Here is a 72,089-nt window from a genome sequence, read left to right as displayed (position 1 = left end):
GTGCTTTGGACCATATGGAAATGAATATCCGAGAAGTCGGTGGGACAGTTTTTCGTGAATGCTCATGTGTAAAATGTCGGGCTACATGTATAGATAAAACATGTTCACCGTAAGATGGACCGCCCCCTTTTCTGACAGGTTATCGCGTCTGACTGCCATACACCGGACATGGATTCGATTGTCTCCGCTCGCGGACTGGGTGTTGTGTTGTCCCCGCCATCATTTCACGATTGTCAACACGCAAGTCGCCCAATGTGGCGACAACTGAAATGACTTGCAGCTCGGCGGTCGAACTTCTCGGTCATCAATACCACACGATCATTTTACACTACTGGCCATTAAAATTGCTACACCAAGAAGAAAAGCAGATGATAAACGGGTATTCATTGAACAAATATATTATACTAGAACTGACATGTGATTACATTTTCACGCAATTTGGGTGCATAGATCCTGAGAAATCAGTACCCAGAACAACCACCTCTGGCCGTAATAACGGCCTTGATACGCCTAGGCATTGAATCAAACCGAGCTTGGATGGCGTGTACAGGTACAGTTGCCCACGCAGCTTCAACACGATACCACAGTTCATCAAGAGTAGTGACTGGCATATTGTGACGAGCCAGTTGCTCGGCCACCATTGACCAGACGTTTTAAATTGGTGAGAGATCTGGAGAATGTGCTGGCCAGGGCAGCAGTCGAGCATTTTCTGTATCCAGAAAGGCCCGTAAGGACCTGCAACATGCGGTCGTGCATTATCCTGCCGAAACGTAGGGTTTCGCAGGGATCGAATGAAGGGTAGAGGCACGGGTCGTAACACATCTGAAATGTAACGTCCACTGTTCAAAGTGCCGTCAATGCGAACAAGAGGTGACCGAGACGTGTAACGAATGGCACCCCATATCATCACGCCGGGTGATACGCCAGTATGGCGATGACGAACACACGCTTCCAACGTGTGTTCACCGCGATTTCTCCAAACACGGATGCGACCATCATGAACAGAACCTGGATTCATTCGAGAAAATGACGTTTTACCATTCGTGCACCCAGGTTCGTCGATGAGTACACCATCGCAGGCGCTCCTGTCTGTGATTCAGCGTCAAACGTGGAGCCGCAGCCATGGTCTCCGAGCTGATAGTCCATGCTGTTGCAAACGTCGTCGAACTGTTCGTGCAGATGGTTGTTGTCTTGCAAACGTCCCTATCTGTTGACTCAGGGACCGAGACGTGGCTGTACGATCCGTTACAGCCATGCGGATAAGATGCCTGTCATCTCGACTGCTCGTGATACGAGGCCGTTGGGATCCAGCACAGCGTTCCGTATTACCCTCCTGAACCCACCGACTCCATATTCTGCTAACAGTCATTGGATCTCGACCAACGCGAGCAGCAATGTCCCGATGCGATAAACCGCTATCGCGATAGGCTACAATCCGACCTTTATCAAAGTCGGAAACGTGATGGTACGCATTTGTGCTCCTTACACGAGGCATCACAGCAACGTTTCACCAGGCAACGCCGATCAACTGCTGTTTGTGTATGAGAAATCGGTTGGAAACTTCCCTCATGTCAGCACGTTGTGGGCGTCGCCTCGCTTGGTGGAAGGAGCGTAAACATTGGACGATTGAATAGTGGAAAAATGTTGTGTGGAGTGACGAATCACGGTACACAATGGGGCGATCCGATGGCAGGGTGTGGGTATGGAGAATGCACAGTGAAAGCCATCTGCCAACGTGTGTAGTGCCAACAGTAAAATCCGGAGGCGGTGGTGTCATGGTGTGGTCGTGTTTTTCATGGAGGGGGCTTGCACTCCTTGTTGTTTTGCGTGGCACTATCACAACACAGACCTACACTCATGTTTTAACCACTTTCTTGCTTCCCACTGTTGAGCAGCAATTCGGGGATGGCACCTGTTCATAATGCACGACCTGTGACGGAGTGGTTACACGACAATAACATCCCTGTAATGGACTCTCCTGCACAGAGTTCTGACCTGAATTCTGCAGAACACCTTTGGTATGTTTTGGAGCGCCGACCGCATCGATACCTCTCCTCAGTGCAGCACTCCGTGAAGAATGGGCTGCCATTCCCCAACAAACCTTCCAGCACCTGACTGAACGTACGCCAGCGAGAGTGGAAGCTGTCATCAAGGCTAAGGGTGGGCCAACACCATATTGAATTCCAGCATTACCGATGGAGGGCGCCACGAACATATAAGTCATTTTCAGCCAGGTGTCCGAATATTTTTGATCACATAGTGTATCTATAACAATGAACAAAGTCATCCATGAGGTCATTAGAGACTAATCACAAACTTGAATTTGGGAAGTAAATCGTCCGTGTCCTTTACAACGTATTATCCCGACGTTTGTTTTAAGCGATCGAGGAGAACCTTAATCTGGGTGGATTGGACGCGTACTTGAACAGTAGTTCTCCCGAATTCGAATTTAGATTGCTAACCACTGAGCCACATCTCTTAGTGAACTGGAGAAAAATATTAACCAGGTGTCATCTGCAGCCCTCTGTAGTCACAACGAACACCTGTTTACCAGAGCAGTTGGTAAAATATGGCGAACAGTTACTGACTAGCGTTAGTGATTCCCGACCAACAAGTCGATATACAATGTGGCCAAAATAAAAAGAAAGATGTCCCGAAAAGATCAAGGAGCTAGATAATATCAGTACGGACACAACTGGGCGCACACTCTGTAAAAAGTTGAAACTGTAACTTAATTCTTCTGAGACGTATAGACTTTTCAGGGTCAATTTCATTCTAAATCTACATCTATACTCTGGATTCTACATATATACTCTGCAAATCGCTTTGAAGGTGCATAACAGAGGGTATTTCTCATTGTACAGTTATTAGGGCTTCTTTCCGTTCCATTCACGTACAGCACGCGAGAACAACGAGTGTTTAAACGCGCGCTGTAGTTAGTCTAGTTTTATCCTCGTGATTGGCGCGGGGGCGATACGCACGGGGATCTAGTACATTTCTAAATTCAATTTAAAGCTGCTTCTTGAAACTTTTTAGGTAGGCTTTCTCGGGATGGTTTGAGTCTGTATTCAAGCATCTGATCAATTATTTCGGCATCTCCGTGACACTATCCTGTAAGTCAAATAAACCTATGTCCACTCGTGCTTTGCTTTTCTGAATATCTTCTGTTAGTGCTGTCTGGTACGGGTTTCACACACATGTGCAATATTCTGGTGTGAATCACTCGAGTGTTTTGTGAGCAATGTCTGTTGCAGACTGACACTAGGGTATTCTACCCTTTTACCAAAGTCTACAACCTTCTTGATCTGCGACTGAGCCTATGCGATTGTTTCATTTCATAATCGCAGTAATTTTTATACCCAGGTAATTGTGTCGTTGATATTGTGCTCATACAATACTACTTTTTTTTACTTCGTGAAGTGCAACATTCTACATTTCTGATCATTACATGAGATTGCCAATCCTTACAGCACTCCCAAATCTTATTAGGAACTCCTCGAATATTTGTGTATCTTCTTTCACGCTGTACTTCATTATAGATAACTGCATCATCTGCAGAAGGTTTGAGGGTTAATATTGTCTGCTCAGTAATGTTAACAACAAGGGGTCCATCGCACTTCCCTAGAGCACACTCGAAATTAGGGGCCTATTTCTACATCTGTCGGTGACTATAGATCCAAGCTAAAATGTTGCGTCCTCTCTACGAAAAAACCTTCAGTCCAGTCACAAATTTATGTAGTTACCCCATAGGATAGTACTTTTGACTTTAAGCATAGGTGTGGCACTGAGTCAGTTTCGGAAATCGAAAAGTGCTGCATTTACCTGTCTGCCTCGATCCATCATGAGAAAAAAGTGTGATTTTGATTACGTATTATCGATGTTATCGGAATCCATGAGTATTTTTGTGAATGAAACCATCTAGATCGCTAGTTAAAATTTCTTTATTTGTTATTTATTATCTGCTACAGTCACTATCAGATCTCTGCAATTAAGACGAAAGGAACGTAAAGAGAAAGAGCGTCCATTGTAGAACAAGCTAATAGAAGATAATAAATTAACAGGTTAAAACGTGTTTTTAAAGATGCAGTCACCAAATAGTTTGGAACTTATAAAAGACGGTTCTGCCTCGGAACTAAAACCTATGTCTACTCAGGGTGTCAACTAACAGTTTGGTTTAAAAAAGTTAACACAGCTATAAGTTTTAGTTGACAGGTGGCGCCGGTGTTGAATACTTGTCTTCAAATTTTATTATACGAGGGCAGTTCAATAAGTAATGCAACACATTTTTTTTCTCGGCCAATTTTGGTTGAAAAAACCGGAAATTTCTTGTGGAATATTTTCAAACATTCCCGCTTCGTCTCGTATAGTTTCATTGACTTCCGACAGGTGGCAGCGCTATACGGAGCTGTTAAAATGGCGTCTGTAACGGATGTGCGTTGCAAACAACGGGCAGTGATCGAGTTTCTTTTGGCGGAAAACCAGGGCATCTCAGATATTCATAGGCGCTTGCAGAATGTCTACGGTGATCTGGCAGTGGACGAAAGCACGGTGAGTCGTTGGGCAAAGCGTGTGTCATCATCGCCGCAAGGTCCAGCAAGACTGTCTGATCTACCGCGTGCGGGCCGGCCGTGCACAGCTGTGACTCCTGCAATGGCGGAGCGTGCGAACACACTCGTTCGAGATGATCGACGGATCACCATCCAACAACTCAGTGCTAAACTTGACATCTCTGTTGGTAGTGCTGTCACAATTGTTCACCAGTTGGGATATTCAAAGGGTTTGTTCCCGCTGGGTCCCTCGTTGTCTAACCGAACACCATAAAGAGCAAAGGAGAACCATCAGTGCGGAATTGCTTGCTCGTCATGTGGCTGAGGGTGACAATTTCTTGTCAAGGATTGTTACAGGCGATAAAACATGGGTTCATCACTTCGAACCTGAAACAAAACGGCAATCAATGGAGTGGCGCCACACCCACTCCCCTACCAAGAAAAAGTTTCAAGCCATACCCTCAGCCGGTAAAGTCATGGTTACAGTCTTCTGGGACGCTGAAGGGGTTATTCTGTTCGATGTCCTTCCCCATGGTCAAACGATCAACTCTGAAGTGTATTGTGCTACTCTTCAGAAATTGAAGAAACGACTTCAGCGTGTTCGTAGGCACAAAAATCTGAACGAACTTCTCCTTTTTCATGACAATGCAAGACCTCACACAAGTCTTCGCACCCGAGAGGAGCTAACAAAACTTCAGTGGACTGTTCTTCCTCATGCACCCTACAGCCCCGATCTCGCACCGTCGGATTTCCATATGTTTGGCCCAATGAAGGACGCAATCCGTGGGAGGCACTACGCGGATGATGAAGAAGTTATTGATGCAGTACGACGTTGGCTCCGACATCGACCAGTGGAATGGTACCGTGCAGGCATACAGGCCCTCATTTCAAGGTGGCGGAAGGCCGTAGCATTGAATGGAGATTACGTTGAAAAATAGTGTTGTGTAGCTAAAAGATTGGGGAATAACCTGGTGTATTACAATGCTGAATTAAACAACCCCTGTTTCAGAAAAAAATGTGTTGCATTACTTATTGAACTGCCCTCGTACATATATACTTCTGTACTTATTAAATTAGCTATTCAGATTGCGCCAGTCGGTCCTTGTGGAGTTTTCCAAACTAAAAAGTATTCACTAAATCTTTGACGCCCAGTTTTTAGTACTTACACAGAATCTTTTTTCGTAAAGAACTTTCAGAATTTTGTAGTAATTGCAGGGCGGCAACTTGTGTCAATAAATACAACAGAAAAACAGCCAAAGCCGGAAATTTAACTTTTAGTTAGTTGATAATTAGTTCCGGGTCAGGACCCCTCCTCAAATCATCCAGGTCGTCAAAGTGTTATTTCCAAAACTATAAGACCATGTCAAGATACCAAACATATAAGTATTACAAAGTGCAAATGAACAATTACAGAGCATGCAGGTAACTACGTAACTGTTCATTTGCACTCTGATATAGGTATATGTTTGTTATCTTAACATAGTTGTTATATTTTTGAAAATACCATTTTGACTACCTGGATGATCTGAGACTGGGCCCCGATAAGAAATTAGTCGTGAAGTAAATGAAAGTGAAATTTTCAGCTTTGGCTGTTTTTCCGTTGTATTGGCATCTTTTGTAAGTTCTATGCTTTTTGATATCTGATGGCAGTAGCCGAAAACTCGTAACAAATAAATAAATTTTAATAGCTATCTAGACGGTTTTATTCACAAAATATTTATAATGATCGCGGCTCACAGAGGAAATTCATTTCCTTTATTAACAAATTTCTGATCTCCGGTAGGTGTTAATAAGGTTGGGGATATTCTTTAAAGAGAAAAGCAAATGGAAAAAATTGAATCACACGATATGATCTGTTAAAGAATTTAAAGGACTGATTTGAAAACAGATAATTACTTTCAAGCAATTGTATGTTCAGGCCGAAAATGTCTTTTATTTTACAGCAGAACCAACTTGTACTAGGTGTAATTTAGGTTATGAAGAACAACAGCCTTCCATCTGAATCAGACGTCTAGACACTAATCTTGCTTGCTCTCAATCTCAGACTGAGGAAAAGGAGCGGAGAAATCAGTAGAATTGCATCCAAACGGCTGCACCGAGTTGACATCCCAGCGAAGTTCCGTCAGTACTACGCCCAAGCCCTGAGGATGAAGCTGTGCTTTGAAACGTTCACTGTCGAATAACAATTTTAAAAAGAATTGCAAGAAGTAAGATCTCCGTGTCATGTCATGTTCCGTCGGACACTAAGAAATGCTGGGAGTGCTGGTCGGTGTAGTTTTGGTCTTGCTGTTATGGTCTGGCCTGGCCGCTCACCGCGGCAGCAGCAGCGGTGACGGGTCTAAGCGTTGCATCTTATGCCGAATACCATTAGCACAGCACACCTGGATAACATAATTGCTTAGAAACACTGTGAAGCGTGCGTACTCCGCTGTTTCCCGTACGGTAGTGTCTCATTATCCTCCAGATTCGAGTTACGCGACCCCTTTCCGCCGTAAGAGCGGTAGAAAGAAACATACGCCGCTGTGTAAAGCGAGAGCTGATTTCATTTTGCTCGTTTTTTGTGTCTGCGTATCTTCTACGAAGAGGAGGAATTTACGGGCGGAAACTCGAGCAGTGCCCGCCAGACCCTGAACCGAACTCATTTGCAAGCGCCGACCGCCAATGACATTTCAGCAGCCGCCCCACGGCAGCCTTGATATTTTCACCCAGAGACACATCACCCGAGTGGATTCCCAACATGTAGAGCTGTCCGGCCATCGCACGCCCACGGGTATGTGAAATACCACAGGTTTGTCCTCACCCACGGGTCCAGTGCGGTATCCGTAAAAAAAGGCCATCCAAGGTGAGCACGCTGGACCCTCCCTCTGGAACCCGCCGCCTCTGGAACGAGAGGTCATCTCGATTTTCCTAATTATGACGTAAGCAGCGTCACTGGCATCGCAGTCATTTTCTATGTGACCACATATGATCACAATACAGGGTTTAAAAGGAAAGGAAGGAAGCTAAGCGTTTATACATTTTTATTTACTGTTGTCTTTATCACATTGGACGACCTTAACAGAAGTTTACCGTTTCTACTCTTAGGAGTCACCATCAGAGCTAGAAACTCCTAAAGGATAAAAACGAAAGGTTACTATTAAACATAAAAAATTAAAAAGTGCAAGATAAAGAGAAATATACAAATATAGCCAGTATCATGTTACAAAAGTAACACGAACTGTCACCGAGAGCCTGCCTTAGTCACTTTAACATCAACTGCTATACTTGCCTATGCGTCCTACTCATTAAATCGGTCAGTTATGTTTTTAGTGGCCACCTTATCTTGCTCGGCTTACATATATGGAAAGTGTGAACACATATAACAACTGAAGTGCTGATGTAATCGATTTTGAGATTGTAGCATGTACGCATGCTTCTGAGATCTGTTGATCTTATCGTATGAAATACACCACTGGACATTAAAATTGCTACACCACGAAGATGACGTGCTACAGACGAGAAATTTAACCGACAGGAAGAAGATGCTGTGATCTGCAAATGATTAGCTTTTCAGAGCATTCACGTTTCCACTTCACTATCACATCGGAAAAAGTGGACCTATGGATGTTTAGGAGTGTGTAAATCTCGCGTACAGACGTATGACACAAGTAACATTCAATCACCTAACCACATTCGAAGTCCCTGAGTTCCACGGAGCGTCCCATTCTGCTCTCTCACGATGTCTAATGACTACTGAGGTCGCTGATATGGAATACCTGGCAGAAGGTGGCAGCACAATGCTCCTAATATGAAAAACGTATGTTTATGGGGGTGTTCGGATACTTTTGATCACTTAGTGTAACTAACTGACGGACCCTGCGTTGCCTGGGTATTCATTTTGATAATTTTCTGTTAGAAGCGAAAACAGAAAAAGTGCACTGTGTTTGTATTTCATTATCGAAAAAAATTCATTTCCGCGTATTCGTGAAAGCACCTTTGAAATTATGAAACAGTCATATAAAGAAATATACATAATGTAAAAATGTGTAAGTACAGTGGACAGTTTCTGAACGCTGTGTACAACTGCTTCGCGTGTCTACAACGCAGTTTGGTAAACGGCTCTGTGGGAACGCCTCTTCATAGCTCTACTGACGGCTAGGGTTTTCTCTTACAGCCTTTGGCGCTTCTCAGTTGAAAGCTGTAAAAAGCGCTGCCAGGTGTCACGGATTTCCTCAAGTTGAATCGACTGTGGAAATGTCTTAGTAGTAAACAAGAAATATATTCATACTTTTCATGCATGGAGCGGTATTTTTTAAAATCACCTCTCAGTGTTGATGACGTCATGTATCTTGTGCTATGTGTCGTCCAATGATATGTTCCTATTTGTGTAGGTATGTCCAGCGGTTAATGTGGATGGTATCTGCAAAATGTATTGCACTTGTAGTTAGAAGTAAAGAAGTAATAAATTCAAACAGTTTGCACAGTGAAGCAGTGTTTCACGCATCTCAGTGTTTACGACGATATATCTCCTTAACTATGTGTGCTACTAGGACGTTATTTTGTATACGCGCTTAGTGACGTGCAGTGAGGTGACGAAACTCATGGGGTACCTCCTAGTATCGTGTCGGACCCCCTTTTGCCCGGTAAGTGCAGAAACTTGACGTGGCATGGACTCAACAAGTCGTTGGAAGTTATCTGCAGAAATATATCATATATATAGCCATCTATGATTGCGAAAGTGTTACCGTCCATAAGTGTGAAAGAGTTACCGGTGTAGGATTTTGTGCACGAACTCACCTCTCAATTATATACCATAAATGTTCGATGGGACTGACGTCGGGCGATCGAGATGGCCAAAACATTCGCTAGAATTGTCCAGAATGTTCTTCAAACCAATCGCAAACAATTGCGGCACAGTGACATCGTCCATGGTCATCATAAAGTTTCCATTGTTGTTCGGGAACACGAAGTCCATGAATGACTGCAAACGGTCTCCAAGTATGCAAACATAACCACTTACAGACAATGATCGGTACAGCTGGACCTGAGGATCCAGTCCATTCCATGTAAACAGGGCCCACGCCATTGGGAGCCACTACCAGCTTGCACAGCGCCTTTTGACACGTTGGGTCCGTGGCTTTAAGGGCTCTACGCCGCAGTCGAACCCTACCATCCAGCTCTTACCAATTGACATCTTGGCTCATCTGAGCGGGCCACTGTTTTGCAGTCGCCTAGGGCCCAACTGATGTGGTCCACGAGTACAGCAGAGGCGCTGCAGGCGAGGCCGTGCTGTTAGCAAAGGCACTCGCGTCGGTCATCTTTTGTCATAGTCCATTAACGCCGAATATCGCTACACTGTTCCACACTGATTTTTGCGGTTATTGCACGCAGTGTTGCATGTCTGCTAGCACCGACAACTCTACGAAAACGCAGCTGCTCTCGGTCGTTAACTGATATCCGTCAGCCACTGCAATGACCGTGGTGAAAGGTAATACCTGAAATTTGATATTATCGGCACAAAAAATGGTTCAAATGACTCTGAGCACAATGGGACTTAACTGCTGGGGTCATCAGTCCCCTAGACTTAGAACTACTTAAACCTAACTAACCTAAGGACATCACAGACATCCGTGTCCGAGGCAGGATTCGAACCTGCGTCCGTAGCGGTCGTGCGGTTCTACACTGTAGCGACTAGAACCGCTCGGCCACCCCGGCCGGCTTCTCGGAACACTCGTGACACTGTGGATCTCAGAAAATTCTAATTCCCTACCGATTTCCTGAATGGAATGTCCCATGCGTCTAGTTCCAACTGCCATTCCGCGTTCTAAGTCTGTTAATTCTCGTCGTTCGGCCATAATCACGTTGGAAACTTTTTCACGTGAATCACATATGACAGCCCTGTCAAGGCACTGCCCTTTTATACCTTGTGTACGCGACACTACCGTCATCTGTATATGTGCATATAGTTATTCCATGACTTTTTGTCACCTGAGTGTTTGTGGCTACTGTCTGCGAAATTTATTGCGAATAGAGTCACGGCACGTAAGAAATAAAACGTCAAGCGCGATGCAGCAGTTTTGGACGCGTCTCCCTGTTTATGATGACATACCTCCTGAATTATGGTAGACAGGTGGCTCTTACCGCCACAGCGGCTGATTCCTGGTATTACAGTTTCCTTCCTTCACATTTGCGGAGCGCAGGAGAATGACTGGTAAATTTCCTCTGTGTGCGCTGCAATTAATCTAATATTATCTTTACTATCCCTATGAGAGCGACACGTACAAGGCTGTAGTATATTCCTACATTTCTCATTTAATATTTGTTCTTGAAAGCCGGCCGGAGTGGCCGAGCGGTTCTAGGCGCTTCAGTCTGGAACCGCGCGACCGCTACGATCGCAGGTTCGAATCCTGCCCCTTGCATGGATGTGTGTGTTGTCCTTAGGTTAGTTAGGTTTAAGTAGTTCTAAGTTCTAGGGGACTGATGACATCAGGAGTTAAGTCCCATAGTGCTCAGAGCAATTTGAACCATTTTGTTCTTGAAACTTTATAAGTAGGCTTCTTTCCATAAATGTTGCTCTCTTGCTTCACCCGCTTGCATTTCCGTGAAACTCTCCCTCGAGCCAAACAAACCTGTCACCTCTTTATGAATAAAATTGTCTAGATCGCTTAATACGAGGGCTATTCGGAAAGAAAGGATCGATCGGTCGCAAAATGAAAATCACAGTAAAAATCCGATGAAGCTTTGCATAGATGCATTGGACAGTGTACCTGGTGTGCTCTTCCATCGCGTCAAATCACTCTTTTCAGCACTAAGCGTGTAGTGAACACGTAAAATGCCTAGAAAATAGTGTCCTACCAATGATGAATGCCTGTGGGAGATTTCGCATGATATCGTGCAGCCCAGAAAACGTATCTGTCATGCATTTCATTCTTCGTTTCAATTCCCATTCTCACACTGCAGGGGAAATGAGAACGCTCCTGCAGCGGTTTCGATGGGAAGTGCTTGGTCGCCCACCACAGAGTCCGGACTTGGCTCCCTCTGATTTTCACCCTGCCCACATGAACCACTGTCTATGGAAACAACAAATTGGGACAGATAATGAGCTGCAACGGCGCCCTTGCAGCACGGCGGTACGTGGACGATGTTCTATGCCCCGTCTTGTTGCCCTTCGTGGGAAGCCATCTTGGGCTTACATTTCAGCGAGATAATGCCCGCCTGCACACGGCGAGAATTTCTACTTCTTGTCTTCGTGCTTGCCAAGCTCTACCGTGGTCGGCAAGGGCTCCAGATGTCTCCCCAATTAACCGCGCGACTGCTACGGTCGCAGGTTCGAATCCTGCCTCGGGCATGGATGTGTGTGATGTCCTTAGGTTAGTTAGGTTTAATTAGTTCTAAGTTCTAGGGGACTGATGACCACAGATGTTTAGTCCCATAGTGCTCAGAGCCATTTGAACCATTTGTCTCCCCAATTGAGAATGTTTACAGCATTATGGGCAGGCCCCTCCGAACATCTCGGGATTTTGCCGATCTGAAGCGCAAATTGGACAGAATTTAGCACGATAACCCTCAGGAGGAGATCCAGCCGCTCTATCAACGGCTGGTTCAAATGACTCTGAGCACTATGGGACTTAACATCTGTGGTCATCAGTCCCCTAGAACTACTTAAACCTAACTAACCTAAGGACATCACACACATCCATGCCCGAGGCAGGATTCGAACCTGCGACCTAGCGGTCGCGCTGTTCCAGACTGTAGCGCCTAGAACCGCTCGGCCACCCCGGCCGGTAACAAGTTAGACCTCTGCCTTTACAGCGATCATGTTGACATTCGACGATGTACAATTCGCATGTATTTTCGAAGGAGTTGGTTCCCTTGGAGAGGAAAAAAAAAAAAAAAAAAACAGAAATTGCGCAGAAGGGGCGAATTCAGCCAGGAAAGCTTCCAGTGTACATTTCAATGGACCAGGAGCTCATTCACAGCAGGACAGATTCGTAGACATTAACAACAACTACTTACAAATTAAAAAAGTCTACTGGTGTGATTTAACTTGTTTGCATGGTGCTTTCGATGTATTTCTCAGTTGTAACAATACTGTGCAGTCACATTGAAACGTCCCGTTAGAAAAATTATTGAATTACTGTGCTGATAAACCTCTTACATTATTTGATTTTCAAACAGCTGAGCAAAACTGAACGTACTTAGATATTTCGCTCTTTACCTATTCTGATCAACACTAAACTGACAGCCAATATTTTTAGCGCAACCAATCTGACTTTCAATAATCCCTACAAGAGAATGGCCCTGACTAACATTAACCTATACCTTTCACAAATCACTTACCTCACAAAAATCTTCGTTACTCGAACTACTGCAATACAGCGAGCGCTGCTACTGCCAGCTAAATAAAAGATTCAAACTACTGAAGGCACTAACTACTGATAGGCATAGTTAGCAAATGAAAGATTTTGATAGAGAACAAACAATGTATTTACCTTAATAGTGTTCAAAAGTCACAATATATTTATAGCAGTTCATGACATCCATTCTTACAAATGTACTGTTTCTGATGGACACACGCTCTCAAAAATCCGCCATCTCACTTCCCCACATCTACCACTGCTGGCGGGTCACCTCCAACTGCGCAACGCTACGCGCTGTTAATAGCCAACAGCCCAACACTACAACAGCGAATATTGCAACAATGCCGACCAGCCTCAGACTGCACACAGCACAGTCAGTGATTTTCATTCAGAGCGCTACGTGGCGTTACCAATATAAAAACCTAAACAGCCTACTTACAACATTAATGTGATCACCGAAGTCGACGTGCAGTAACCACCCTCAGACGGCGGGGTTGCAGCACTAGCAATCGAGGGTGTATATAAAGTGTGTCGGTGGGACGGAGAAAACAGTGCAGCCGTTTTCGTAATGCGGAAACGTAGCGATTTATCTGACGTCCAAAACGGCGTGACCACTACTGGCTTTCGGGCCAGGGGTGGAAGCATTTCCGAAACGGCTAAGTTTGTAAACTGTTCAAGTGTAAAAGTGCGTCGTGCATGGCGAAATGGCGCTATCGAAAACTGGCGCCCGTACTGTGGTGCACTAGGGGCCACAGGTGAGAGAGGTAAACGACGGCTGCAGGGATGTGCGCTCGTGAATGGACGTGCAACTGTCCGCCCAAAAGGGATATCAGCAGGGTCTCCTCAACGAGCGTTCAGCGAACGTTGCTGCGTGTGTCAGGCCTCTTCAGCAGGCGCCCGTTTCGTGCACCCATGCTCACTGCTACTGATCGGCGACGAAGGCTGGAATTTGCACGCAGGTACCGCAAGTGTACATCCACTGAGACGCGGCAGGTGGCCTTTCCGGTGAATCATCATTGTGTTCTACATCTACATCTACATCCATACTCCGCAAGCCGCCTAACGGTGTTTGGCCGAGGGTACCTTGAGTACCTCTATCGGGTCTCCCTTCTATTCCAGTCTCGTATTGTTCGTGGAAAAAAGGATTGTCGGTATCCCTCTGTGTGGGCTCTAATCTCTCTGATTTTATCCTCACGGTCTCTTCGCGAGATATACGTTGGAGGGAACAATATACTGCTTGACTCTTCGGTGAAGGTATGTTCTCGAAACTTCAACAAAAGCCCGTACCGAGCTACTGAGCGTCTCTCCTGCAGAGTCTTCCAATGGATTTTTATCCATCATCTCCGTAACGCTTTCGCGATTACTAAATGATCCTGTAACGAAGCGCGCTGCTCTCCGTTGGATCTTCTCTATCTCTTCTATCAACCCTATCTGGTACGGATCCCACACTGGTGAGCAATATTCAAGCAGTGGGCGAACAAGCGTACTGTAACCTACTTCCTTTGTTTTCGGATTGCATTGTCTTAGGATTCTTCCAACGAATCTCAGTCTGGCATCTGCTTTACCGACGATCAACTTTATATGATCATTCCATTTTAAATCACTCCTAATGCCTACTGCCAGATAATTTATGGAATTAACTGCTTCCAGTTGCTGACCTGCTATATTGTAGCTAAATGATAAAGGATCTTTCTTTCTGTGTATTCGCAGCACATTACACTTGTCTACATTGAGATTCAATTGCCATTTCCTGCACCATGCGTCAATTCGTTGCAGATCTTCCTGCATTTCAGTACAATTTTCCATTGTTACAACCTCTCGATATACCACACCATCATCCGCAGAACTTCCGATGTTATCCACAAGGTCATTTATGTACATTCTAAATAAAAACGGTCCTACGACACTACCCTGCGGCAACCCGAAATCACTCTCACTTCGGAAGACTTCTCTCCATTGAGAATGACATGCTGCGTTCTGTTATCTACGAACTCTTCAATCCAATCACACAATTGGTCTGATAGTCCATATGCTCTTACTTTGTTCCAACGGACAGATGGCCTTTGGCTTGTGCACCGTGAAACGTCTGATACAAACACCCCGCAACAATCTTCGGAAGGGTCTATCAGGGATGGCATTCCCTGGCTGATTTCGATAGTCTGGAAGGCACAATGGATAAACACAAGTATGCATCATTCCTTGGGGACCATGCCCACCCCTACACGCCGTTTCTTTTTCCTCGGTGTGATTGTATCTACCAGCAGGAGGATGCAACTTGTCACACACGTGCAACTGTACAGGTGTGGTTAGAAGAGCACTAGGACGAGTTTGCCGTTCTCTCCTGACCACCAGACTAGCATAAGTTAAACCCAGTCGAAAATTTGTGACACCACATCGATCAGGCTGCTTGCTCAATGGATCCTCAACCGAGAAACCTAGCGAGGCTGGTCACGGTACTGCAGTCGGCATGGCTTAAAAATGGCTCTGAGCACTATGGGACTTAACACCTGTGGTCATCAGTCCCCTAGAACTTAGAACTACTTAAACCTAACTAACCTAAGGACATCACACACATCCATTCCCGAGGCAGGATTCGAACCTGCGACCGTAGCGGTCGCGCGTTCCAGACTGTAGCGCCTAGAACCGCTCGGCCACACCGCCCGGCGCAGTCGGCATCCCTGTCGGAACCTTCCAGAGCATCACTGACTCTCTTTCTGCACGTTTCGTATCGGTCTGCTCAGCAAAAGGTGGTTATTCAGGCTTCTGAAAAGTGGTGACAGTAATGTGATGGGAATGTGTATTCTTGCAAAGGAAATAAGAAGATTTATTTATTTGTTTACACGTCTAGTTCCGTAGGACCAAATTGAGGAGCAGAGCTCCAAGGTCATAGAACGAGTCAGTACATAAAATTACAACACATAAGTAATAACAGATAAAAATAACATGTTTATGAACCCAAAAAAGTTAGGCTATAAGTTTAAGTAAACGCAATCAACAATATAATATAAGAATCAGCTTAATTTTTCAAGGAACTCCTCAACAGAACAGAAGGAGCGACCCATGAGGAAAGTCTTCAATTTCGATTTGAAAACGCGTGGATTACTGCTAACATTTTTTAATTCTTGTGGTAGCTTATTGAAAATGGACGCAGCAGTATACTGCACTCCTTTCTGCAGAAGAGTTAAGGAAGTGCCATCAAAATGCACGTTGGATATCTGCCGAGTATTAACTAAGTGAAAGCAGCTCATTGTTGGGAATAAGCTGATATTTTTAACAAGAAATGACAGTAGAGTATATATACCGGGTGATCAAAACGTCAGTATAAATTTGAAAACTTAATAAACAACGGAATAATGTAGATAGAGAGGCAAAAATTGACACACATGCTTGGAATGACATGAACCAAAAAAAAAAAGACGCGTGAAAGATCTCTTGCGCGCGTCGTTTGGTGATGATCGTGTCCTCAGCCGCCACTTTCGTCATGCTTGCCCTCCCAGGTCCCCAGACCTCAATCCGTGCGATTATTGGGTTTGGGGTTACCTGAAGTCGAAAGTGTATCGTGATCGACCGACATCTCTAGGGATGCTGAGAGAACAACATCCGACGCCAATGCCTCACCGTAACTCAAAAATGGTTCAAATGGCTCTGAGCACTATGGGACTTAACAGCTGTGGTCATCAGTCCCCTAGAACTTAGAACTACTTAAACCTAACTAACCTAAGGACATCACACAACACCCAGTCATCACGAGGCAGGGAAAATCCCTGACCCCGCCGGGAATCGAACCCGGGAACCCGGGCGCGGGAAGCGAGAACGCTACCGCACGACCACGAGCTGCGGACCCGTAACTCCGGACATGCTTTACAGCGCTGTTCACAACATTATTCCTCGACTACAGCTATTGTTGAGGAATGATGGTGGACATATTGAGCATTTCCTGAGAAGAACATTATCTTTGCTTTGTCTTACTTTGTTATGATAATTATTGCTATTCTGATCAGATGAAGCGCTATCTGTCGGACATTTTTTGAACTTTTGTATTTTTTTGGTTCTAATAAAACCCCATGTCATTCCAAGCATGTGATTTATTCAGTTTTCAAATTTATACTGACTTTTTGATCACCCGGTATATATCCGTTTGACGTATGACAGCGCCATCTAGCGGGCCAGCTATAGCGCCATCTGGTTTCTCCCTTCAAGCTAGACGAGTTTCGTTCTTTGTAGTTTTTTCGTTTGATGCTTATTTCGTGAGATATTTGGCCCGGTCACTATCAATGAACTACCCTGTATATATATTGTGATCGCTTCTCAGTTTTGGTTATTGCTAACTTGATACCAGTGTCTGAGTTTAATGTGTACAGCACCGAAGATGATCACTATGTGATCGAAAATCGATTATGCTATTAATAAAACATCAATATTACGACCAACGCTGACCCAAAGTGGTACTTTCATTTACATCTTCTTGCCCACTTACTGCTCTATTCTTTTACTTCTTTCAGTTCTTCACGTAGATTCGTTCAGAGCGAATTTAAATTCTCTCGAACTCGGCAGAAACTGCCGCGAATTGCGCAATGCCACATTCACAGTGTACAATATATGGCATAATATATCTCTTCGTTGTTCTCTTGGCACTTCTAAGTACGTGGAGCGTTCAGTAAGTAATGCAATACATTTTTTCTGAGAGCACGTTGGTTTCATTTGCCACTCTTTTGGCTACAAAATCCTGTTTTTCAACATAATTTCTGTTCAATGCGACGGCCTTACGCAACCTTACTAGGATGGCCTGTGTTCCCGCATGGTACGACTCTAACGGTCGACATGGGACCCAACGTCTTGTACCATCAATAATCTCCCCATCATCCATCCAATGTCTCTCGCGGAGTGCATCCTTCATTGGACCAAAGTCGGAAGAAGCGACATCGGGACAGTATCGTTGATGAGGAAGAACAGTCCAATGAAGTTCTGTGAGCTCTTCTCGGATGCACAGACTTGGATGAGGCCTTGAATTGTCACTGAGAAGATCGTTTCCGTTTTTATGGCGGCAAACACACTGAAGTACCAACGTTGCAGGAGTCACAACTTATTGCGATGACAGACGCTTTGCCCAACGACTCACCGTGCATTTTTTCACTGCCAAGTCTCCGTACACATTCTGAAAGCGATTATGAATATCTGCGGTTCTCTGGTTTTCCGCCAAAAGAAACTCAATGGCAGCTCTCTGTTTTGAACGCCATTTTGAAGAGTACGTATAGAGTCACCACTTATCAAAACTTCATGAAACCACAGGGGCTGAAGCGAGAGTACTCCACGATATCCCACAGCAAATTACGGATTTTTTCCAGTCAAAACTGGTCGAGAAAAGAATGTTGCATTGGTTACTGGACGCCCTTCGTACCATCTATTTCAGCCCATGTTTTGCCGATTGCACACATATTTGCGCATCCTGTGGTTATGGTATGTTTAAGTAAAGGTTTTTCTTGAGCTGTAAACACCACACTGCCTTCTAGCTCTCGTAGTGTATTAGATTATATCAGATGTACTTCCGATCCATAGTGATGAGATCTTCTGGAATATGGAACATGTCAGAAAACAAGACTACACAATAAATATTTACATCGTGAGTATTGTAGCAACGCATCATTAAATACAAAAAAAAAGTACAGCATTTATTTACAACGATCCAGTTACTGGACAAAGTTTGTACAGAAGTCAGTATTCACATTATGTGATATTTTTAACAACATGCATGCAGCAGCTGGTTCCACTAAGAAATTCATTAGTGGAGTAGACGGAGTTGGTCACTAAAAATGCTTTAGACTCTTTTCAAAGTAAACTTCATTATCAGCTAAACTTTTTATGGCTGCTGGCATGTTACTGAAAATGTGCATTGCTCAAAAGTGGTCACATTTCAGAACCAAAGCAAGCGACTTTAAATCTTTATGAAAGTAACTTTTATTTGTAGAACTTATTCCAGCAACTGATCTGTTGGTCTAAGGAAAGATATATTTTTAATGACAAATTACATTGAGGAATAAAGATATTGGTATCAGCTGAAGACTGGCGTTGGAGAGAGCGTTTTTTTGTGTACACGATTGATCAATTATGTATAATTTTCATATTTATCAGTGTAAATATGATGAAGATAAGTTTCTTCACATGTACCTCTTTTGATAAATCTGTAGTTTTTTTGTTTCTGAAGTAAACAGAAAAGAGTATCATAATTTAATGTACTTCGTGTCTTGTGTGTGTATTTCACATACTGGTTAACAAACATAGTTTGTTGCTTTCTGTAGTGTTTTTCATAATACTTTATTAATTTTAACGAAGCTCTTGCATAAATTTCAGACTCATTTTAGTATCAGAAAGATTAAATGTTTCTCTTGGCAGAGAAAGAGACTACTGTACCACTTTCCGTGTGTAGAAAATACTAACAAACAATGAAATTGCTGCAGCTTTTCTCGGAGATTTGTCACTTGTTAATGATATTACAGGGGTTGAGGACGACGAAGAAGATGATACTGATGCAAGTGATGCGAAGAATTCTTCTACTTTAAGTTCTGACTCGATTTCTGAAAAAGATTTAGGTTTTGATGCAGCTTATGAAAGAAATTTTGTAGAATGTGCATTACTGGAACTGGAAATCAATTTACCTGAAACTGTAGAGAATTCTGAAAAATAAGAGATAAATGGTTGCTTGCATTAATACTCTGGCGAAAGTAGAAAGCTGCCTGACAGAAAGTTGGAGGAAACAACCAGTTGATACCCTACCTATAGTAGCCCTGATGGCAAGTAGTTTTATGAGAGTTCATGTTTCCAAGATATTACTTCTGGGGATAATTCTAATTCAGTAGTTTTCTTTTAGGATCTTTTAGGATCCAATTAAGGCAACTGGGAGTCTGTGAAACAGCTGCAGATGTGATGTTGGTCTGCTTGGGCCATCCTTAAAGCATACGGTGTACCAGCGTAACCTGTATGCAAATCAGAAAAGCAAAATTCTGAACGTCAAAAAAGGAGAGTTGAAATCTTTCATAGGAATAATATTTTTCATGGGGTTTCGTAAACTTCCATCATGATAGAACAATTGGTTATCATGTGGCGTCCTTGGTGTTCAGTTAGTATGAAACACAATTACTCGTGATGGGTTTGATGCAGTACTCTGTAATTTACATTTGAATGATAGCTCCTACAGTTTTATCAAATAACACACACAAAGCCTACAAAATGCGCTCCTTTATTTCTTTTGCAAATAATCATTTCCCAACCGTCTATGAGGGAAGAGAAGCATGAGTTTAGATGAGTCAATCGTTTTGTTCAGAGAGAGAAATTCGACGAAGTAATACAACCCAATGAAGGCAGTGAAACACGGCTAGAAACTGTGGTGTGTTGCAGACCAGAAAAGCTGCATTATTATCTTTGAAATTTACCGAGGAAAAAATGAAGCCCTGGAGAGAGAGTCTGAGAATTATGCATTAAGAGGAAGGGTAGTTTTAGGGGTATCAAAGAAGTTTTGAGGTAAAAACAGGAGACTGTACTTTGATAACTTTTTTATTTCCATTGTACGTGATTGAAAGGCTAAAAGTAGAGAAAATATTTGATTTAGGGTACAATGAGGATTAATAGGAAAGGATTCCCATCGGGCTTTTCACTTTCTAAGGAAATGAGAAGAGATGACTTTGGTTATTGGAAGTCATCCTCTGGAATTGGGAATTATTTGGAGAAAGACAACAAAAATGTGTCAGACTTACAGTTACCACGGAACACAACTAATTTTTGTGTGCAGAAAGCAGACGGATGGCACGAAAATTAACATAGTGCCCATATTAAGTAATGGGCTACAATTATAATATTGGAGATATAGAACATGCCGAAAAACGTGTATCTACTTATGGGGTGGAAAGAAGATCCAAAAAGCTGTAGCATCGCCCTTTCGCCTTATGCACTGTACAGTGAGCTACGAGAAAGATTCTTCTGCTGAAGCTTATGAGAAATGTTGCTCAACGACTGATGGTTCAGACAAATGCAAAGCATTTCAGTCCTAGAGCTGCAAGTTCTGACAGAAAACAATAAATGCAACAAAAGCAAGAAATTAGAATACTCATTCCCAAAGGATGCAACACTAGGAAATAAAATTGTCCACTTTTTCACTTTTACAACAAAGAGGGGAAGATGTTAGGTACGTAGTAAAAAAAAGGTTCAGTCAAGACCATGTCAAAATGTTCATTTTGTCGAGTATGTCTATGTTGCAATGAAACCAAAAATTGTTTTGCTGCATTCCAATTCCTAATGTTCTCTAATTTGTAGAATTTGTGCATTCTAATGTATTTTGTTCTGTTAACTACAATATGTACTGTACTGGGAAAAGTAGGTGAGTGAGCCACTGGAGTGCCAGACGGTACTCTCGAAAGTACAAACTTACAAGGGGAGGCCGCCAATTGTGAAATTCAGATTCGATTCATACTGCGCATAATAAAAGCTCATGGCCAGAGGTGTAATGTGGCAAAGCACCAAGATGCACTTCTCAGCCGTTGTCGAGAAAATCGACAGTTAAAAGAAACCGTTGCGGTGAAATACTCTCTACGATTAATGATTTTCTACAGCGTCATAGCGCAGCGGTAAGCGCTGGGGTTCGTAATCCGAAGGTCGCCGGATCGAGTCTCGCGCCATGCAATATTTTTTTTATTATTAGTTTTTTGCAATTCAAATATATATATATATATATATATATATATATATATATATATATATATATAAAAACTATTAATGAATTGCTTATGCATGTTGGTGAAGGCGGATCGCTCTCCAATTGTACCGCCACCATTTTTCCGTTTGTTTAACAGGGTGTACCAAGGCTGTCCCGTCCGCACTGATTTTCGACGATGTTATAAGTTGCGCTAGGGACCGCATCTACCTTCTTTCGAAGTTAGCAGGCAACTACGCTGTTATGGGGCGGCTCGTTTCGGCCCATTCAACATCTGTCCTTCAAGTGTAACGAGCGAGTAACGGAGTTTATATTTCATACCTGCCACAGCAAGTTTGTGTTCGTGGGGTCTCTATTCTAATTCGAACGTTTGACTTACGCTATACGTATTCGTTTCTACGTCTTCCGTTAACTATACGTGGTTAACATTATGAAGACAATTAATAACATTTGTGAAATAAAACTTTGTTTGCGGAAAACATAATGATATTCGAAGTCGCCAGTTTTTCCACGACAAACGACTTTCAACAACTTATTATATGCATAACTGCTGCAACTGATTGCCGGGAATTTTATATATGTATATATATTCATTCATTCATTTCATTGTTGCCCTTATGGACAGTGTTTGAACTCGAAAATCACATGATGACACAATTTTCACTTCTTTCCTTTCTTCCTCTTCTCTTCCCAAAATCTCTTCATCCTTTGGCTGTGCTCCTGTTTCCTTTGCTCTGTCCATAATGTTCCTTTCTTCTTTCTCTCCTTTACAATAAATTTTTCACTCCTAACTTTGTTTCTGAAGTATTTCCTGTCTCCTATCATTTGCCTGTTGATCCCTATCTGCCTTAAGTCTTCGTCTATTTCATGATACCAATTTGTTTTCTTGCTTGAGCTGTTTACTACATCAAAAATTTTCTTTGTAAGTCGGTTGTTGTCCATTCTCTGTATGTGCCCATAGAAAGTTAATCTGCGTTTTCTGATCGCGTCTGTTAGTCTGTCAGTGTGCTGGTACAGCTCTTTGGTAGGTCGCTTCATCCATACGCCATCTCTGTGAATTGGTCCAAATATTTTTCTGAGAATTTTGCGTTCTATTTTTTCTGTGTCTATGATGCCTGATGCTCCAATTGTGGTTGTTTCTGACGCGTACAATGCTTCTGGTAATACAACTGTTTTGTAGTGCCTAAGTTTGGCCTGCCTCGATATGCTTTTCTTATTATAATGTGACCATGTGAGTTTGTATGCCTTCTGGAGTTTCTTCGTTCGTTCCATGTTAGCCGCCTTGTTTGATCCTCCCATTTGTATGTACTCCCCTAAATACTTAAATTTTTCGACTCTTTCTACGGATCCATATACCGTATGCATGGTGTGTACATTGTTGGTCTGTCGTTCCATATATTGTGTCTTCTCGTAAGATACCTGCAGACCTGTTTTGGCAGCTATTTCATGCAAGCATTCCAGTGCTTCCTTTGCCTCCTGTGTATTATTGCTGAGTATGGCTATATCATCTGCAAATGCCAGACATTTTATGATTGTTTTGGGTTCACGTGTTCTTCCCAGCTGTATTCCTTTAACATGTTCCTCCCACTGCTTCATAATTTTGTCTAACACCATGTTGAACAGGATTGGTGAGAGCCCGTCTCCTTGTCGGACACCTGTGTGTATGTGGAAGGGTTCCGAAATTTCTCCCATGAACTTAATCTTGGAGGTAGTGTCTGTAAGCGTCTGTTGTATAAGTGCCCTGGTTTTTCTGTCGATACCATATTCTTCCAGTACGTCAAAGAGTGTCTGTCTGTCTATGGAATCATATGCTTTTTTAAAGTCCACAAAGGTAACTACAGTGTTTCTTGCCTGTCTGACTTTCAAAAGTGTTCTCAAGTTCCAGATCTGTTCGATGCATGATCTCCCTTTTCTGAAGCCTGCCTGGTATTCCCCAATTTGCAGATCTGCTTGTGGTTCTAGTCTGTTTAATAGCACCTTAGAGAAAATTTTGTATGTAACTGGTACTAGCGAAATGCCTCTGTAATTGTTTGGATCTGACTTATCACCCTTTTTATGTAACGGATGGATCAATGCACATTTCCATTCCTCTGGCACTTTCTCTGTGATCCAAATTTCGGAGATAATCTTATGGATTTTTTTGGTGATGTTTTCATCTTGGAGTTTCCAGATCTCGGCGATAATACCATCTTCTCCGGCAGCTCTGTTATTTTTCATTTGTTTTATGATTTCCTCTATCTCTTCTATTGTGGGTGGATCAGAATCGGCATTAGATGTGGTCTTTTGGAATGTTAATTTTCCTGTAGGTTTTTTGCAATTAAGAAGTTTATCAAAGTAATGTTTGAGAATTTTACAGTTTTCTTCTGTGTTTGTTTCCAGGGATCCATCTGTTCTTCGGAAGCAGAGGCTAGGGGGTTGATAGCCCTTAATATTTTCTTTGAAAGTTCTGTAAAAATTTCTTGTGTTATTTCTTTTGAAATCTTCCTCAATTTCTTTTAGTCTGTTATTGTCATATGCTCGTTTTTCCCTTCTGATTTCCTTCGATGCTAGTTTCTGAACTTCGTGAAATTCTTTCCATGTTTCTGAATTTCTGTAGCTACTGAACTTGTCCCATGCTTGCTTTCTTCTCTCAATGGCTTCATCACACTTTGCGTTCCACCACCTATGTTTGCGTTTTCTAGGTGGTTGTCCCCAGCACATACTCTTCTGAACTGCCTTCGCCAGATCTGTCCATGTGTCTATTGAGTGCCTATTAATTTCTTCAACGATTTTATCCCTGTTTATCTTCAAGTATTCCGGATCAGGTTTGACTATTTTGTTTTGCGCTGTCTGTTTCAGTCTTGGGATTGGCCTAATCTTAACTTGTAGCAAATAATGATCAGACTCGAAGACTCCTTTACGTGTTCTGACATTTAGAATTTCCCGCGAATTTTTCTTGGATATGGCCACATGATCAATCTGAAATTCTCCCCACACTGTGTTGGGTGCTTTCCATGTTGTAAGTTTTCGTCTTGGTTTTTGAAATTGTGTTGACATGATTTTGAGGTTAAAGTTTTGACAATATTTTATGAGGTGTTCCCCATTTCTGTTCGTGCGAATATGTGCTGAGTATGGGCCTGTTATTTCTCTGAATTTTCTCTCCTTACCAAGCTGCGCATTGAAATCACCCATTACAATTTTCACATGTCTTTCTGGTACGTTGTTAGTTACTTCCTCCATGTATTCCCAGAAGTCTTCAATTTCTTGTGGCTTCTTTCTGTTACGGTCATTTGTAGGTGCATGTGCGTTGATAATTGTGTATGCTTTATTACCTGATTTGAAGGACAGTGTCGAGATACGTTCTGATATTGAATTGAAGTCTATGATGTTATCCATGACTGATTTGTGTACTGCAAACCCTGTACCAAACAATAATGGTGTTCCTCTTCTGACAGCAGGTTTACCTTTGTAAATCCTGTAATGTTCTGTGTCGAAATGGTTTTCATCTACGAAGCGCGTCTCTTGGATGGCAAGAATTTTGATGTGAAATTTATCTAGCATGTCTGTCAGTTGTTTTAGTTTTCCAAGTTTGAACAGAGTGTTTGCATTGAGAGTGCCAAGGTAGTGCTTGCGAGGAGGTTTTGAGAAGCTCCGACTCTTCTCCTCATGATGTTCCTGGTCCCCCAGAATCCGATGACCAGGAAAGTCCAGTCCGTTGACTGGGGCCTGGGGTAGCGGATTTCTTTCCATTTGTTCCATCATGATTACTTCAAGTTGAAGTTGGTTGTGGTGACCTTCAACAAGATCACGGTAATTGCAGACTTGATTGTTGAGATCAAGCCATATTTCACTGCCGCACCAACTAGGTAAACAGACGCAGACCACTAGTCGCTGGATACCAGAACAGACACTAATGGATTTCTTGATGTTGTGTGTTTGGTCCGCGAGAGCTACTTTATTTCGCTCAAGTCCGCCGGCAAGCCGGTGAGGACCCCCCTATCCGCCACCTGGGACGCGCCACGTCGGAGTATCACCTCTCCGCCTGCTACGACACCGTAGTAGGTTCGTGGATATATATATATATATATATATATATATATATATAAGAATTACAAAAAACAAATACTAAAAAAAAGTTGCGTAGAGCGAGACTCGATCCGGCGACCTTCGGATTACGAACCCGAGCGCTTACCGCTGCATCACCACGCTGCAGAAAATTACTTCGCAGATAGTTCATCGAACCAAATTAAAGCTCTCTTTCCTGCTCCACTCTCGAACAGCGCGCGGAAGAAACGAACACATAGAACTTTCCGCGCGAATTGTGAGTTCTCTTATTTTATTATGATCATTTCTACCCATATAAGTTGGCCACGGTAAAATATTTTCACACTCTGAAGAGAAAGTTGGTGACTGTGATTTCATGAGAAGATCCCGGGGCAATGAAAAACACCTTTGTCTTAATGATTGCCACCCCAATTCGTGGCATTCTCTCGCCTGTTTCGCAATAACACAAAACGAGCCGTCGAACTTTTTCGATGTCCTTCGTCTGTCCTATCTGATGAGGATCCCACACTGCACAGCAATACTTCAGAAGAGGGCGGACAAGCGTAATGTAGTCAGTCTGTTTAGCAGACCTCTTACATTTTCTCAGTGTTCTGCCAATAAATAGCAGTCTTTGGTTTGCTTTCCCCACAACTTCATCTGTGTGATCGTTCCAAGTTAAGTTATTCGTAATTGTAATTCCTAAGTTTTTACTTGAATTTACAGCCTTTAGATTTGTGTGATTTATCGTGTAGCCGAAATTCAGCGGATTCTTTTCATTACTTGTTTAGATGACTTCACATATGTCATTATTTAGAGACAATGGCCACTTTTCTCACGATTTTGCAATTGATTTTGATGACCTGATGAGTTTACAAGACCTTAAATGACAGAATCATTTGCAAACAATGAAAGAGAGCTATTCAGATTGTCTCCTAAATCTAGTGCGCAGAGCAGGAACAGCAGATGGCCTATGACAATTCCATGGGAAACGCCAGATATTACTTTTATTTTGTTCCTTGATTTTCCGTCAACTATTACGAACTGTGACTATTCTGACAGAAAATCACTAATCCAGACGCACAAGTGAAACGGCAGTCCATTGGTGCGCAGTTTGATAACAAGTCGCTTCCCAAGGACGGTATCAAAACTCTTCAGGTAATTTTAAAAATGAGGAAATCAGTTTGACGTAGCCTGTCGATAGTTCGTAAGAATAAAGAGCTAGTTGTGTTTCACGAGAACAATATTTCCTGAATCAGTGTTGGTTTGTTTGTCAATAAATCGTTTTGTTCGAGATAATTCGTAATGTTCATACACGGTACACCGAGGTGACAAAATAATGGGGTACCTCCTAATATCGTATCGGACCTCCTTTTGGTCGGAGTATAGCAGCAACTCGACGCGGCATGGACTCAACAAGTCTTTGGAAGTTACCTTCAGAAATATTGAGTTGTGCTGCCTCTATAGCCGCGCATAATTGCGCACATATTGCCGGTGCAGGATTTTGTGCACTAACAGACCTCTCGACTACGCCCCTTAATTGTTCGATGGGATTCATGTCGGGCCATCTGGGTGGCCAAATCATTCATTCGAATTGTCCAAAAAGTTCATCAAACAAATCGTGAACAATTGTGGCCCAGTGACATGGTGCATTATCATCCACTAAAACTCCATCGTTGAATGGCTGCAGATGATCTCCAAGTAGCTGAACATAACCATTTACAGCCAATGATGGGTTCAGTTGGACCAGAGGACCCTCTCCATTCCATGTAAACACAGCCCTCACCATTATGGAGCGTCCACCAGTTTTCACAGTAGCTTCTTGAAGACTTGGGTCCATGGCTTCGTGGGTTTTGCGCCACACTCGAACCTTACCATCAGCTTTTACCAACTGAAATCTGGGCTCATCTGACCAGGAGATGGTTTTCCAGTCGTCTAGAGTCAAACTGATATGGCCACGAGCCCAGGAGAGCCGTTGCAGGTGATGTGCTGTTAGCAAAGGCACTCGCGTCATTTGTCTGCTGCCATAGCCCATTAACGCCAAACCTCGCCACACTGGCTGAACAGACGTGTTCGTCGTACGTAGCACATTGGTTTCTGCGGTTATTTAAAGCAGTATTGCTTGGCTGTTAATGGCAGCTTTATGCAAACGCCGCTGGTCTCGGTCGTTAAGTGAAGGCCGTCGGCCATTGCGTTGTCTGCCGGCCGCGGTGGTCTAGCGGTTCTGGCGCTGCAGTCCGGAACCGCGGGACTGCTACGGTCGCGGGTTCGAATCCTGCCTCGGGCATGGGTGTGTGTGATGTCCTTCGGTTAGTTAGGTTTAAATCGTTCTAAGTTCTAGGGGACTTATGACCTAAGATGTTGAGTCCCATAGTGCTCAGAGCCATTGCGTTGTCTATGGTGAGAGGTAATGCCTGGAATATGGTACTCTCGGCACACTCTTGACACTGTGGTCCACGGAATATTGAATTCCCTAACGATTTCCGAAATGGAATGTTCCACGCTTCTAGCTGCAACTACACTACTGGTCATTAAAATTGCTACACCAAGAAGAAATGCAGATGATAAACGTCTACTCATTGGACAAATATATTATACTAGAATTGACATGTGATTACATTTTCACGCAATTTCGGTGCATAGATCCTGAGAAATCAGTACCCAGAGCAACCACCTCTGGCCATAATAACGGCCTTGATACGCCCGGGCATTGAGTCAAACAGAGCTTGGATGGCCCTTGCAGCTTCGACACGACACCACAGTTCATCAAGAGCAGTGACTGGCGTATTGTGACGAGCCAGTTGCTCGGCCACCACTGACCAGACGTTTTCAATTGGTGAAAGATCTGGAGAATGTGCTGGCCAGGGCAGCAGTCGAACATTTTTGTATCCAGGAAGGCCCGTACAGGACCAGCAAAATTCGGTCGTACATTATCCTGCTGAAATGTAGGGTTTCGCAGGGATCGAATGAAGGGTAGAGCCACGGGTCGTAACACATCTGAAATGTAACGTCAACTGTTCAAAGTGCCGTCAATGTGAACAAGAGGTGACCGAGACGTTTAACCAATGGCACCCCATACCATCACGCAGGGTGATATGCCAGTATGGCGATGACGAATACACGCTTCCAATGTGCGTTCACTACGATGTCGCCAAACACGGATGCGACCATCACGATGCTGTAAACAGAACCTGGATGCATCCGAAAAAATGACGTTTTTCCATTCGTGTACTCAGGTTCGTCGTTGAGTACACCATCGCAGGCGCTCCTGCCTGTGATGCAGCGTCAAGGGTAACCACATCCATGGTCTCCGAGATGATAGCCCATGCTGCTACAAACGTCGTCGAACTGTTCGTGCAGATGGTTGTTATCTTGCAAACGTCCCCATTTGTTGACTCAGGGATCGAGACGTGGCTGCACGATCCATTACAACCATGCATATAAGATGCCTGTCATCCCGACTGCTAGTGTTACGAGGCCGTTGGGATCCAGCACGGCGTTCCGTATTACCCTCCTGAACCCACCGATTCCATATTCTGCTAACAGTCATTGGATCTCGACCAACGCGAGCAGCAATGTCGCGATACGATAAATCGGAATCGCGATAGGCTACAATCCGACCTTTATCAAAGTCGGAAACGTGATGGTACGCATTTGTGCTCCTTACACGAGGCATCACAACAACGTTTCACCAAGCAACGCCGGTCAATTGCTGTTTGTGTATGAGAAATGTCAGCACGTTGTAGGTGTCGCCACCGGCGCCAACCTTGTGTGAATGGTCTGAAAAGCTAATCATTTGCATATCACAGCATCTTCTTACTGTCGGTTAAATTTCGTGTCTGTAGCATGTCATCTTCGTGGTGTAGAAATTTTAATGGCCAGTAGTGTACCAGTCTTATTTCACCATTTGTTAATTCTCGTCATGCCGAAATTATCACATCGGAAACCTAAACACATAATCAGCTGGATGCAAATGACAGATCCGTCAAGGCACTGTCCTTTTATACCTTGTGTACACGATACTACGGCCATCTGCATATGTGGGTATTGCTATCCCACGGCTCTTGTCACTTCGTTGTCTACGTTCAAAAATCCTAAAAAAAATGGCTCTGAGCACTATGGGACTTAACTTCTGAGGTCATCAGTCCCCTAGAACTTAGAACTACTTAAACCTAACTAACCTAAGGACAGCACACACATCCATGCCCGAGGTAGGATTCGAACCTGCGACCGTAGCGGTCGCATGGTCCCAGACTGAGACAGAACATGCTATGGCACGTACACGCATGCACTGAGGCACATGGAAACCGTTTTCAACACATACTGTAACTGTGGTTACATGGTACAGCTCGTACTAAGACCGCAGTCTCTGCAATAAAGTATGACTGAATAAATGGGCTCTAGCATGGTAACCACGCGTTTCCTGACATAATCTCATTAGACCTTGTTTGTTCCGTATCCTCTCATCGATCAATCTCTAGCGTTTGTACACAGTGGAAAAAATCACGCTGTAAAGAGCAGGGAAACCGAGCAGAAATAGAAATATGATTGTTAAAAACACACAGTTCTTTAGCCAGCAAATATCCTACTTAATATACTCAATCCTCGGTCTCCTTTTACCAATTTTACCACCCCCACCCCCATACGTCTCTTCATTATAAAATTGATGACTCCTTGAGTCTTAGCATGTGTGCAACCAACCGATCCCTTCTTTTAGTCAAAGTGTGCCATAAATTTATTTTCTCCCGAATTCTATTCAGTAACTCTTGATTTGTTATCTGATCTACCCATCTGATCTTGACATTCTTATGTAGCACCACATTTCGAAAGCTTCCACTATTTTTTGTCTGAACTGTTTAGCGTCTATGTTTCGCGTTCGTAGTAGGCTACAACCCAGACAAGTAACTTCGGTAAAGAACTCCGAGCACCTAAATTTATATTCGATGTTAACTAATTTGTCATTTTTGAGTCACTTTTCTTGCTATTGTCATTTTGCTTCAACCACGGTGAGGTATTTTGCCACTCATACGACAGAACTCATCCTCTAATTGTAGTGCGTTGTTTCCTAATCTACACTACTGGCCGTTAAAATTGCTACAACAAGAAGAAATGCAGATGATAAACGGGTATTCATTGGACAAATATATTATACTAGAACTGACATGTGATTACATTTTCACGCAGTTTGGGTGCATAGATCCTGAGTAATCAGTACCCAGAACTACCACCTCTGGACATAATAACGGCCTTGATACTCCTGGGCATTGAGTCAAACAGAGCTTGGATGGCGTGTCCAGGTACAGCTGCCCATGCAGCTTCAACACGAGACCACAGTTCATCAAGAGTAGTGGCTGGTATATTGTGACGAGCCAGTTGCTCGGTCACCATGACCAGACGATTTCAATTGGTGAGAGGTTTGGAGAATGTGCTGGCCAGGGCAGCAGTCGAACATTTTCTGTATCCAGAAAGACCCGTACAGGACCTGCAACATGCCACAGTTCATCAAGAGTAGTGACAGTACACACATCTATGCCCAAGGCAGGATTCGAACCTGCGACCGTAGCGTTACGCGGTTCTAGACTGTAGCGCCTAGAACTGCCAGTCCGGCCGGCTCCAAAATCCTATTGCAAGTCGACGTTAGTGATATAGGTCTGTAATGCAGCTGATTACTCGTTTTTACTTTCTCGGGTATTGGTGTGACTTGTCTTTGGCTACGGATCTTAATTTGTGTACCATAATTTTCAGAATGAAGTTGCAGTTGGCTCTTCAGGGAATCGCCCAGCAGGTCGGGCGGCTCGTTTGTGCAGTGTGTGCAGGCCTGCGGATGACCTCGGGACTCCTCTGGAAGGAGACCGCAGGTCGCAGCACACTGTCAGGGTCGCCAGTTGTCCGGCCCTGCGCGTGCCTCGCCCACTGTCCAGCTGGGGACGGAGCCGCGCATCGGATTTCGCGAACGCGGCCATAAATCTGTCAGTCGATCGCTCCAGTCCGCCTGCCCGCCCCTCCTTCACCTTCCCCGCCCCCAAACTCATCAAACGATCCCCGCTCGAGTTTCCCCCCCCCCCCCCCCCCCACCCAGGCTCGACCGGTCGCTGCGGCCAACGGCGGGAGCGCGCCAGTCCCGACCGGTAAGCGACAATATTTCAGCGGTTATGCGTGGAATATGAGAGACTATCTTGGGTAGGAGTAAGAAGGGAGGGGGGGGGGGGGGACACCTTGAGGAACGCTCAGACTGTGACGCGAAGAAGCGGTGCGTCTGGTGTCCCGGTTAATATGCATGAGTTCGTCTTCGCCGACAAAGGCGCGCCCCCCGTTCGAGCCGGCTCCACGCGGCTTCTGGTTTCCCCTCCCTTTTGCTTTACTTTTCGACCCGCGCGTGCGGAAAAAGGAGAAAATTAATTTTTGCCCGACTGATTGGACGGCAGTGCGTGCGGGCGCGTGCGCCACCGCGGGGTACGACGATGTGTGTATATAAAGGGTCGCAGCAGCCGTGGAGGGCGTCAGACGACGATACGACAGCCCACCTGCCGTTGGAGACCGCTGCAGCGACGCCATGAAGTTCCTCGTGAGTATAAAGGGCGCACTTGAGATTTTGGTGGTTTCGGTGTGATTTCTAAACTTGGGGGCTCTACCAGTCACAGACTTCCTAGAATACGCACTGCACCTACAGTTTGGCTCTTTGTGCTCCTGTCGAAAAAATCACTTGCCACAAGTTATTTTAACTAGGCCTTTCTAGTGGTTTCCGTGAGATCACCGATGTTAAGCGCTGTCGGGCGTGGCCTACATTTGGATGGGTGACCATCCAGGCCGCCATGCGCTGTTGCCTTTTTTCGGGGTGCACTAAGCCTCGTGATGCGAATTGAGGAGCTACTCGACCGAATAGTAGCGGCTCCGGTCAAAGAAAACCATCTTAACGACTGGGAGAGCGGTGTGCTGACCACACGCCCCTCCTATCCGCATCCTCACCTGAGGATGACACGGCGGTCGGATGGTCCCGATGGGCCACTTGTGCCCTGAAGACGGAGTGCTTTTCTCCTAGTGGTAATACCATGGTACATGATTTTGTACAGTTCAATTGAAGTGCTTGGAATACTATTTTTTGTCATTCCAACTAAATGTTTTCTTACTTCAAGATTTTAGTTTTCAGCCTTTCAACTATGTTAGGCTGATAGTTTGTTTCTAGGCCTTTCTTCAGGCGTTTCAAGTTTTTCTCTCCTCTTGGTTTTTTGTTGTCACAAGTCCACCCTGTGGTCAATTTCAGCAGTTCATGAGCGTGTACTATTCAGAATAAGAACAATCATGTACTCACTGTATTTACAGTTGCAATGCCAATAACTTTACATAAGTAAACAATTACAGAAAAAAATATAAGGGATGGAAATGAAACTAAAGCCGTTGTACTAATACATCGGACAAACATCACCGAAATGTTTGGCGTTAGACGCTATCTGATATTACAATGCACATCAAGTCCAAGCAGCACCCTATATTTATGCAAACTATCTACTGTAACATCAGCTTAATGCTAATTGTCTACTCCGCAAAGCATACCATATGGTAAAGGCAGTTCGCGCATTATGGATGTCTGGTACTGCATAGGTGTCCCTGTGTCAGTAGAGTTGATCTCGAGATATACTGAACAATTGTCGATATCTAGACTGTGTTAATTACCTTTCTATCGAAAACCTTAAATTGGTGCTGTTGACTCTTAGAAGCTGTTAAGGAATATTAACCGCAAAACCGCAGTCACGCTAAGAATAGAATTACGTATCCTGTGTTTGTGTCAAATGACAGAGTGTTAAATTCTATTGTAGCATCAACAGTGGAAAGGCATATATATGGATCCTGTATAAATTCTATCATTATTGTCCAGACTCCAAGAACTAGAGCGATGGCAAACTGTCATTTCAAATATCAAGGGTTCCCTAATTCTACTTAAGCGATGTAGATCCTTAGAGCAGCCTCTCAAAGCTGCAAAAGTTTTAGGAGTATACATATTTCGATGCGGTGCAATTCACAAGAGAGATTGGTTCATGTCAAAATATGAAACAACTAGCGACTAATTGTACTAACTGAACAGATTTAGACATATAAACGAAAGTAAACGCTTAGACGTTAAAAAAACTGTAAAATATTCTGTTAGAACTCGATAAGATATCAAAATGATGTAAAGATTGGCAACTTACATAAGTTCGTAGCCTTCCATGACCAGAGTCAGCTTGAATAAAATCATTTTGGGTATAAGGCCGCGTCATTATGAAACACTGAAATAACTAAAATGCCTATGTGTCGACCGACTTTGCGGCGGTTCTCATCAGTGCAACTAAATGCTGGATTTTGGTGATAGTCTTCCCGTGTATATTGTCTTATTTCGGTTGTAAGGTGGCTACTGACGTCGCATTCTGGAATGCGTGTATACGGGGGAAAACCGTCAGCAGAATCCAGCAGTTGGTTGCCCTGGAGAGAGCCGCGGGAAAGTCGGTCGAACCGTCAGCATTTCAATTGTTTCAATATTTCATAATGACGCGATTTAATACCCCAAATTATTTTATCCAGATTGTTAAACTACTTTAAATTTTCAGAAATGAAAAATTATACGCTTTATAAATTGCAGAAAATTATATCCTACTGTATGACAAGAGTAGCAATGACTCATAACTAGAATCAGTCAGTTCATACAAATATCTGGATGGAACGATTTGCAGGTATATGGTGGTCTCATAGGTGCAGTCGTAGGTCAAGCAGGCGTCAGACTTCGGTTCATTGGCAGGATACATCTACATCTACATCTATATGCATTTTACGTGCCACTGTCATTACCTCCCTTTCCTGTTCCAGTCGCGTATGGTTCGTGGGAAGAACGACTGCCGGAAAGCCTCCGTGCGCACTCGAATCTCTCTAATTTTACATTCGTGATCTCCTCGGGACGTATAAGTAGGGGGAAGCAATACATTCGATACCTCATCCAGAAACGCACCCTATCGAAACGTGGATAGCAAGCTATACCGCGATGCAGAGCGCCTCTCTTGCAGAGTCTGCCACTTGAGTTTGATAATCTCCGTAACGCTATCACGCTTACCAAATAACCCTGTGACGAAACGCGCCGTTCTTCTTTGGATCTTCTCTATCTCCTCTGTCAACCCGACCTGGTACGGATCCCACACTGATGAGCAATACTCAACTATAGGTCGAACGAATGTTTTGTAAGCCACCTCCTTTGTTGATGGACTACATTTTCTAAGGACTCTCCCAGTGAATCTCAACCTGGCACCCGCCCTACTAACAATTAATTTTATGTGATCATTCCACTTCAAACCGTACCGTACGCATACTCGCAGATACTGGAAAAATGCAATCAGTCTACAAAGGAGATTGCTTACAGAACACTTCTGCGATCCTTCCTAGAGTATTGCTCGAGTGTGTGATCCATATCAAATAGGACTAACAGAGCATGTTGATTTTATACAAAGAACGCCAGAACGAATGGTCACAACTTTGTCTGATCCTTGGTTGATCATCGCGGAAGTGCTGAAAAACCAGAGTTTGAACACATGTAAAGATGCACGCGAACATCCCGGGAAAAGCTACATTTGAACCTTCGAAAACCACATTCAACTGAGAAATCTAGAATTCTGCTTCAGAAATCTTGATGTCAGTCCCACAGGGCCACAAAAACGAAATTACACTCGTTACTGCTCACACAGAGGCAGTTTTAAGCAACCATTCTTCCCTGGTCCACAGTGGAGTGAAACAGGAAGAAACTACAGTAAGTGGTACAGAAGAATCCTATGGCACGCATTTTATGGTGTTTTACATAGTATACGCGAAGATGTAGATGTAGAGAAACAACAGTACTCTTAACATGTATATTGTACACTACTGGCCATTAAAATTACTACACCAAGAAGAAATGCAGATGATAAACGGGTATTCATTGGAAAGATATATTATGCTAGAACTGATATGTGATTTCATTTTCACGCAATTTGGGTGCATAGATCCTGAGAAATCAGTACCCAGAACAACCACCTCTGGCCGTAATAACAGCCTTGATACGCCTGGGTCAAACAGAGCTCGGATGGCGTGTACAGGTACAGCTGCCCATGCAGCTTCAACACGATACCACAGTTCAAGAGTAGTGACTGGCGTATTGTGACGAGCCAGTTGCTCGGTCACCATGACCAGACGATTTCAATTGGTGAGAGGTCTGGAGAATGTGTTGGCCAGGGCAGCAGTCGAATATTTTCTGTATCCATGCGGTCGTGCGTTATCCTGCTGAAATGTACGGTTTCGCAGCGATCGAATGAAGGGTAGAGAAACGGTCGTAACACATCTGAAACGTAACGTCCACTGTTCAAAGCGCCGTCAATGCGAACAAGAGGTGACCGAGACGTGTAACCAATGGTACCCCATACCATCACGCCGGGTGATATGCCAGTATGGCGATGACGAATACACGCTTCCAATGTGCGTTCACTACGATGTCGCCAAACACGGATGCGACCATCACGATGCTGTAAACAGAACCTGGATTCATCCGAAAAAATGACATTCGTGTACTCAGGTTCGTCGTTGAGTACACCATCGCAGGCTTTCCTGCCTGTGATGCAGCGTCAAGAGTAACCACATCCACGGTCTCCGAGCTGATAGTCCATGCTGCTACAAACGTCGTCGAACTGTTCGTGCAGATGGTTGTTATCTTGCAAACGTCCCCATTTGTTGACTCAGGGATCGAGACGTGGCTGCACGATCCATTACAGCCATGCCTATAAGATGCCTTTCATCTCGACTGCTAGTGATACGAGGCCGTTGGGATCCAGCACGGCGTTCCGTATTACCCTCCTGAACCCACCGTTTCCATATTCTGCTAACAATCATTGGATCTCGACCAACGCGAGCAGCAATGTCGCGATACGATAAATCGGAATCGCGATAGGCTACAATCCGACCTTTATCAAAGTCGGAAACGTGATGGAACGCATTTGTGCTCCTTACACGAGGCATCACAACAACGTTTCACCAGGCAACGACGGTGATCTGCTGTTTGTGTATGAGAAATCCGTTGGAAACTTGCCTCATATCAGCACGTCGTAGGTGTCGCCACCGGCGCCAACCTTGTGTGAATGTTCTGGAAAGCTAATCATTTGCATATCACTGCACGTTCTTCCTGTCCGTTAAATTTCGCGTCTGTAGCACGTCATCTTCGTGGTGTAGCAATTTTAATGTCCAGTAGTGTACATTTAATATACAGGATGTCCTAGAAATGTTCTGCCAAACTTCTAGGGGTTGTAGAGGGAGTCTTGAGGAACGAAACGAGTTTCAGAACCTTTGTCTAGAAACGTCGTCCGATGACGCTACAGAGTGGTAGGCTTCGGCGCCTGACACTTGGTCACCCCTTCAGCAACAAACGTGACTATGTAAGCTGACGCACCGCAGACGGAAAGTCTCCCATTGTTGTTTGTTATTCGGCGATCACAGCTGATTGCCACGATCGTCAGTGGAGAAGAAGATGGTGCTAGTTGACCCATAGTAAGGCTTTGTAACCTACGAATACGATGTTCTAATGGGCTGGTAGATGACGGTTGCTCACACATATTTCCATCTGTAGTTTATTTTTCTTCTGGAATATTCTAAAATTTCCTATTTTTTCCGATGTACAGGAGAAAATAATCTGCGAGTGGAAACCCCTGTCTGAAACCGTCGTCCACGGAGGCAACAGAGCACTGCATTCATAGGAGACAAGGCCTGCAGCTAGCTACATCTTCTCCACTCTCGGTCGTGGCAATCAGTCGCGATCACTGAATAAGAAACAACATTGCCTGACGTTCCGCCTACAGTCCTTCAGCGTACAAAGTCACGTTTACTGCCGAAGGGGAGGCCTTGTTTAAGGATCTGGCGCTTACAACTTCGACGGTCTGTAGTGTTGCTGGATGACATTTACAGACAGTGGTTCCTGTACTCTATTTGTTCTTTAAGATACCCTCTACAACCCCGCAAAGTTTGTCGCAACATTTCTGGGACCCCCTGTATATCGAGAACTTTGTCAAAGTTCTAGTTATCAGTAGCGAATAGGATTACGTAATGAATGAATGTAGGTAAAGATTTAACGTTCAGTCGACGACGAAGTCATTAGAGTCTGAGCAAAAGCTCGAATTGGAGAGGCTGTTCGCCTTTTAAATGCAGACATTTACCTTTAAGCTATGTGTGGAAACCGCAGAAAACGTGAATCTATATGACTGGGTGGGGATTTGAACCGCTGCGATTCCGAATGCGTCAGTGTCGGTGGTGGGTTCTTCCTCGCACATAGAAGTAACGTTTCTGTATTATACTGATCAAGAAGCTAAACTCTAATAATGTAAACCGATAAAAACGCAAATTTTCTGAAATTTAATAAATTTATGCTTGCAGTTTAACGCTCGCTAAACTTTAGACCCCAAGGCGGCTGCCTAATTCATATTTATACGGTAAAGCTGGTAACCTTCAATATCCGCAAAATACTTTTAACTATGAAGCTTTCTATACAGAGTAGGAACAGAGTAGTGGTATCGTGAGTTTATCACCTACTTCGTACACAATTATGTTTTAATAATTCGTTGGGTTTGTGTCAGTGTGTATTGCACAATTGTAAATTAGGATGTTTGTTTACATTATAGTGTATCATTTCTTTTTTCCCAAGAACGCGCAATATATCCAAGACAGCAGCAGCACTATATTACCAACCACACGCAATGTTTACACGTTATAGGATAGCAAAGTGGCAGGCATTTGTGTGAGTTTATGAATGTAGCGACGCATACAAATGCCTGTAAGTTTTCGTCCTTTACTATGTAGAAAAGTACGCCCGAATGAGGTTATAGTGATGCTATGACCAAAGCGATGCAGTAACTGCACGAATCCTTGACCTTCTGCAATTCTTCCATCATTTCGTCACACTTTTATAGCACTAAAATTACAACAGACTCATCTGAAAACAATTTCACTTCAAGTCCTCTTGACGTCCAGGTTATCAGAATACAAAAACAAGTTCGGAATGGACGACAATGAGCAACGGAATAACCTGGTACCTCGATAAAACAACATACCTAAAGTCAGACAAGGGAACGTGCGGAAAATCTAAATAGGGATCGCAAATTTCCTCTGGTTTATCTTTATCACTTCCATTCAAATTTCCCTTTGAAACTATTCTACCGTGATGTTTCACTGACTTTCTACTACTTAGTATTTTTAAATTTCGTAATACAATATTTTAGTATGTCAGCGATTATATGGAGTGAGAAGCGTTCCTCGTTGGGAACTAACCGCAAACATTAATTTGATCTGGTCTTCATACTCATTGTCTGAGGCCACAAATGCACCCTGGTCATAGGTACTGCTCTACCTTTGAGTAGAAAATTAGCGTTAGGCAGTTTCATAGTGAGACATGAATGCCACTGAGGGAGATAAACTATAAAAAGGACCACCATGACGGTGTCGACCCATAACGCCTAACAAAGACCTTTCTTAAGGTCTACCTGCTAAATAAGCTGTAATAATGACGCCAATATACGGGACAAAATGCGTAAACCTACTGCCAAAATCAAGCAAAATCCCGGGAGCACGGCCAGCTCGGTATATACTGACATTTGAGCTAGCTGACCCTCCTTGCGGTTTTTGTATAGCCGAATTTCTTTGCCTGCTAATGCACGGAGCACCGGAATGGAGACATGGTACTGTTTTCTGGTGAGCTACGTGTGGCGTGCTGCTTCAGTCTTGTAACCAGTAGGTCTATTCTTACGACGAAACCTCATTCCTTGCTCCAAACAGAACGTCTGTCTCTTGAGTTTCGTGTTTGCAGCCTATGTAAGGAGTATGTGTAAACGAACAGAATAGGCATACGGTGTGGAAATTAAACGAATGCTTGCCACGTTCCGGAATGAGAATTCATATTAATTTTGTATTCTACAAGGGTTGTCCAGAAAGCAAGTTCCGATCGGTCGCGAAATGGACACCACAGTGAAACCCGATGAAGGTTTGCACAGATGTGTCGGGTAGTGTCTCTAGTATGACCGTCGATAGCATCAAGACGCTCTTCTCAGTTGTGAGCGCACTGTGAGCGAGTAAAGGTGCCTAGAACAGCGATGTCTCCCGCCAAGTAGGAGGGCCCACTGAGAGGATTCGCCTTAATGAATGCAGCCCACCTAACACAACTGCCATGCACTTCCTTCTTCATGGCAACTGTCAGCTTCGCTGTGCAGGGGCAGTGAAGACGCTCCTGCAGCCTTTTCGATGGGAAGTGTTCGATCACCCACAACACAGCCCTAATTGGCTCGTTCTGAGTATCATCTCTGTTCACATGAAACGCTGGATATGAAGACAACACTTGGGCGCAGGCTACGCGCTATAGACCGGCGTAGAGAATTATCGGAAAGCACAGGCGGCTACCTTCTATTACGATGGTGTTGGAAATTTGGTATAACCCTCCGACAAATGTATGAGTCGGAGCGACAACTATGTAGAGAAGTATCTGGAAAGTGTAGCTGACTACTGCAAATAAAATGTTTCTGATTTTCTCTGTGGTTTCCATTTAGTGACCGATCGGAACTTACTTTCTGGACGACCCTCGTATTTGGTATACTTAACACGCATTCAGAACATTATTACATCTGATGATAGTAAAACTTGGTGTAAATATGGGCACAGCACATCTGATTAAAAGTCATGATAACATATCTTAATAACTCTATAAGACAGATCTTTTGTTAGAGTATTCCACCTGAGGTGGTGAGACTATGGGGGACACAGTGGTGTGATTGTCAAAGAAAAAATTTCCGCCGGTCTGTAATTAAATTCTCTTCATCTGGTCTGCAAACCAGCCGTTTGGGGTGGTGCTTTGTGGTTGGCGCTGTGGGTCCCTAGTTTGACAGTGTATTTTTGAAGGACGATGTCAAAAAGACACGTGTCTAAGATGAACATATTACACACCGATTCGACGTATATGTATCATATACAACTGATGATGAGGCTAGAAGCCTCGAAATCGATAATCATATAATAAAACGAAGAGTATTTAATTTCAGTCTGGGGCAGTTCCTCTTTTTCCCCCTACCGGTTTTTTTACAGTATGTCAAAAGAGACAATGGGTAGTACAGATACACTAATTTCTTCGGTAGCAATATTGCGACGTTATCTTAAGGTTAAATGAAGGATACTATAAAGATTAAACAATATGTAGACTTGGAGGTCTATTGGACAAAAGCGCTCCGTGGGATCAGGCACCTAATTATATGTGTAGGTTACAGTATATTAAAAATTCCATAACGATTCTTTAAGCAGTTGCATTTTCTGGAGCGAGAATGGTGGTGAAAGTAGTGGGAGAACGGTGTTTCACCTTGCTTAATCTCCTGCACCAAGTAATTTGTTGCTCAAGATAACTCTCTCAGTACAAAACTGATGGGTTAAACCACCTTCCTACGCCGAGTAGAGTGAGGAAGTTGGGGAGTCTTCGACACTCATCCTGCCTAGGTGACTGGGATGGTGCAGTGACGGAGTATACAGTATAGCATACTGCTGGACACTAAAATAGCTACAGAAGGAAGGATAGCAAAGAAAAGAAACATAATTTTACTTACAGAAGAAAAGGGAGAGTGCATAATTAAATTAGGGATTTAGGGGTACAAAGGGTACACAGAGCTGTCACCTCGGGCAGCAACAGTGGTTGTAACTCGGCTAGGCACTGAGTGAGACCAAACTTGAGTCACAGAGGCGAATACGTCATTCAAAGCTGTTCCAACGCGTTCAGCAGTCATAGTGGCTGACGAGTGGTGGCGTGCTGGTCTCTCGGAAGCCCGTAACCAGAAGTTTTCATCGGAGGTGGTTTATGGAGAACAGGGCAACAGCCGAACACCCTCTGTATCGGGGTAAGTCAGTACAGTGCGAGCGAAATACGCTCATGCGTTTTCTTATTGAAAGATAACGTCGTCGTGATCTGGAAGAAAGAGCAAAGGCATTGGCCTTAACACGTCAGAATTGTAGCGGCTGCTGTCAAAATTACGGACTATGTGAGCTAGAGGTGATCGTATTGTGTACCCTCTGGCAACCAATACCATCACGACAGGAGCCTGTATAACAAAGATGAACACAATCTGGGAACATTTCTTCTGCTTGATGCCTCCACACACGGGTACGTCCATCGTGAGGCTGTACCCAGAACAGGGACTCATCTGAAAATTCGACGCTGGCCACTCGTGTGCTCAGTTTGGTTTCCCTACTCTCGCTGTGTGTCTCTCTGCATCTGCACTGATGGAAGCTGGAACACTGTTTGCTGCACTGACAGCCTCTCGTGCTGCAGACGTCGTTGCACTGTAAGTGTAGACACTTCGCCTGCTGCAAAATAAGCCCATTTCTTGACTCAGAGTAAGCGACGTCGTTGTACGGTCCTGTATGGCAAAGTGAACAGTTTGTCTCTCCTCTCGGGCGCTAATCGCACGGGCCGGATAAAACTCTGAGTATGGCCCTCAGTGACGGTGATTGCGCATGACGTTGAATACTGCCCTCCTGAGCCAATTGATTCCATATTCGCATGGTAGCCGTGGGATTCCGATCAAGGTGAGCCGTCTCCAGATGACACTATCCTTCCAAAATGTGTTTGTAGATCGTTCTCTTCCCTGCACGAGGTATAACATGGTCTTCTTGCAGACAGCCAACATTCAAATGGGATTACTGTCTGAGTAATTCGCAGTGTAACCTCTCCTTACTTACGCAATGTAGACGGCGTTAGTCCTAGATACTTCGTGCAACTGCCCTGAAATGGCAATCATTCGTATATCTAAACTGTTACTACACTTCACATCAGTTTGACGTTTGCTGCATGCTGCCTTCATGTTGATGCAATTTTGACACCCAGCACTGCACGTTGGATGTTTTGCAACAGGTGTTTCCCACTGTGCGCAGGTGCTGGTACTGTTCGCTCTGGCCGCCGCCGCCTCCGCGGCGTACCTGCCGGCGGGCGTGTCGCCGCTGAACCTGGCCTACAGCGCGGCCCCCGTGCAGGCGCCAGGGCTGCCCTTCTACCCGTACGGCGCTCTGGGGCTGGGCCAGCTGCTGCCCTACGGCGGCCTGCAGTCCTACCCCTACCCCTACGTGCCCGCTGTCTCCCACGCCCCCGCAGCCGTCGCGGTGAGTGCCGCCCCCGCCGCCTCTGCCTCCGCCGCCCCCACCCCCGTCGCAGAGCAGAAGTCGCTGGCTCCAGTAGCCCCCGCGGTGCCCGCCGTCCCTGAGGTGCAGCCTGTGGACGCGCCCAAGCCGGTCGAGGAGACTCCTGAGGTGAGTCCACGACCAGGAACGGCGTGTCATCAAGTTGTAACTGAAGTCATGGCTAGTTCAGTTCATACTGCGCTGCAGTTTGCACTTGAGGGAAATTATCACATATGTTTACGTTTCCTGTAGCGAAGTTTACTTATCGCACCATTTAGCTCCTGTAGCAACTTTATTTGCTTTTTATCGATCGAGAGAGGTTCTACGTTGGCCAATGATGGTGCAGCATATGGGAACTCTTCTCTGATTATCGTGCAACAGTGACTCAGTTTTGCCTGCAAAGGGATTGTTAAGATAACTAGATACGAGTTATAGAGGAAGACGAGTAATATAAGGATGGGCATAAAGTCACTTCTCCCCCCTTAAATTCAAAATGAAAGTTATATTTTAACTAAAGTTCAGTCTTGATCACAACACTTATGTCTCAATAACATAGGTGACCGCTTTCGGTTTTATATATATATATATATATATATATAACAATCTTCAGACCTGTGAATTAATTTTAGAAAATACTAGAGACCAATCTTAAAATAAAATGAAAAGTGTCTAATGACGACAAAATTTTAACAAGATAAAATATAACTTATTATACCCATGGCTTCCTTGGAGGATGGTAGGCGGAGCTCTTCTCAGCTGCTACGAAATCAACTGATGGTTATGAGTGCTGAGCATGAACTTAAATATGCAGAGGCTCCGCTTCCTTGCTCTCACACTACTTCACAACTGCCAATCAGCGTTCATAATATGACGCTATCGTCAAAGTATAAAAGCACGAAATACACTAATAACATAAAATTGATTCATTTAAAATGTCTGATTAACAGATAGTTAGTACGTGTAAAACTTATTTATATTTTAGATAAAAACGGTAAATTGCGATGTGTAATAGCTGTGCCCTCTATGGGCAACCTTAATACTATTACAGTGTCAGTTAAATCAAAGATGTAAAAGTCCTTGGAGTTGTGGTATATATCGATTATTCCAAGTCGCCTACATCACAATTGCATCTTTGATGGATGTTGCAGAATCTTCTTACTTTAACTGTAGTTTTTATAATGACATTCTTTATAACAGTAGGGTAGCTGCCAACAGTACGTTCCGCATTATGTATGTCTGAATAACTGCATATTTAAGTTCATGCTCAGCACTCATAACCATCAGTTGACTTCGTAGCAGCTGAGAAGAGCTCCGCCTACCATCCTCCAAGGAAGCCATGGGTATAATAAGTTTTATTTTACCTTGTTAAACTTTTGTCGTCGTTAGACACTTTTCATTTTATTTTAAGATTGGTCTCTAGTGTTTTCTAAAATTAATTCACGGATCTGAAAACGGTTATATAAATATAACCGAAACTGGTCACCTATGTTATTGAAACATAAGTGTCGTGATCAAGACTGAACTTTAGTTAAAATATAAATACTCTATTGATCACTGTTTCCAAAAATGTTTACCAAAATTGTACAGAAGGAAAGTACTTGTACAGACAAGGAAATGACTAAAATTTCGGAAAAATTGAATGATTTATTCAAGAGAAAGGGCGTCACAAATTGAACAAGTTAATAAGTGGATGCTCCACCTCTGGGCCTGATGTAAGCATTTATTCGCCTTGGCACTGATTGACAGAGTTGCTGGTTGTCCTGAGGGATATCGTGCCAAGTTCTCTACAATCGGCGCGTTACATCCTCAAAATCCCCACATGGAGGGAGGTCTCTGCCCATAATTCTCCAAACGTTCTTAATTAGGGAAAGATCAGGCGAACTTGCTGGCCGCGTTAGGGTTTGGCAAGCACGAAGATGAGCAGTAGAAACTCTCACCGTGTGCGGGTGGGCATTTTCTTGCTGAAATGTAATACCAGGAAGACGTGCCATGAAGTTGCAACAAAACAGGACGTAAAATATGGTTCGACGTACCGACGTGTGCTGTAAGGGTGCCGCAAATGACAACCAAAGGGGTGCTGCCACAAAAAGAAATGCCACCCCTGACCCCTGGTTGATGGTGCATGGCAATCAGGTTGGTATCCCACTGTTTTCCGGGGCGTCTCCAGACACGTCAATTCTAAACGGGATTCATCCTTGAAAGCAATTCTATTCTAGTCAATGAGATTCCAGGCCGATTACCGTCCCATGCGGATAATTCCTTTGTGGTGAGTCATATTCTTTATCTTAGACTATGTGTTAAACATCATATTATTCAACCTCTAGGACCAATGCATATCACCAACAAAAACAGGTACACAGAAGTCGTGTCCTTAACCGTTTGCACCCTATCGGCGTCAGTTTCTGTGCGACGTATTTCGCACCATCGCTGGAATATCTCGTGGAATGCCAGTCTCACAGCTTACTTCGAGTCATCAACCGTTTCATGCTGTTTATCTGCAGTAATGTTCTTAATCCTTTCTTTCTTTCTTTCGCTACTGCCTTTATCTCGCAGTGTGTGCAGGGTCGGCAGGGCTAAGTACGATTTGGCATGGTTAACTGTAAGGGGTGGCCGGATGCCCTTCCTGCCGCCACCCCATATCCCCCGGGATGGAATTAGTGTACCCCAGCTGTTTGCGTCTATTGTAAATCGTGAAATAGTGTGAATGAGTTTCAAATGTCTGCGAGTCGTGTAACTGAGGCGGGGCGTTGGGACCAGCCCGGTATTCACCTAGTAGGAAGTGGAAAACCGCCTAAAAACCACATCCAGGCTGGCCGGCACACCGGCCGTCGTCGTTAATCCGCCGGGCATCTTCGATCCGGGGCCGGCGCGCCTACCAGAGTCCAGGAAGCAGTGCGTTGGCGCTCTCAGCTATCCTGGCGGGCAGTAATGTTCTTAATAAAACGCCAGAACGAATTTCACGTGTTGTGAGATCGGGGCTGCGTGTCCAGACTGCTGGAGCTGGTATTGCAAGTGACCCACGGTCAATCCAGCGTTCTGCGAAAACTTCATTCACTAATCCCCGCACTGAAATAGCTAAATGGGGAGGCGCAGAAACTTGCTGAAACTAGCGCCCTCTCTGGTTCCTTGGCCTTCCAACAGGGGTATGAACTATTACTCTAACATCCGAAGATATTGATGTTGGTTGGCGGTAACTTAAAACAAAAAGAAGAAGACCGTAAATTTAGTATCCAATCCAGCCCTTTACCCAACGTGGGAGGGTTATTCTCCACCTTCTCAGAGAAATATGGATTCTCTTCACCAAAAGACGACGTTCCATGACAGGGAACTCCCGTGAATGGCACAGTCATGGCTAAATATCACTTTGCAACGCTTCATAATTGTGTACATGACCTGATAGATTTCATCATGTGCATCCTTCCTTTGTCTTAAATCATTGTTTGACAACCTCTGAACACACATTGGTTGATATGCGCGCAACTTTAAGTCCTCTTTCATATTTTTATGCGAATTTGACCTCGGCACACACTTTTCCGCTAGCTTTTTCCGTGTTGACTTCACTGGTGAATTTTCCACAGATCCTGCGACGTCTGTGCATTGTTTCTTTCTAACTGATGGCCGAACACCTTTCGGTATATCCTTAACACGCCCAATAACAAAGAGCTTTTATTTCCACCGCAGAAGTGTTCTCTTTGGAGATGACTTACGGCCGAATCGCATTTAGAAGCCCGTATACACTTCTTTCAACGACTGCCCAGTTCTCACACTTTCGTGGGCCGAGATCCTCGCAGTTATGCACTCTTAGTCGTGTAGTCACGGGTGCCGGCCATTTTTTACATAATCTGGAAAAGGCAACAGTATGAGGTCAATGTGATATCAACGTCCGACACCACACTTGTTAAGGGTTGCAGTTATCGACCGCGGTCAGTACTAGTATAGTTTCGCTGGACCCGCGAGTCGAGACTGGCGCCGCTAGCGCCGCTCCGCGGATTGCAACAAGTCTACCGTGCGATCGGCCACGCTTGCTCGGGACGTCAAGTAGGAAAGTACACTACTGGCCATAAAAATTGCTACACCACGAAGATGACGTGCTACAGACGCGAAATTTAACCGACAGGAAGAAGATGCTCTGATATGCAAATTATTAGCTTTTCAGAGCATTCACACAAGGTTGGCGCCGGTGGCGACACCTACAAGGTGCTGACATGAGGAAAGTTACCAACCGATCTCTCATACACAAACAGCAGTTGACCGGCGTTGCCTGGTGAAACGTTGTTGTGATGCCTCGTGTAAGGAGGAGAAATGCGTACCATCACGTTTCCGACTTTGATAAAGGTCGGATTGTAGCCTATCGCGATTGCGGTTCATCGTATCGCGACATTGCTGCTCGCGTTGGTCGAGATCCAGTGACTGTTAGCAGAATATGGAATCGGTGGGTTCAGGAGGGTAATAAGGAACGCCGTGCTGGATCCCAACGGCCTCGTATCACTAGCAGTCGAGATGACAGGCATCTTATCCGCATGGTTGTAACGGATTCTGCAGCCACGTCTCGATCCCTGAGTCAACAGATGGGGACGTTTGCAAGACAACAATCATCTGCACGGAAAGTCTGACGACGTTTGCAGCAGCATGGACTATCAGCTCGGAGACCGTGGCTACGGTTACCCTTGACGCTGTATCACAGACAGGAGTGCCTGCGATGGTGTACTCAACGACGAACCTGGGTGCACGAATGGCAAAACGTCATTTTTTCGGATTGATCCAGGTTCTGTTTAAGGCATCATGATGGTCGCATCCGTGTTTGGCGACATCGCGGTGAACGCACATTGCCGGCCGTTGTGGCGGTGCGGTTCTAGGCGCTTCAGTTTGGAACCGCGTGACCGCTACGGTCGCAGGTTCGAATCCTGCCTCGGGCATGGATGTGTGTGATGTCCTTAGGTTAGTTAGGTTTAAGTAGTTCTAAGTTCTAGGGGACTGATGACCACAGATGTTAACTCACATAGTGCTCAGAGCCATTTTTGAACGCACATTGGAAGCGTGAATTCGTCTCCGCCAAACTGGCGTATCACCCGGCGTGATGGTATGGGGTGCCATTGGTTACACGTCTCAGTCACCTCTTGTTCACATTGACGGCACTTTGAACAAAGGACGTAACATTTTAGATGTGTTACGACCCGTGGCTCTACCTTTCATTCGATCCATGCGAAACCCTACATTTCAGCAGGATAATGCACGACCGCATGTTGGAGGTCCTGTACGGGCCTTTCTGGATACAGAAAATGTTCGACTGCTGCCCTGGCCAGCACATTCTCCAGATCTCTCACCAATTGAAAACGTCTGGTCAATGGTGGCCTAGCAAGTGGCTTGTCACAATACGCCAGTCGCTACTCTTGATGAACTGTGGTATCGTGTTGAAGCTGCATGGGCAGCTGTACCTGTAACGCCATCCAAGCTCTGTTTGACTCAATGCCCAGGCACATCAAGGCCGTTATTACGGCCAGAGGTGGTTGTTCTGGGTACTGATTTCTCAGGATCTATGCAGCCAAATTGCGTGAAAATGTAATCACATTTCGGTTCTAGTATAATATATTTGTCGAATGAAAATTCGTTTATCACCTGCATTTCTCCTGTTCTAGCAATTTTGATGGCCAGTAGTGTAGTATAGCCTTCAGCTAATAGGAAGCAACCTCTAACAAGGCGCTTAGTTAAAGCATGGCCTATGTGATGCCTCTATAGCTCTCTGTAATTATATTCCTCCTGACTATGAAGACTCCTGTACCACCAGTTAAGTACAATATTATATTTTTTATCAATACAGCCAGCTCCTTATCGACTGCACTGACAAACCTGCTGTATATGCAAAGAAGAGATTTGTATGTTTCTATTTAGCATTGGCCACCAGTCATTCACATTGGCGACGATTCGTTCGTCGTCGTCATAACAGTCAACGCATTACGAGTTTGCAGCACTGTATGCTTGTCTATCTTTCAGGGGCGTTATGATACGCTGTGCTCACCCTATACAATATGTACAAGGACCACGAAAGGCACTTAAGAATGGAGGACCAAGAACGAAGTGCTCACATCAAAAAGGGTGTAAGACAGGGATCTAGTCTTCCACCCGTACTGATAAATATATACATTGAGGAAACAACGACGAAAATTTAAAAAAAAATGTTCCGGGAATAAGATTAAAATTCAGAGTGAACGGATATGAATGATAAGATCCGCTGATGACGTTGCTATCCTCAGTCAATGTGAAGAAGAATTACAGGGTCCGTTGACTGGAATGCACATTTTAATGAATACAGACTACGAAGTGAGAGTAAGACGAATAAAGTCGAAAGTATAATAATGAGAAGCAGCAGAAGTAGAGATTAGGAATAAACTTAACATAAAAATTAGGTAATACAAAGTAGGCGAAGTGAAGGAACTGCCATCTTCGAAGCAAAATAACACTTGATTGACTAAGCAAGGAGGATACAAAAGAGCGGACTAGCAGTGGCAAGGAGGACATTCCTGGCCAAAATAAGTCTTCTAGTATCAAAATTTCTGAGAACATACGTCTGAGGCACAGCGTTGTATGGTAGTGAAACACAGACTGTGGGAAAACTGGAAAATAGGAGAATTGAAGCGTTTGTGATGTAATGCTATACACTGACCAGCCAGAGGATTATGACCACCTACCTTATACCCGGTATGCCTACCTTTGACACAGATAACAGCAGCGAAGCATCGTGGCATGGAAGCATTGAGGCCTTGGTATGTCGCTGGAGGTAGTTGGCAACACATTTGCACAAACGAGTCACCTAATTCCCATAAATTCCCTGGAGGAGGGCGAAGAGCTATGGCACCATCTTCAGTTACATTCCATGTGTGTCCGATCGGGTTCAGATCTAGCGACATGAGGGCCAGCACATCAATTGGAACTCGCCACTGCTTTCCTCGAACCACTCGATGACACTCCTGGCCTTGTGAGATGGCGTATTATCTCCTTGCTGTCGGGAAACATGATCGTCATGAAGGGGTGTACGTGGTCTGCAACCAGGGTACGATACACCTTGGTCACCGTGATGCCTTTCACGAGTTACAGAGCCCTCACTTTAGCAACTAAATCCCTGGTTTTTCTGCTACAGTCTGTTATAGGCTGTATATGGAGGAAGTTGTTTATAGGTCATTCGTCTATAAACAAAACGGCCAGCAAGACAATTTGCGATGAGTAATGCTACACTGTTCGCAGAACGGTGCGCGGGTATAAGAATACCTCCTGACTTCCTGGTTTAGAGAGCAGGTGACCCAGATAATTGACTGAATCTGGAGTGTTGTGCACAGGATTTGTTGTGACATTGCTGCTGCTCGGTCCAGTTGTACAAGTGTCGAGATGCTGTGGAGCAGTGAACTGCCCAACGCAACTAGTCTCCTTTGTAATAAATGCAGGAATGCATTCTCATTGTCTTTGGGGCGGCAGGTAATGAAAATTTTACTGTGGACATTATAACGACATGTTTACGTAATGTGTATACATAAACATACTGTTATAAATGTCCCCGTTCGTAGTCCCTAATTATAACAATATGTTTACTTTTGTGCTGTAACATATAGCTATAATCAGCGGTGGAAATATATTTTCGGACGCCGACCGTGTGCGGCTGTTTCTTGTTGGATCGCCTGATCAGTCGGAAGTTGCATTGCAGAGGAGAGTAAATGCCTATTCAAAATATAATTATTTTTGGATAGCTCAACATGAATTTCATAAGGGACCGCAGTTTATCATGCATTTACCAGTAGAATATGGGGCGGAGAAAATATTTCGCCGCATGCAACTTCCGTCCAATTTCGACGAAAGAATTCGTGACTGTGAACTCTCTATTTGGCAGAAACATAAAGAAAATTAAATAACTTCATGAAGGAGTGAGACAGAAGTTTTATACTAAATAAATAGTCCATACACCAGTTCCATTTAACTCTGAATTTATGGCAGTGAATAGATGAACTTACATTGCAATGAAGGATTTAACATGGGTGCCGTTTTGACTCGCACTTCTCTTCTCGTAATCAAAAATAAAGAAAATTAAATAACTTCACGAAGGAGTGAGACATAAATTCTATACTAAATAAATAGTCCATACACCAGTTTCATTTAACTCTGAATTTATGGCAATGAATAGATGAACTTACACTGCAATTAAGGATTTAACATGGATGCCGTTTTGACTGGCACTACTCGTAATAAAAATAACTCCTTTGACGTTTTCACATACACGTCGCACAATATATCTACTGCTATGCAGTATTGCACTTTTATTATTGCACTTTTACTTTACACTAAACTAATAGTATTTTTAACAAGACACAAGTTATAAGAGACGAGAGAAAAAAAAAGAGTAATTGAGTAACTGTTCATCGAGAATATCTCGTATATCAAATGAATGTGCAAAGGTGTTCTTCTTCTGTCCGTTTTTCGCGCCGCGGTTTTCAAAGTCAATAACTCACTGCATCTCTGACGGCGCTTCGACAATAAACAAGTTACGTCACAGGTGGTTCACCTTTTACATTCTCGCAACATTATTTGCTAACTGTAGCTGTTGCCGAGCGACTGCTCGATTAGTGAATGATGTAAAATGATAAGGCAAACACATAATGTTACAACATATTGCTTAAGTAAACTACTCATGACTACTGGTGCTCAGTGTTCAATTATGAAGCTTCCTACCTGGGTTGTACAGAGAGGAGGATGGCTTTGCTCTAGTTGGTCTTTCCAGGCGACGAATTGGGAGTACTTCCTTTGATGAATAGAAAAAAGAATCCCGTAATGTTTGAATACTCCATTAGTAGTGTAGCGCTTGACACAGTCACGTCGATTAAATATTTGGGCGTAACAATGCAGAGCGATATGAAGTGGGACAAGCATGTAATGGCAGTTGTGGGTGTAAGTAGGCTGTTTAGGTTTTTTTTATTGGTAACGCCACGTAGCGCTCTGTATGAAAATCACTGGCTGTGCTGTGTGCATTGTTGTTTGCTATCGTAGTGTTGGGCAGCTGGATGTGAACAGCGCGTAGCGTTGCGCAGTTGTAGGTGAGCCGCCAGCAGTGGTGGATGTGGGGAGTGAGATGGCGGAGTTTTGAGAGCGGATGATCTGGACGTGTGTCCATCAGAAAGAGTAAATTTGTAAGATTGGATGTAATGAACTGATATATATATGACCTTTGAACACTATTAAGGTAAATACATTGCTTGTTCTCTATCAAAATCTTTCATTTGCCAACTATGCCTATCAGTAGTTAGTGCCTTCAGTAGTTTGAATCTTTTATTTAGCTGGCAGTAGCGGCGCTCGCTGTATTGCGGTAGTTCGAGTAACGAAGATTTTTGTGAAGTAAGTGATTCATGAAAGGTATAGGTTATTGTTGGTCAGGGCCATTCTTTTGTAGGGATTATTGAAAGTCAGATTGCGTTGCGCTAAAAATATTGTGTGTCAGTTTAAGCACAGTCATTTATAATTTTTCAAAGGGGACGTTTCATGGGGAAGGCGGATAGTCGTCTTCGGTTCATTGGTTGAATTTTGGGAAGATGTGGTTCATCGGTAAAGAAGACCGCTTATAAAACACTAATACGACCTATTTTTGAGTACTGCTCGAGCTTTTGGGATCCCTATCAGGTCGGATTGAGGGAGGACATGGAAGCAATTCAGAGGCAGGCTGCTAGATTTGTTACTGGTGGGTTTGATCATTATGCGAGTGTTACGGAAATGCTTCAGGAACTCGGGTGGGAGTCTCTAGAGGAAAGGAGGCGTTCTTTTCGTGAATCGCTACTGAGGAGATTTTGAAATCCAGCATTTGAGGCTGACTGCAGTACAATTTTACTGCAGCCAACTTACATTTCGCGGAAAGACCACAAAGATAAGATAAGAGAGATTAGGGCTCGTGCAGAGGTGTATAGGCAGTCATTTTTCCCTTGTTCTGTTTGGGAGTGGAACAGGGAGAGATGATGCTAGTTGTGGTACGAGGTACCCTCCACCACGCACCGTGGATTGCGGAGTATGTATGTAGATGTAGATGTAGACTTCCTCGCCCCGAGACCAGATGATCCAAATCCTACTGACTCACTCTGGAGCACTGAATGAGAATTTATTGCGACATTGTTACCGTTCAGTCCAGTTGTACACGTGTTGGAAGTCACGGACCAGAAGAGCTCCCCACTGTAAACAGTGTCTAGTGGGGTCCATGCAGTGACGAGACCTCGATGTCTTCAGGGTGGTAGATGTTGCACATTTTAATGGCGAGGTTTCGCTTAGGTAGAAGCCGCCCGTCCTGAGCTGTACGGAGAGGAGGCTGACGGTGGTGTCTGGTTGGGTGTGGCAGGTGAAGCAGGCCCGCGAGAGCTTCATGGCGCTGTGGCTGGCCGCCGCCAAGGCCGCCGCCGAGAGCCCCGACGCCGGCGACGCCCCCGCCCCCGCCCCCGCCGGCGAGCCGGCGCCCTCCAGGCGGCGCCGTGACGTCACGGGCGTGCTGCGGCCGGCCGTGCGCTCCTGGGGCTCCGGCGCGCCGTGGCCCTCCTACTCCTACTCCTACTCGGCGCCGCTCAGCGCCGCCTCGCCCTACGTGCAGCCGGCAGCCTTCCCCTACTACTACTGACCGCCGCATCGCTGACCGCCGCAGTCGCCCCCACCTATGACGAAATGGCCACCGTTCTCGACTTTTATTGTGCTCTTCTGTTACCTTATCCTTCTCCAACGTTCTCTCAAGCAAGCTCAATAAAGACGCTGCTGTGACACAGCACATAAGTGTTGGCTTCTTCATTTCTTTCCATCTCCATTCCTCGTCTTTCCCACTGTCAAACCACGGGTACACGGTGACGCAAAAATACGGCAAATTGTTAGGAGAGGTAAACTACTAACGGTCCAAACATGGGAACTGCACCCCTCAACACCTACAGAGCCTTTATCTGGCCTGTCTTCTCCTACGCCAATGTTGTTGTTGTTGTGGTCTTCAGTCCTGAGACTGGTTTGATGCAGCTCTCCATGCTACTCTATCCTGTGCAAGCCTCTTCATCTCCCAGTACCTACTGCAACCTACATCCTTCTGAATCTGCTTGGTGTATTCATCTCTTGGTCTCCCTCTACGATTTTTACCCTCCACGCTCCCCTCCAATACTACATTGGTAATCCCTTGATGCCTCAGAACATGTCCTACCAATTGATCCCTTCTTCTAGTCAAGTTGTGCCACAAACTTCTCCTCTCCCCAATCCTATTCAACACCTCCTCATTAATTACGTGATCTACCCATCTAATCTTCAGCATTCTTCTCTAATACTTTCAGAAACGACTTCCTGACACTTAAATCTATATTCGATGTTAACAAATTCCTCTTCTTCAGAAACGCTTTCCTTGCCATTGCCAGTCTACATTTTATATCCTCTCTACTTCGACCATCATCAGTTATTTTGCTCCCCAAATAGCAAAACTCCTTTACTACTTTAAATGTCTCATTTCCTAATCTAATACCCTCAACATCGGCCGGCCGAAGTGGCCGTGCGGTTAAAGGCGCTGCAGTCTGGAACCGCAAGACCGCTACGGTCGCAGGTTCGAATCCTGCCTCGGGCATGGATGTTTGTCATGTACTTAGGTTAGTTAGGTTTAACTAGTTCTAAGTTCTAGGGGACTAATGACCTCAGAAGTTGAGTCCCGTAGTGCTCAGAACCATTTGAACCCTCAACATCACCCGACTTATTTCGACTACCTTCCATTATCCTCGTTTTGCTATTGTTGATGTTCATCTTATATCGTTCTTTCATGACACTATCCATTCCGTTCCAATACCACCTCCATTTCTGCGGCACCAAAATCTGTCACTGTCTCCAAATCCTCTAAAAACCAAGCACTGTGGCTTGTTTACAGGTCTGCCTACCTTCCTCCAATATAATCCAGTATCAGGTTATCATTTTCTGATTCCTCTCTTATCTCTTATATTAAACACCTTCGGATTTCTAACACATGTTGCAAAGGCCAAGCGGATTGGCACATTGGTATGACACGACTTGTATCCAGGAGGTTGGCAGTTGAAATTCCTACCCGCCCATCCAGGTTTACGTATTCTCTGGATCTCTTAAGGCAAATGCTGGAATTGTTCCTTTTAAATGGAAGCAACCTATTTCCGCCAGTCTAAGCATGTACTACATGCCCCCCTCAAGACATTGAACCCTACTTCCTTTTTTTTCATTTCTTGCAGTCTTTACACCAAGCACTCAGTCGCTTCATTTCTAAGTACCAACCGCCCCTACTGTGCCACGCATATACCAGTACACCTCCTAAACTTATACCTACACACTCTCCACACCACATCCCAATAAATGTTTAACCGCCTTCTGCACCTCTTTGCACCTGTTATCTGCAGCGGCATCTCCAATGAAAGCTCTATGCTAGCAAATCTCTATGCTTTTACCATAATTATTTATGGCATTGTGTCTGTTGGACTACAAGCATGTTGCAAACGAATCTGGAAGAAACAATACACACTTTCTGATAAAAATAATCCGAACACCTACACAATTGATCAAAAGTATCCGGAAACCTAGCTGCAAATGTCTTACAAGTTCGTGGCGCCCTCCATCGGTAATGCTGGAATTCAATATGGTGTTGGCCTACCCTTAGCCTTGATAACAGCTTCCACCCTCGCAGCCATACGTTCAATCAGCTGCTAGAAGGTTTCTTGGGGAGTGGCAGCCCATTCTTCAGTGAGCGCTGCATTGAGAAGAGGTACCGATGTCGGTCGGTGAGGCCTGGCACGAAGTTGGCGTTCCAAATCATCGCAAAGGTGTTCTGTGGGATTCAGGTCAGGACTCTGTGCAGGCCAGTCCATTACAGGGATGTTATTGTCGTGTAACCACTCCGCCACAGGCCGTGCATTATGAACAGGTGCTCGATTGTGTTGAAAGATGCAGTCGCCATCCCCGAATTACCCTTCAACAGTGGGAATTAAGAAGGTGCTTAATACTTCAATGTCGGCCTGTGCTCTGATAGTGCCACGCAAAACAACATGGGGTGCACGCCCCCTCCACGAAATACACGACCACACAAAACCACCTGCGCCTCCCAATTGGAACTACACACGCTGGCAGATGACGTTCACCGGGCATTCGCCACACCCACACCCTGCCATCGCATCGCCACATTGTGTACCGTGATTCCTCACTCCACACAACGCTTTTCCATTGTTCAAAAAAAAAAAAAATGGTTCAAATGGCTCTGAGCACGATGGGACTTAACATCTGTGGTCATCAGTCCCCTAGAACTTAGAACTACTTAAACCTGACTAACCTAAGGACATCACACACATCCATGCCCGAGGCAGGATTCGAACCTGCGACCGTAGCGGTCACGCGGTTCCAGACTGAAGCGCCTAGAAACCATTGTTCAATCGTCCAACGTTTACGCTCCTTACACCAAGCGAGGCGTAGTTTGGCATTTACTGGCGTGATGTGTGGCTTATGAGCAGCCGCTCGACCATGAAATTCAATTGCAGTGGATCCTGCTGCAGTTTGGAATTGCTGTGTGATGGTCTGGATAGGTGCCTGCCTATTACACATTACGACCCTCTTCAACTGTCGCCGGTCTCTGTCAGTCAACAGACGAGGCCGATATGTACGTTTTCGTGATGTGCGTGTCCCTTCACGTTTCCACTTCACTATCACAAGGCAAACAGTGGACCTAGGGATGTTTAGGACTGTGGAAATCTCGGGTACAGACATATTACACATGTGACATCCAATCACGTGAGCGCCCCATCTGCTCTCTCACGATGTCTAATGACTACTGAGGTCGCTGATATGGAGTACCTGTGGCAATAGGTGGCAGCACAATGCACCTGGCAACGTATTTTTTTTTTTTTGTTTTTTTGTTTTTTGGGTGCGGGGGGGGGGGGGGGGGGGCGGCTGTGCTGATACTTTTGATCACATAGTGTATATGAAATTCGGAACGTACTACTACACGTCACAAGAGTTGGGCGCGCCAGCATAAAAGTAATACGGGAGTATTATGGTGTCAGTAGATAAGCTGAAATAGCAGGCTGGGTTGGTCATGAGAGCTCAGTGCTGGACGGCACTTGAATAAGAGATCCACTAGGTATATTTCAGTCCTTCTAAACCTGCCCAAGCCGGCTGTTGCTAATATAATTGCGAAGTGGAACTGCGAAGGAACAGTCATAACTAAACGAAGACCATGCAGGTCTCACGAACTGACGGAGAGAGACTGTCGAGCATTATGGAGATGGTTGTAAAAAATTGCATAAAATCAGCGGAAGGAGTCATAGATGAGTTTCAAAGTGCTATCGGCAATTCATCTAGCACAATGACTCTGCTTAGGGCGTTAACAAGAATGAGGAACAATGATGGAGCGGCTACTCACAGCTAGACATTTCTGTACTTGTGTTAAGCGGTGCACGATGTCCTGTAAAGAGAGACGACGTTGGACAGGGGATGCCTGGAAACGAGTAATTTTCGGTGGTGAATCACGCTATACCTTCTTGAAATCCGGTGGAAGGGTTTGGGCTTGGCGAATTCCTGGAGAACGTTACCTGGTATCATGTTTAGTGACAAAAGCGAAGTACAGAGATACTGGTGTTACAGTACGCGGGTGTACTTCATGGGTAGGGTGTGGTCCCGTTATTGCGCTTAAGAAAACTCTAAATTCTAAAGGAGATGAGCACATTTTACTGAGTACATTAAAGGAACAATTCGGAGACGATGATTGTTTGTATCAGCATGAAAATGGTCCCTGTCATAAGGCAGCGTCCACGAGGCTCTGGACTGTGGACAATAACACTTTTGAAATGGACTGGCCTGCCCAGATTCGTGACCTGAACCCAATGTAACACCCTCGGGATGAGTTAGAAAGTCGATTCGCTCCAGATCGCAGCGTACAGCATCAGCCACTAGCTTCTCTAGTTTGGGCTTTTGAGAAAGAACGGGCTGCCATTCCTCCACAGACATTTAGGTAACTCGTTAAAAGTGTTACCAGCAGAGTACACGCCGTTGTTAAAGCGAAGGGTGGGCATAGCGTCATGGGAAGCTGGCTGCGGTGTTTTCGCTCTACGTCAAGTTCCATTCTGCACAGGGCACAGTCATACATTCTTCTTCTTTGGGCTATCCAATTTAGTATACGCATGACGTTCATCAAATTTTGTCTCATCTGACGCATTCTCCAGACCTGGCGCCCAACGACTTATGCCTGTTCTCACAGATGAAAAATCATTGCGTGGCAGGCGTTTCCAGAATGATGACAAGATGCTTTCCGAGATGGAACGTCTTCTGAACAGGCAGAAAGCAGACTTCTACAACCAAGCTCTCCGCGAAGTCGTTCATGGCTCGGAAGAACTGTCTCGCATTGAAGGATGAACTTGTAGAGAAAGGCTAACAGCACCCAAGTCTCATGGCCACAGCTTGAGTTTTACGAGATGACTGGAACATGTTTCATGCTCGAGTGTTATGACATTTCTGGAGGCCCTAAAATCTCTTCCGTACGAATCAACGTGGGATCCGAAAACGAACATTGTACGAAACCCAGCTCCCTCTGTTCATGCACGAGACACACGACACAGTAGATACCGGCGCCCAGGCAGATTTTCGGAATGCCTTCACACCACAACGTGACGTAGAACGCGTCTCTCGATGAACAAAATACGAACGTTCGAAATATCAGAGCAACTGTTCGACTGTACGACTGAATCGAAGAGTTAGCAGCAAAGAAAACACAGCATACCATTTTCAATGGAGAGAAGTCTCTACACCTAAAAGTAACAGGTATGCCTCATATACGAGGGTTATTCGGAAAGTAAGGAGCGATCGGTTGCGAAATGGAAACAACGAAGTTTTGCGCAGGTGTGTTGGGCAGTGTCTCTAGTATGCCTGTCGATCGCGTTACGTCGTTATTTCTAGTTCTGAGCACACAGGGAGCACATAAAGATACCTAGAACAATAGTGTCTCCCGCCAAGTACGAGGGCCTGGTGATAAATTTCGCCTGAAGCTATGCAGCCAACATTGCATAACTGACGTGCGTTTTCTTCTTCAAGACAATTCTCTACCGCATTCTGCAGGGGCATTGAAGATGATCCTGCACAGTTTTTAATTGTAAATGTTTGATTACCCACAATACAGCCCGTAATTGTCTCCCTCTGACTTTCATCTCTGCTCACATGAACCGCTGGCTATGAAGACAACATTCTGGCCGTAGGCCAGCGTAGAGAACTGGCGGAAAGCACTGGCGGCTGACTTCTATAACGAGGGTGTTGGAAAGCTGGTACAACGCTACGACAAACGTCTAAGTCGGATCGGCTAATTTGGAGGTAATTAGCTGGAATTTGTAGCTAACTGTTTCAAATGAAACAGTTTTGCTTTTCACTGTGGTTTCCATTTCGCGAACTATCGTTCATCACTTTCCGAATAGACCTCGTATATTTATATATGATGTGGTAGATAATGTCGAAAGCTCCATGAGGTTTTTGGAGAATGATGCTGTTGTGTACAGAGAAGTCGCCACGCTAGAAAACTAGCGAAATGCAGGAAGATCTGCTGAGGGTCGACGTTTGGAGCAGAGAGTGGCAGTTGACACTCAGCATAAACAAATCTAACGTATTGCAAACAAATAGACAGAAATCCCCTTTATTGACTGAGAAATCCCCTTTATAGAGTGATCAAACAACCGCAGAGCAGTTTTTGGAAGCAGTTATTTCATAAAATGTCTAGGAGGTGCAAACGGCGTGATTTTAAATGGAATGATAAAATTAAGTGCGAATAAAGCAGATATCAGTTTGAGATTTATTGAAGAATGCTCAAGAAATGTAGTCCATCAACAAAGAAAGCAGCTTACAAAACTCTCGATGACCAATATTTGAATACTGCAGGTCAGTAGGGGATCCATACCAGACACGTGTGATAGAGGAAATAGATAAGATTCAAAGAAGTACAGTAATTTTCGTTATAGTTTTATTTAATAAGCGCGAAAGCGTCACAGAAATGCTCAGCCAACCTCAGTGGAGGACACCGCCGCGCGGAGTGACCGCGCGGTTTGAGGCTACATGTCACGGATTGCGCGGTCCCTCCAGCCGGAGGTTCGAGTCCTCTCTCGGGCATGTGTGTGTGTATTGTTCTTAGCATAAGTTAGTTTAAGTAGTATGTAAGTCTACGGATCGATGACCTCAGCAGTTTGGTTCCTTAGGAATTCACTCACATTTGAACGTTTTGAAGACGCGGCAAGAGATGCGTTCTATGTCACGTTATGGTCTACTGTTAAAGTTTCGAGAGTGGACATACCTAAAAGAGCCAGCTACTTCATTCTATGTGTATCTCGAGAAAGGACTATGAAGGTAAGATCAGAGAGATTCGAGCCCACAAGGAAGCTTACCAGCCATCGTTCTTCCCGCGGACCATACGCGATTGGAACAGGAAAAGGGGGATGTCACACTGCTATACGAAGTACCCCCCGCCGCACACCGTAAGTTGGCTTGCGGAGTATAGATGTAGATGTTGATGTTGAAGTAAGTAAAACTTCATGGCGAAGCCGCGTATGTGTCTGAAGAAAAACAGTGTGGTGCTGCTACAACTTAGGTTGGCAACAGATGCGAGATCTGGCGGTGCAGTGCCGAGTGCAGGAAAAGAAGAGAGCATGACAACGTCGACACTCGTGTTGGGTCTGAAGGGCAGATTGGAGAAATCTCAACGGTCGGCCGTAGTGTCTATAAGGAAGGAGGTAATGGCCCCTGTGTGTGCCAGTAGAAAAGTTTTTAAAACACAGAAACTCCGTATTTATTGGCAGATTTATGCCCCTTGATGGGATGAGTAGGCACAGACTCAGATAGTGCTTCTACGACAAAAAACTGCAGGTGCTATAATCAACTTGCTCAACTCACTGATCACAAAGTGCTTTTGGCTGACCGCACACGAACACAAGAATGATATGTCAAGCACGATCTATCTACAAATGAAAGCCAAAAATGTCACCAGTAACAAATTTTGCCCTTACAGTCATACAATAAAGAGTGTTGTTGTACTGAAGATAATTAAAGCATCGCCGAGAAAATTACACTTTCAATTCGTTTGCACACAAACACGAAGATAAAATCAAGCACAAGATTTCAAAAGAAGGTGAATTAAGGCAACCCTAACAAACTGACGCACATACTATCTGTCTCAAAGGACAAGGGTTAGCACTAAAGAACAGTATGTAAGCTATAGTAATGAGATAATAAGACATTATACAAAGTAGATTCTTGTAGTGAAAAAGCAGCGATGTGTAAATAACCGTATGACTTATTATTTTATCTGCTGCTTATGTCTATAAATATTTCTATTTATTCGAATTATGGCACAACTAACAAGAAAGACCTATAAAACTGTTATTAATACAAAAATGGTGCAGCCTTTAAAAAATGACTGCACTAACGAGAAGAAAATTGAAGTTCAAGTCGGGTTGAACGCCGTAAAAGCATAGGTTGAAGTAATGTAATTTTTTGCGTTGCACAAGACTTTGCAAAATTGGAACTAATTGAGTATGTGAAGCCTATTATTATATAATAGTTTTGATGGCAAAGTGAGTAATGCAGGTAGGCACATTTTACTACTATTCTGAAGTTGCACAAAATGAAATTGACCATTCTTGTGAATTACACAGATGGTGATCGGCAAGCAATATGCGAGAGTTAAATGAGACTATAAGCAGAGAAGCAAGTGCGTTGGAGCTCCACCTTTAGTCTGGAAGTCCTGTGTGAGATCCTGAGGCGAAAGTTGCGCATAAGGCGACAGAATTTGGATAGTGTATTGGTTGTGGCTTCAAAGGTTTACTTAGAAGATTTCTGGTACCTTTCGATGCAACAATAATATTTTTTGTATGATATGGGCTTTAACTTCTTTTGAGATCGGATTACCTTATTTCACTAAAATTTGACTGGCAATTAAATTTCATCAGGACACTACTTTAGTGGTAGTTTGTAGATGATTCTGGGCGCACTGATTGTTTAATTTGCACTCAGCGGAACCAAGTAACTTCAACGTTGAACATAAATGAGCTAATTTTACTGTGTGCGATGCAGCTTTGCTCATTGAACTAGAAAATAGTCTGTGTAATGCCTTGTGTTACTAATGACTTTGCGTGTGACAAGCAAATAAAATTATTAAAATCAATATTCCAAGTTGCCATTGAGATTATTGAAAAGAATAAACAGTTCAGTTCAAATATATTTTGTGCAGTCAACCCCTCCTACCGGCCTCATAAAACTAACGAAAATAAAACAGAAGATCATCCAATACGGTAGAAGCCACAACAATTCGATGTAACGAATGTTAGGAACAGTCGCAAGGTACAGGTCAAGAGGTGTGAGATCTCAGGACCTTGCTGTCCATTCAGTCAGCACGTAAAGTTCTTCGGTCAGTCACACACACACACACACACACACACACACACACACACACACACACACTGTATGCAGTCGGTAGGGGAGATGAGATGCTCTCCTAGACGGGGATTACATAGATAAACTGCTATCAACAATCAATCCTTCCAGCGTTTCCTAGAAACTTACATGTCACCATCAATCACATCGTCAGTGAATATAGTAGCAATGGGCCCCATCTCCAAGGACACTGTCAGAAGGTAATGCCAATAATAAGTTCAGTTTAAACATATTTTGTAATTTTGACAAACATATTTTGTTGCAGTGTAATGTTTGGCACAAAACTGTGTGGGGATATTAATATGATGTATATGAATCAAATGGTTCAAATGGCTCTAAGCACTATGGGACTTAACATCTGAGGTTATCAGTCCCCTAGACTTAGAACTACTTAAACCTAACTAGCCTAAGGAATCACACACATCCATGTCCGACGCAGGATTCGAGCCTGCGACCGTAGCAGCAGCGCGGTCCCGGACTGAAGCGCCTAGAACCGCTCGGCCACAACGGCCGGCAATATATGAATAAGCCCCTTCCTTGAACAATGTAATACGAGAGAATATTAAAATGGAGATTATTCGTCACAATAGAAGCCCCTATTTTGGGACAGAGTGTGAAAGAGGAAGTCGAAATTGGGGAACTCGTCCAGGAATGGGTATGTGGAAAGGACGCATAAGAATTCTACAGTCACAAGCTGGATAATCAGCAGTTAGAGTCAGTTACATCAACATAAGAAATGTGCAACAAGTAGTGGGTGCACAACAGAGTAGAGTCAGCATCATTACAAGACCAGCGGCTTCGTGACTATGAGGAGGCAAAGACAATACAGATAATGATCAACAATAGGAGCGGATGACAATGATAAAGAGATGTTGATAGTGTAAATTTCTGTTTGTCTGAAGGCATTAAACAATTATCATATAAAGGTGGACCAGATACAGTAAAAAATCAGGCTCGGTAGTCTGAAGTAAGTACATGAGAATTAAGTGAAACATCTGTTGTTAATAATTATGAGTTCTTCGATTGTGTTGTACGAAAGGTGCGATCAAAATGTATTGATCGAAGGCCATACAGTCCAGAATAGGTACGTCAGTCAGGCAAAAGCGTTGTGAGAAATAATCCTACCGACGCACCAGGACGAAGACAATCTTTCGATAAAACATCGTGTCCTTCTGAGTGAGGGAGTTCGCAACTGCCTGCTGGACATTATCGCCCGACAGGAGTCTTCGAACCTTCAGTACCTCTTTTAAGGTACCGTAGGAGTGTTAATCGATGGCGAGAGACCTGTACAACAGAAGTCTCCCACTTGAGTTGACTTAACTTCTGCCTTACGACATTTGCGATATGGGGACATAATATTCATAATCCGATTGAGTTGGCGTAATTTCTGCGTTACATTTGCGATGTGAGGAAGTGTGTTATCAAGAAGCAGCAGTACTCCTTCTCGTAGTTTTCCCGGGAGTTTAGCCTTAATTGCACGGCGAAATTTCTTCAGAATCGCAGCCAGCACGGAACTTGCCAAACCGTTCCACAACGGCAGTTTTCGACAGCCATGTTACACCGTACACATTCTTCACTCTTCGGTGGATGTGTACCTGCCAGTCGAGAAGAGAATAACACGTGGTCCTGTTTGGACGCATTTGGTAATAATGTGGCCATATTTCACCTTTCCTCATTTAATAAATGAAAAGCACCAGTTTGCTCTTGTTCTACAATATTACTTTTATTGTTAACCGGTTTTCGGCATACAAGGCCATCTTCAGACATTTGCTGAGTATTATCACCAAAAAAGGTTAAATGTTAGCAGACAGCATTGGAAGAGAAGTAACACATCTAGACTGAAGTAGACACATACAGTAAGAACATCTTTGCAATGAAAAAGTAAAAACTGAACAGTGCATAAGAAACAATGGAGTAGACAGGAAAACCTGTAGCACAAAATAGGAATAGCATGCCTACATAACAGTTTCTATTAATAAACAAAACTAATAAAATAAAATAAGTACTAGACAAGGCTGCATCAGGAGGTATGAAACATGGAGAGTGATACACAACCAATTAAAAGAAGAGACAGCTGTCAATGTAAATACAGAATACATGAGGAACTTAAGTAATATCAATAAGATAAACAGAAATAAACAAATGCAGGAAAATGGAGGTGTTTGAGGGAACCTACAGTTTGAGAGTGTGGTGGTACTGCATTTTAACATTAACATTATAATCAAAGCAGTGACTGTGTAACAGTTTTCATTAAATAAATGAGCAACGTAAAACATGAACAGTATTTGATGAGACAACTACAAGGGGTGTTAAACATGGACAGTAATACAAGTACCAGTTAAAAGAAATCCTTAACTATTGAAACTACAGTCTATGTGGAATACAAAGACAACCTCAACAAAACAAAACAACATAATGAATACAGGAAAATGGGAATATGTAGGAAGAGAGAGTGTGGGAAATAATGAACAACAAAGATGATTATATGAAGTTTAAGAGGGGGGAAGTGTTGAGTGTGTCTGGTCATTTAGGATGAGATCTGGACTTTGAGCAAGATGTTTGTTAATTTCCAGGACTTCCAGCAGGTTGAGTTTATGGCCTTTGTTTGCTAAGTGAAGTACATGGGACACTGGCTGGTAGTTGTGACCCTCACTCAGTACATGCTCAGCACATGCGGAGTCAAAATTCTGCAACCTCCAGCTGCATTCATGTTCGGCCAGCCTAGTTGATATGTCTCTGCCTGACTGACCAATGTAAAATTTGTCACAATCAGAACAGGTGATTTTGTATACCTCACTGTTGACTAATACGTGGATATTGTCTTTGCTATTAAAAACACACTGGACGTTCGTGTTCCTGACATAGTAGGGAAGCCTATACTTGCAGGTTTTTAGTGCTTTGACTACAATCTGTGATACCTGACCTGGAAATGGTAGGGTACACCATTTCTTGCAGACAGTGGATGGGGAAGCAGGTGGGGCATAGAGGAGGGGTATAATTTTCCGTTTTTGTTTCCTGTGCAAGATGTGGTCAGTAAGAACTGGATTGTAGCCATTGGCTGTGGCAATAACTTTTATTGCATCTAACTTTGCTTTAAAATCATCTCTGGGCATGGGGATAGATATGAGACGGTGTACCATTGAGTGGAAAGCTGCATGTTTGTGAGCTATGGGGTGTTGTGAGCAAGAAGGTATTATTGTGTCTGTAGTTGTTGTTTTTCTGTAAATTTCGAAACAATGTGTGTGTGTACTGATGTCAATGGTGAGATTCTCATTTACTGCACACACGTCAGGAAGACTCCAATGTCACACTAATCAGTTGCCTATATGTCGGTGCTTATATAGCCGCATCGGAGTCACGCCACGAGCATACAAGCAGCACGAACGCCCTCAAACGTGAACTTTGTGATCGCCACTTACAGTGAAGTGGGTGTGAGTGACTCAAATTTAGGGAAAATAAATGCTGAAAGTAGACTGGTGCATGTAAATATTGGTAGGTTTAGTAGCTAAATTAACGAGATAAACACGAAGTTGGAAAATATATTTGTGAAACCGGCAATAAAAGATGGGAAATGGAAGCAGTTTTGAGGCAAATCAGAGATAAAGTAATGGACATAGAAGTTCCTTGGGGAACTGCATATAATGCAAGTGGATCTGGACGGTAGAACTGCTGCCAGGTCAACAGAAGCTCTTGAACTAACCAAGGAAACCAGTAACATAGAAATGCAATCACTTCTGTACTCGTAATTTAGTGTGCTTTTACCTAATTAACAGAAGCCCAGCTTTTTCTCTCTCTCTCTCTCTCTTGAATATTCATTCTCAGTTGAGAAACCTGTTCTTCGTTCACTTTCATTATTGCTTTCTTAGCATGGGAAATCTTTTCCTCAACTTTTGACTCTAACATAGGTTTGACCTGTTCCTGTATTTCCTTTATCTCGGTTTCAAACCTGTCATTAATGTTCACAATTTTTGCCTGTATATTACTAACAGTTTCACCTAAATCTTTCAAATCTATCTTCATGTTAATAAGTTCCTCAGTCAGAAAACTTATTTTATTATTAACGTTTCTAACATTCGGTTATTCCTTTCCATTTGTTCGCTCTGTTTCTTAAGTTTCTCGTTTATAGTAGCAGTGTTTTTAGACTGCGTTTAAATTTTTTCAGATACACTTTTAGTAACCTTAGCCTGTTTCTCACTAATTTCAGTCTGACTTTCAAGTTTTTCATTTTGAGCCTGCAGTTGTTCACTTAATATTGTAGTGTTTTTGGTTTGTGCTATCAGCTGTGTATGCATACTGTGTAGTTTATTTTGTTGATTATTGTCTACCCCCTTTTCTTCCTCCTCTGAATCTAATTCTTTCTGAATTTGAGATGGGCTTAACAGCATAGAATATTTTCTACCTGCTTTTTCATTATTAAAATCGATTCCTCTCTGCCCTGCTCCTGATCACTGTTTGCAGAAGTGTGATCACTCTCATCCTCCTGCTTTACTTCTCTATACTGCATGGACTTTCTTCCCACTTTTAATAATTGCGTAAACCACATATATAATAATTAATAGTGCTATACATTTGTCTTAACTGCTTTAACAAATTCGTGCCCCAGAGACCTTTATATTTCTTTCAAATAATCCTATCTATCTGTAAAATGTATGCTTGTGCTTAACTACTTATGGACTCTTTGCTGTAAAAGGTCCTGTCACCAGGTGCCACGAATAACCCTACCACTAATATAGTAATTTAGTACGCTTTTACCTAAATAACAGAAACCCTGTCTCTATGTTGCCATGTGTAACCCTCTTACTAAAATTTAGTTTAGTTTCCAAGTAAAGTACACAATGGGAAGATACTCCTGTTTATAGGAAAAGCTAATCAATAGAGTTACCTTTTTTTATAGGATTTGATTGTGTGTTGTGTCTAATGGATAAGTAAATCAGACTATTCCCTTCTTTTCCTAAGGTCTTACTCAGCGGTTAGATAGAAACGCACCATGAACAATATTATACTGAAGCTAGGACAACTCAGTTCCAAGTTCATTTAGTTGTTTAAAACATATACTAATGGTCGCCAGCCTGTCCAGGCAATGAAACAGTGAAGTATTGGAAAAGCAGAAGTATGAATTTTGACTACTTTCTTGCTACTGTTTAATTTGGTTCTTCAAATAAATATTACTCCACTCAAACAATTTTGGACTACACCCTTATAAATTACGTTTTTAAAACAGAAAAAGCCCAGTAGATATCTTCAAGGAAACTAAAAATAATTGGCCTGGGGGGACCTTTAGAAAAGCACTTTCTGTAACCAACAAACTTAAATACAGAAATACTTAGATACTAAAGCACACTCTTTTTATACTAAACATTTCACTTCAATAAAAACCCTTTGTTACTGGAATTTACTTTCAGAAGCTATTACTCTTTGGACTAACTATGCATAGTCATTTAACAGATTCTACTAACGTGGCTTCACTCTGATTGAATTTTACGTAAGCAAACTTTTACCATAACACTTTGCAATAGTTAAGGTAACTTTGTTTTTTTATTATTTACAAAAAAGCAATTTAAATGGTGCCTCTTTATATTAACTTGCCACTTTAAAGTCTGTAAAACAGGATACTCGGATTAATCGAACACCAGGTAGGTATCCTATATAGGCGTGTGATTAGAATTAAATAACAAGGTGAACCAGTTTCTTTAAAGTTCACGAATGAGTATTAAGACACAATTTAAATTAATGGTTCACGCTGTACAAAAGTAAAAATACAAAAATCTTATCTGGTAGCTGTAGGCATGAGTGTGGCGAACATTTATGACGGCTACATTACCCACAGTACGGCCTGCAAGTCTCTTGCTGTATGGGCTCAATTACTCTTCTTGGCGTCGTTCAGTTTTACATACATTGGCCCAACAACTCGGAGCTATGCCTTAAGCCGTTTGCAGTATTCATTCGAGGCAATTTTGTGCAAATTTGCAGGCAAAGCCTCTCCTGCTCCACAAAGGTGTTGTCTCAATCACTGCTGCCTACAGACTGTGAGACTTACTTCCGGCGCTTGCTCTAGGTAGCGTGCCAATTCACCTTTTCCACTCCCCAGAGCTACTTTCGTTTCAAACAAAAGCACACTGGCTTTTACATAACACCTATTTCTTACATTGTTCCTAAGCGTGACCATTTCTTAAGCTTTCACAATTGACATCAACATGAGCAATTTATACATACAAATTATTTTGAATACAAAATGTCATTAGAAAATTATTTAACGTAATAAACAATTTCCATAGTATTTTACGTACGTTACTCACAGTCAATGCAAAGAACTTCGAACTCTAGTACAGCACACTTTACCTTATATCTACAGAAAATATAGTACTAATATACGAAAATTTTAAAACACAAAATTATGTAAATGATATAGCGACATATATTCTACGTGTAAATTGTCTGTAACTGTTAGTATATTGAGTAACCAGGATGGTACGTTGTCTAAGATGTACTGTTAACATAAACGACATTGTACATAGTAGTTATGAAGGTACTCCTGAGAAATGTTTTCAAGTAACTGCGTCACTGTCAGGGTATGATAATGAATTTGATTGGGGCTGGAAGAGTGTGTTAGCCTTCAGTGAGAGTAGAAATAACTGCCACTTGCACTGCTTCACTACTATCTTCCAACTTACGATAGGAATATAATAAACGTTGGAGTCAACCACTCCTGGGGTGGAAACTCCTGTTTTGTCAGGATATATGGCCTGACGACCTGAGGGGCGCCGTTTGGCGCTAGTAAAAAATGATTAGTTATTACTTAGTTTATTGTTCGATATACATCTCATAGCTGTAACCTGAGCGACGGCCGGTTGGTACGTAGGCTTTAGGGGATTTTTATTGTCGTCGTCCCAGGCACAGGAGCACCGGAGGCCGCAGCATCAGCCGAAGCATTGGCGGGTGAGGTCTGGTCTGGCGGGTTGCCCTCACGCCACTCTGTAGGCGCTACCTTAGCGGCAGATCCACTGCGAAGGAGATGTGACCGCGTTGTTTGTGTGACTGATTTACACGCTGACCTGAGAGTGCTCGGTCCCTCTCTGCTCAATCATCAGATGGACCACGGTGTCGGATGCCTCGATGTCCGATGTTGTGATGTATGCTGATCCTGACCTGCCAGTTAAGTAGGTCAGTTAAGTATGCTGCCAACATATCACACCAGATTGGGTCCCATTATGGAACGGTGTTGGTGGATCCATGGACTACCCATTAGTGGCAACTTCAGTCCTGGAATCTGACGCCAGTTATCCGTGGTTACGGAACTGTTGTCATTATGCCAGACTACAAGAGCAGGCCTGGCACAGTGCGTTAGTATTGGAACAATCTTATACAAGATGTTACACTACGATAATCAGAGAATGACACGGACACCATCGGTCCTAACGTTATCGCTCCTACTGACTGACTGTATCTAGGCTAGCTGGTCGGTGTATACATACTGAACTGAGGAAAGGCTTTGCTGACAGACGTAATTCGTAATGACCGAACCGGTACAGTTTATTACGAGTGGTCAGGGGTCTCTGGTTGTGCTACATTTGCTTAATGGACTTGTCCACTACTTTAAAAGTATTGTTTAATAGTGCAAGTGTGCAAGCATATATTTGGTGAACTGGAAGTGCTACGATTATTTGTGTCAGTAGGAATTACGGGGTATACATCGGCGTAAGCGAACATGTGGCGATCTGTGATTTCGCGCCAAAACTGTTAGAACAAAGAGGACAGTGGGATTTGTGGCTCTGTTCGAATTGATTGAGTAATTTTCGATTATAGCAGCCTATATTACTGCTATTGGGGGCTCGGAGTCAAATTATTATTAAAGTAAAACTGTAAACCCTTCTCACCAGTGCTAATTTCATTCTGTGAAAGAAAAGGGCGACGCCAATGAATAGTGATTGAACTGCGTCGTGAAAAATGATTTTTACTATAATATTCGCCTAATTTTTGTTCCCTAGCATAAACCGTACTGATGTTAATTCAAAAACTATAACTAATGCGCGGGTGTGGAACAGTGTACTAATTCACCAAGTGTGGAAATCATCCCCCGAGACTTACGTGAGAGCCAGAATTTGCACTAACATTTTTTAACGAAGATTTGTATATGCACATTCGTGTGAACTCTTCAACCGCAGTTTATTTACCGCCCCGTCGCAATATTGAACTGGGGAAAGGCTTTGCTGAGAGACGTAATTTGTAATGACCTAAGCGACACAGTTTATTACGAGTGCTCAGCGGTCTCTGGCTCTGCTATATTTCTCTAATGGACTTGTTTCAGTACTGTAGCTGCTCCATCAGGTCCATGATAGGCATTGTTGGAACTTACCTAATGCATCTTACTTAATGCTACAAGGGCAACGAAGGCAATTCAGTGTGCGCTTGTCTTACATTTTTCTGCTGAGCTCGATCACACTCTCACACAGGTGTGATGATGTCACACTGTTGGTGACCAATTAGACGTGTTTAAGTCTTTAGCCTACTTGCTGGCTTGAGTTGACACATCCTTGTGCTGAGGTAATGCTGTGTAGGGGTGGCTTAGAAATTTTTTTGCTGTCCTTTTCCCGTACTATCTCAGTGTGCAACAACATTTTAATATTGCTACGTGTGTAGCAGTAGTTTAGACTGGATTGATGGATAGCAGAATATTTCATATGAGCTTTAACGACTGACTGATGAGGTGGCTTAGAAATTTTTTTACTGTCCTGTTCCCGTACTATTTCAGTGTGCAACAACATTTTAACATTGCTACGTGTGTAGCAGTAGTTAAGACTGGATTGATGGATAGTAAAATATTTCATATGGGTGTGTAGCAGTAGTTTAGACTGGACTGATGGATTATAGAATATTTCATATGAGCTTTAACGACTGACTGATGAGAAGCCACATTACGCTGAGGTTTGTTCGCAGATGATAATGTCATCTACCCTCTAGTGAAGTCAGCAGAAGACGTTGTTTATATTTTTGAATAGCGTCGACGTAGAAGTAAAATAGATCGTTGACTGCACCTGCCAAAATTAATACATCTGAAACATATTTTGGATTTTTGGTAGGGTAGTATGCGTAAATAAGAAGGTAGCAAAATAAATCGACTTTTACTGTGATTTTGCTAAAAGCTCAATAGGGAGCGGTCTGACTTGTGTATTGTTAGTAGTGATTCTTGGCTGCTCTAAAACGTCATAAGTAAGAAAATTAAACTATTTTTGTTGTAGGAACGATTATAGAACGCTGCCTCTTACATACGTATTTAGACAAAATAATTTCAGATTAATTTCGATCAATTTATACTGTTCAATGCTTTGGATTACTGGACTATAAGCGATACGCAACTGCGTTTTTCCACTAGTATTTTGACATCATTATGAGAGGATTACAAGTCACTGCTGTTGATTTTAAAATAATAATAATAATAATAATACTTAACGGTAAAATACCTTTCCGTTAAGTATTATTATTATTATTATTTTAAAATCAATAGCAGTGACTGTATATCTAACTCTACCACCTCAAATATCTTTGGAACAACAATAGATATTCAAAAACGGTTTTCACCAGCATGAATGTACGGCAGGGGCTTAGGAAACCAAATACTATGCGAAATTTTAAAACGTAAACAAATACTATTTTCAACACAAACTTATGTATTTTAAAATGAACACCCCCTATTATTTCGTACGCAACCAATAGCATGAAAAATCACAAAAATAATGGCGTTGGTTGCATTGCAATGCGCCAATTACATCCTGAGAAACTGCGAAGCGAAGTTGACGCCTGAAATAAATGAAGCGCACAGGTAGCGCACGTCCTGAGACTCAAGCGTGCACCTTACGCTGTCTGTAGTCGTGATGT

The 72,089-nt window shown here is 43.6% G+C and overlaps 1 protein-coding gene across 1 annotated transcript; it reads left to right on the top strand.

Moving 5' to 3' along the window:
- Positions 1 to 32,026: 32,026 nt before the first annotated feature.
- LOC124711660 (nematocyst expressed protein 3-like) lies at positions 32,027 to 53,553 on the top strand. The gene is made up of 3 exons (XM_047241848.1): positions 32,027 to 32,172; positions 42,537 to 42,908; positions 53,137 to 53,553. The coding sequence occupies exons 1-3, from the start codon at positions 32,161 to 32,163 to the stop codon at positions 53,407 to 53,409; spliced, it is 657 nt and encodes a 218-aa protein (XP_047097804.1). The 5' UTR covers positions 32,027 to 32,160; the 3' UTR covers positions 53,410 to 53,553.
- Positions 53,554 to 72,089: the final 18,536 nt, after the last annotated feature.

The sequence above is a fragment of the Schistocerca piceifrons genome, chromosome 8 (genome assembly GCF_021461385.2).
Source record: "Schistocerca piceifrons isolate TAMUIC-IGC-003096 chromosome 8, iqSchPice1.1, whole genome shotgun sequence".
Classification (NCBI taxonomy): Eukaryota; Metazoa; Arthropoda; class Insecta; order Orthoptera; family Acrididae; genus Schistocerca; species Schistocerca piceifrons.
This window is presented reverse-complemented; position numbering and strand designations above follow the sequence as displayed.

Bases quoted from the DNA above. Each gene is read 5' to 3' on its own strand.
- LOC124711660 (XM_047241848.1), top strand. The intron at 42,909-53,136 runs GTGAGTCCACGA...TGGGTGTGGCAG, and splicing joins CGGTCGAGGAGACTCCTGAG to GTGAAGCAGGCCCGCGAGAG.